This window comes from Capra hircus, chromosome 27 (assembly GCF_001704415.2).
Source record: "Capra hircus breed San Clemente chromosome 27, ASM170441v1, whole genome shotgun sequence".
In the NCBI taxonomy this organism is placed as follows: domain Eukaryota; kingdom Metazoa; phylum Chordata; class Mammalia; order Artiodactyla; family Bovidae; genus Capra; species Capra hircus.
Window position 1 is genome coordinate 21,130,380 of NC_030834.1, and position 71,586 is coordinate 21,201,965.

The window sequence follows — 71,586 nt, forward strand, 5'->3', positions numbered from 1 at the left end:
CTTCTTTTGTGTCTGGCTTCTTTCACTTAGCACTTTGCATAATGTTTCTGAAGTCCATCCATGCTGCCATACCTATCGGTATTTCACTCCTTTTCATTACTGAATAGTATTCCATTGTATGGAAATGTCACCTGTTGTTTATCCATTGACCTGCTAATGGATATTTGGGTTGCTTCCACCTTTTAACTGTTACGAATAATGTTGTATGAATATTGGTGTGCAAGTTGTTGTATGGACATACTTTCATTCCTCTTGGGTAGATATCTGGAAATGGATTAGCTGGGCCTTCTGACAACTTTACAGTTAACGTTTTAAGAAATTGTCTACTGTCTTCCAAAGTGGATGTGCCATGAGGAACTTTTCTTTCGGGTAACTAAACAGATCTTTCCAATGGGTTTGTTTTTATTTTGTGACCCTTCCCAATGTAAAATATTCTGCTACTTTTCAACTCTGACCCCAGCTCAGTCAGAAAGTCAGGCAGTGGGCGGGATGAATTAATTCTTCAAATAGTTCTCATTTTCACATCCTTAACTCACAGCTGAGTTCACATTAAAACTAAACAACCTTTAAAGCTCAGAAGAAGTGCTGTAAAACAGTCTATGAGACCTCTGGCAAGTTATGCTGGTCATTTAGGGCCTCAGGGTCCCACTTGTCAGAGAAGATGAGACCAAGGTGACTTCTAATGTCCGTTAATGGCATCTATGGAGGTATCTGTGGACCCACAACAATCCTTTGTTGGCTTTGAGATACTTAGTTTACACTGTCTGGGTGTGGAGGTGAAGAGTTTCTCAACCATGCATATGCAAACTCAGGGAACTGGGACTTTCCCCTACATGTGGCCCCTAAAATTGGAGAAACAGGGAGCAACAGATGAAAGAATGACCCTTTCTCTTCCTAAAGCGAGCTGAATGAAGCGACATTATGACCTTCTTATTCCAGGGAACTGCCTGGCATAACATGCATGGTGGACATTAATTAACATGCCTCTGAGGTCATATTTCTTTTGAGTTGATTTTTAAAAATCTTAATCATCTGTCTGGAAGTGGTAGCATATATTACTCATTGGAACTTGTTTATCTTAGAAACTGTCTTAATTTCCTAGGGCTGCTCTAATAAAGTACAGTCATTCTTAAGGGGGCTGGTTCCAGGAGTGCCCCACATACTCAGACTCATGGATGTTCAGGTCCCTTATAAAATGACATAGTTCAACGAATACATTTGGCCCTCTGTATCCCTAGGTTTCACATTCTTGGATTTAACCAAACTGCAGATAGAAAGTCCTGGAAACAGAAGGCTGGCTGTACCAAAAACTGAGTAGCTTAAAACAACAGAAATTTATCGTCTCACACTGCTGGAGGCTGTAAGCCCCAAATCAGGCATTGCAGGGAACATGCTCTCTCTGACAGCTCCAGGGAAGGATCTTTCCTCCTATCTTCCAACTCCTGGCATGCACTGGCAATCCTTGGCCTTCCTTGACTAGCAAATGCATCACTTGACTTACACGGCCTTTCTCCCACCGTGTCTTCATACTGTATTCCCTCTGTGAGTCTGTCTTTTGATCCAAAATTGCCCCGTTTTATAAGGACACCAGTCATCTTGGGTGGTGCATCTTCAGTCGTGCAGTCGTGCAGTTGTGTGTCCGACTTTGCAACCCCATGGATTGCAGTTGCACCAGGCTTCCCTGTCCTTCACCATCTCCCAGGGCTTGCTCAAACTCATGTCCATTGAGTGATGCCATCAGGACCCACCCTAATGTCTTCATTTAAATTTGGTCACGTCTGTAAAGATCCTACTTCCAAATAAGGTCACATCTGAAGTACTGGGGGGTAAGAGTTAAACATATCTTTTGGGGGACTGGGCAGTATGGGAACAAGTTCAACTCATAACAGTAACAATTGGGGAAAAAATGAGGTTTACAATAAGGTATCTGTCACTGAATGCACATCTAACTGTAATTATATTATAAAAGGGGGGGAAAGTGTTTTCCTTCTTCAACACCTGACATCTGAGTTCTATAGCTGCTGCTGCTACTGCTAAGTCGCTTCAGTCGTGTCCAACTCTGTGCAACTCCAGAGATGGCAGCCCACCAGGCTCCCCCGTCCCTGGGATTCTCCAGGCAAGAACACTGGAGTGGGTTGCCATTTCGAAACATAACAATCCTGAGCCCTTGACTCTCAGTCCCATGTGGGTTGAGATTCTGACATCTGCAGTCATTTAAACAACTGCCTTCAGTCTGAGGAGGGAGAGGATCTATTCAGTGCTTGGGATAAAATACTGTAAATTATTTAACATGGTTTATCCTGGGTAGTGCTTCCTAGGACTAAAGACAGGGAAGAATGGGATGTTGGGAATGGTTTTTTAAAAAATTGCGACACAAGGATATGATTCCATAATCACAGGATGGGGATTAACCCATCAGATTACTTGAATTTCCACACCTTCGAGAAGGAAGAGAGAATTTCAGGTTGGCAATTGAAAGACCTGATTATCACTCAGGAGGAGAGAGAGAGACAGGTGTGGGGCCGTGTTTCCTTGCCAGAGTGAACTTTAACTGGCTTGCAGAGAGTATCATCTTCTAGCAGAAGGACAGAGAACCCAGAGGGGCTCCTCACAGCAGATTTTCAAAAGACCTTTTTCCCTTCTCTCCTTACACTCACAGTCCCCTCCATGAGGGCTTGGGGACTCCAGCTGCCTCCCAGGCAGACCCAGCACAGCCCATGGCTCTCAGGAATTTCATCCTGTCTCACCAGCCATCACCCTTCTCCCCCTTCTAAATTCGCCTTTTCCCTCCCTGCACCCCGGTCAAGCCTATCTTTCCCACTCCGTCTGTGCTCCCATTTGATTTACATCTTCCATGGGGTCTGCTGTAAACCTCTGCTGTTAGAAGAAAAGTAACGAAGAATTTAAGCTGGTCTCAAATACGCAATGCAATGCCCCACATGCAATACCCCACCATGTGCAATTAGCAGAAACCTGGAATTGTCTTGATAATGCTTCTCCCTTCCCTCTAAGAGACTTCTTTTCACATGGCTCTGGGTTACACACGGTCTGGAAGAGAGTTCCTCTGCTTCATGGCCTCCCCTAGACCACCATGTTTCCAATTTTTCCCCTCTTTGTCTCGTCTTTGCTCCTTCCTCGCCATGTCCCTCCAAGTTCTTTCATTTCTCCTGTGGCTCCAGACACCACTCTACCAGGAGAACCTCATCCAACAGATGGCTATCCCACACTTCAGACTCCAGAGACCACAAATGAAGTCCTTTGACTTCCTTATTTGTACTAATGACACCAACCTTCTACCAGTCTCTTGAGGCAGAAGTTCTGTTGATTTTCTTTGATTTTCCTCCTCTCCCTCAGCCACAGCACTAATCAGGAAGCATCCAGTCCCCGTATCTCCCTCTCGATGTCTTTCCAAACCATCCATGCAACACCCACACTTTCCATTCCTCCTGCCACATTCCTTATCAAGTCCTGACTTCCCACCTGGACCAGGGTTAGACACTCTAAGCCTGTCTCCTTGTCTCCAATTTCTTCTTCCATTTTCTGATCCACTTGAGATACAAGATCCAGATAACGCTAATAAAAAATTAACTTGGAGAGCGTCATTCAGTTGTTCAGAAATGTCAATCTCTCCTGCTGGTTTACTTGAAAAGCGAGTCTTTCCTGTCCAGTGCCCCACGCCATCTCCAGGCTTGTCTCCAATAATTATGTTCCAGTCAGATTGGATAAGAAATCTCTCAAAGTCTTCTGTCTCGCCCACGTCCATTCCTTGGCAGATGCCATTCCCTTGGTCTGGAAAGTCCCCACTGTTCACAAACTGGAATCCTTATCCTGCAAAGCCTCTTCCTCCCTGAAGTCACTTTGTGTTTTTGTCTTTTCTTCCTTTGAATTCTCACCACCCCTAGCTTGTCTTCCTCTCCTAGAGCTTATATTTGCCTCTCTTTCATCTTTCTTTTTTCCCCTATATGCCCTCATCCTGTGCCACATAAGAAGGCACTCAGTAAGTGTTTCTATTATTTGAGGTCACTTCTCCGGTTGGAAAGATGCAGGTTTGGATTACTTTGGTCCAATCTTGACACTAACCCCTCCATTACCCTTGTTAGCATTATTTTCTCTGTATAACTTAATGATGTGCACTTCTTCATCTTACCTTTTCTCCTTTCTAATTTCAAATTACTTCACCTTATCCACACCAAAGCACACCACCTGCCCCAGCCTTTGTCCTAATTTCCCCAAATTTAACTGCTCTTATGCAGACTGGTGCTCCAGGATGAAAGCCCTGAAGGGAATCGCTCTTCTTTGAGGTCTGATGTGTATCAGGGAAGCCAAACCCTGCAGTTAAAAATGTCGTGAAAATGAACTGATAAGTAGCAAGAAGGAAAATGCTGAGTATACACAAATTCCACTGCAGTGCAGAGCGCAGTTTGGAAGTTCAAGCAAGAATTGTTTATTAAAATGCATGAGCTTCCATAGCTTCACCGAGGAGGAGATAACATACTTAACAGTTACTGGTGGAGCACTGCATAAGAGAATGGGTATTTTGTGTGGATCTAAGCAACTCTTGAAGTATTTTTTAAAATTCTTTTCATTAGGCTAGAAGAAGCCAGCTTTAAGGCCATGTCACTGGCATTAAAAGATGTATATTATACGTCAGCAACTACAGCATTTACTTCATGTGAGCACAGCAAGAGGCTTGAAAACACAGTTTCTTTTGCAGAGACTGAATTAATCCTTCAATTGCTGTCCCATGCCACAGAACTGCCTATTCTGCCATACTATATAGCCTTTGCAGTGAAGTGAAAGTCGCTCAGTCATGTCCAGCTCTTTGCAACCCCATGGACTATACAGTCCATGGAATTTTCCAGGTCAGAATTCTGGAGTGGGTAGCCATTGCCTTCTCCAGGAGATCTTCCCAACCCAGGGATTAAACCCAGGTTTCCCACATTGCAGGCGAATTCTTTCCCCATAAGGGAAGCCCAAGAATATGGGAGTGGGTAGCCTATCCCTTCTCCAATGGATCTTCCTGATCTAGGAATTGAACCGGGGTCTCCTGCATTGCAGGCAGATTCTTTACCAACTGAGCTATCAGGGAAGCCTTTACTTCTTATAATTATGTATTTTAACCTGTTAATATACTAGAGACAAATTAAGTAAACAGAAGGAAAAAAGTGGGAACAAGAGGTCCTCCTGTGTGCTCCCTTCTTGGGGTGGATGTCCTCAATGGGGCTTTACAGAGGAAGAATGTAAAACCTTTACAGAAGAAATATCCAACCTGAATCATGGGGACTGGGAACTTCTCAAACACAGGGGTTTTCCCTCTTCCATTTTAATGGAATGGAAGCTTCCCAGATGGCACAGTGGCAAAGAATTCACCTGCCAATGCAGGAGATTCAAGAGACGCGAGTTCGATCGCTGGGTGGGGAAGGTCCCCTGGAGTAGAAAATGGCAACCCGCTCCAGTATTCTTGTCTGGGAAATCCCGTGGACTGAGAAGCCTGGTGGGCTGTAGTCCATGGGGTTCCAGAGTCAGACACGACTGAGCACACCCATGCACACCTTCTAACAGAACTGCAAGCACCTCCTGATGTCATTTTTATATTTCTCCAGCGACTTTGTCTCTACTTGCTTTTCAACACCTTTCCCCTTCTGGTTTCTCTGTAAACAAATGGGACTGACCCTTCAATTTTGCTGGCTGCTGTTGGAGCCTAAACTGAGTTTTCTTTCCATGTTTGTTCAAATGGTTTCCCATCATTTCGAGAAGAAAGAAAAACAGAGCTGGATGACCAGTACTAGGGGAGGGTAGTGTGGCAGAGTGGAACTGCCCATCAGAGGAGCCAGACTGCCTTTGGTTCCAATCCCAGGACCAAGGCCTGTCAGCCCATGGGTCCTGGCAAATCATACGGCCTGTGCACCTTAGTCCTCTCTTTGAAATGAGGATGATGCCCCTCTCATGGGGTTGCTTGGCATAGGGTAGGTATTTGACAAATGTTAGTTCTACTTCACTAAACCTTAACCCCCCAGTTCTATTCATACTCAGCAGAAATTAGTGACATTGGAGCAAAGGAAGTTTTTGTTTATTTACTTTTTAATATCCCTGCTAACATTCTCCATTTCTCACACAGAAGCCAAATCTCAAATACATGTCTTCTGTCCACCCTCACCCCACCTGCCCTGCCATGTCAATGCCACGTCACTAGGTAAGCCCAGGAATCTCAAGGAGAACCAGCCTCCTCATCAGGGATGGGTGGAGGCTCACAAGCGAATCCTGATGGGCTCCCTGGAGGAGGAGGACCTGCTGGAGTTACTGGACTCACTGCCTCTCTGGGGAGGAGGAAGGAGCACCCAGAAAGCCACAGGTGTTCTTCGAGGTCTTTTCTTCCTATTCCAGTCCCCAATTTCTCCCTACCAGGCAGGCACAAGGTGGTGACCTGAATGCCGGTTCCCTGAAGAAACACCCAGGTCAAGGTTCAAGCCTGTTGCAGGCGGCGGGAGGAAGGGAGAGGACTGACTGGGTCATAGGCTGTCATACTCTTTGTTAAACGATTTCTAGCCCTAGGACTATCTAGAACTCATTCTATCCCGGTGAATGAGTCACTAACCGGAAACGGTGTAAACACAGGTGTAATACTGGCCTAAGAAGCCCTGGCTCTCCGAGGTTGGAGGAAGACCAGCTCTTCCTACAACAACCCTTGCCTTCCACTTTCAGAAAACTGAAGTTCAAGGCGTTACGCCAGGTGCCTGAAGCCTCAGTCGAGGGACTGAGGACTCCCAGTCAGGCTGGGTGGTGCGTCAGCCTCCTCCTACCCGCAACAAGTCATTGACAATTTCGGGGCCCACGCCACTTTCGGGACGCGTCTGGGTTCCTGATTTCATCATTCCTCTGCGCACCCCCAGATCTGGGGCTGTACCCTCCACCGCCTCTCCCTCGTCCTCTCGGGGTCTGGCAGAGCAGGCTAGACGAAGGGATGCAGGACACCTACATACCTACGCGCACGTTATGGGAAAGGGAAGGCTGCAGACACCGAAACTCGTCCCTGCAGAGCCCCGTGGGGCCATCCTTGGAAAAGGGTGCAAAGGGGCGCTCACTCCCGGGTCGGACGGCGCCAAGTATCGGGCTGGGGGCGGAGCCTCCGTCAGGAGCCGGAGGGAGGGGCGGGGCGGGGATCGCCAGGAGGCGTCGGGGGTCGGGGAGCGAGCCCGCCGGCTGGGGGCGCGGGGCGGCGGCCCGGACCGCGGAGGTGCGGCGGAGCCCGGCGGGCGGCGCCACCGGAGGCGGGAGGGGGCGGAGCCGCGCTCGCAGCTGCCACCCGGCCGCCGGGCCCGGGCAGAAGACGCCGCCCGCGGCCGGGCACGCACCGCGCGCACACTCTCCAAACAATGCTCCGAGGCGCCCAGCAGGGCGGCTGGCGGCTCGGAGACCCGCGGCGAGGCCGGGGGAGCGCGGCCCCGAGGTGAGCCCGCGGCGCCTTCTCCCAAGTCGGCCTCTTTTTTTGTCTGGCAAACGTGGCCGCAGAGGGGAGCTCCGGGGGAGCGCGGCGGTTGTGGAGCAGGCGACCCCCGTCGGCGTCCCCCGGGGGTGACAGGCGGTCGCTGGAGGAGGGTGGAGCGTTCGGACCGCGTGCGCCCGGGGTTGCGCCCGAGGTGGAAGCGCCGAGCCCGGGCTAGGGGGTGGAGGGGCGGAGGGGAAGGACCGGGGAGCCAGAGGTATGTTTTCGATTCATTCGAGAATCGCGCTCTTTCGGAAGGGGAAACTTTCCTCGAGTTCCGGCAGCGGAACCGACTGCTCTGGTCTAGCTGGTCTTGGGGCAGGAGACCGGAGTGCTTTGGGGATTGCTATTGTGGAGACTGCCGTTCCGCGGCTGCAGGATTGTCACAGGAACAGAGAGGGAGAGACCGCTCGGCGGCTCGGATCGGAACCCCGGGCGTGATGCTTTGGGACGCCAGGTTAGTAGCTGCCTCTTAGGCAGCCCTCAGTTGGATGCCAGCCTGGGGGTCTCCAGGGGGAACTAGACGATACCTTTTTCCTGAGCGGTGGCGGAGCCCTCTGAGAGGCTACCGTGGGCACGTTTTTAACCTTTGCTTGTGTTGCCTCCTCCTCCCCCGCCACAGATACACAAAATAGAATCACTCACACACACACACACACACACACACACAGAAAACAGAATCTCTCCACTTTCCGGTCCTCAGTGAGAACGCGAGGAGGCAGGGCCGGCTGACTGTGTATTTCTCTCAGGTGAAGCTCAGCCAGCGAGCACATGGCTTTGCAGAGCCCACAGCAAAGCCCAAAGGTCTAGGAGGGAGGAGTTTTGCAGGGCATCCAGCCCAGAATCAGGTTGGGAAGGCCCTATTGATCACTGGCCTGAAAAACCCCTTCCCCTTTTGAGCCGGAAATTTTACAGGAAGCACTGGGGGATTCTGCGGTTATTTCGCTATCTTGGGGTCTTGTGGAATGCGGGTATCTTCCTTACTGGTTTAGATTGTAGTGGGTCTAACCCACAAAAACCACATTCCTGCTGCTGAGATTAGACTACATAGCGCTGGAGAAGGGAAAAAGAAAATAAAAAGTTGGGTGAGTAGCATGACTTACCCTCTGTGCCTGTGGGTGGTGGGGGGAGACAGGAGGTAAGGCCGGTTACTTACTCCTTTCTGCCTGGGCAACCCCTGTCAATGGAGTGTTGAAATCCAGACAAATTTCCATAAATATACCTCTTTTGCATTCATTTAATTGTATTTAAATGTATTTAATTGTAAAAAATAGATTTTTTTTTAGATGACTGTTTTCCGGAATTCTCTCACTTCAGGGTAAGGCATGAGCAACTTCCAGTGCAAGTGTGAAGGGCATTTGGAGCCCAGAGGTTTGATTTTGTGGATCTGGTCACCATTGTTTGGATTCTTTTTCCTATGATGTGGGTGTGTATCTGACAGCTTCAGTCTTGCACGTTTTAGCCACGACTGGTGCAGAAGTTTGCAGAGGCAAAGATTTTATCATGACTTGGATCAGAAAGAATGTTAAGATCTTTTTCTAATCTTACACTGCTGCCTCCCACTGAAATGGGGGAATTTGCATAATTCTGAGGGCTGCCTGCCCTTGGAGGTAAGGAATGTGGGCTGGGAAGGTGCCATTCGCAGGCGGTGGAGAGCTGGCACTGCGAGGCAGGCAACGCTCATGCTTGGTGAGCGCCACTTGAGTTTTTCCACTGTCTTTTGACTTAAAATAAATAGATAGTTCCAAGCCCAGAACCTCTCTAGACAGAGAGAATCCTTTCTGGCTTGATGTAGTGATAAATTCTGTTTGCTGTGACTGAGGAACCAGTTTTAACAGGATGTGTAGTGAGTCAGTGATGGTAAGGAGCCCAGGGCTTCATTTCATTCTTTTTCCCTGAAAAACGTTTTCCAGTCTCTGAGCGGTTGGTGTAGTGAAAGTTGTACCCACCATCGGAGAATTTCAGAGCTGAGGATGGGAGCGAGGAGGGTGTTCAGGAACTGGTGAGGGGTTTTGAAGGAAGCTTCCTGAATGTTGGTAATCCAACCAGAAGTCCCAGGGCTGGAGTGAGCCATCTGCTCACAGGAGGGGACCTTTGGCACCAAACAACCATGACACGTTTGGATCGGTTATCTGAGCAGGAAATGATGTGTGGCCACCCCACGTGGCTTTCTTTGCCCCCTCTTTGGATGTCTCACTCCTCAGACAGCTCAGCCCTGTGAGGAGCTGCAGGAAGGAGGTGAGCCCACTCAGACCAGATTCCCAAGCCCTCTCCCTTCATCCTGTCTGGGGTGTGGAAGCCTCTGCCTGCAGTAGAGGGGGCCAGGATTCCCAGGAAAGGACCTCTCCCTGCCTCAGGGCAAGGGTATGGAGCTTTGCCTTACTGAACAACAAAATACCTCCTCTACTTTTTCGTCTTTCCAAAATCCTCCCTGGCGTGGGATTGTGAGAGAAAGAAAAACGCTTGCTTTCATCCTCTGCTTGTTGAAGCTTAGTGACCTCTTCTGGGGAACTTGGCAAGGAACAAACCTGCCACTTGGGTATATTTATAGGAGGAGGAGAACCCAACTTGTAATCATCTTGATGCAGAAGATCCTAACAATGGTCACGAAAGACAGATACTTGTCTTTATTTCAGAGAGTTCATTTAGCTTAAAGATACAGTGGGCTTCCTAGTTAGCTTCAGAGGGAAAAAGAGGCCCAATGTAGCTTCAGCTCTCATTGAATAGGCACCCTGGTGTGCGAGTGTGGGAGACCAGAAAGAGAGCTCTTCCCATAGAGATTCTGGAATGATCTTTGGGGCTCCTGGCTCATTCCACCTGGTTAGTCCTGTTGATGGTAGGGAAAGCAGCAACCTCAGAGCCAGTTCTCACGAGAGGAAAGCAGAAAGCAGACCCTGGGGCCAAACCCTCTCTATTTAATGAGTCTGTTCACTGTAGATTCTTCAGGATGATTTTCTCCTGAACACTGTCCTTCTGAGGAAGTCCTTTCATTTAAGTGAAAAAAGGAGAGCAAAAAGCAGTAAACAGATAATGGCAAGGGACTCAATATAACGTGTGAGGTGATGACATGAGGGGCTGCCAGCAAAGTTGGCTTCTCTCCGAGGAACCCTTGCGCACTCTGCGCCTGCGGACATGCTTCAGTTTATGTTCTTGGGTTTGTTTTCCCATCTGTAAAATGGAGGTGACAACTACCTGGCGGGTCTCATTCAGGTGAACTGGTTAAAGTCTGCAATCCTTCGAGTTTTCCCCCTCAGTGGTGAATTTACTGAGTGAATTCTGTGGTGCAAACTCTCCGCCTTCAGTTTTACTCTCAGAGGAAGTAAACTCTTTCAGCAAGCTGACTGCCTCCCCTCCAGGGTTCTCATTGTCGCTCAGTCGTGTCCTACTCTTTGCGACCCCATGGACCGCACCCCAGGCTTCCCTGTCCATCACCAACTCCCGGAATTTGCTCAGACTCATGTCCATTGAGTCGGTGAGGTGATGCCATCCAACCATCTCATCCTCTGTCGTCCCCTTCTCTTCCTGCCTTCAATCTTTCCCTTCATCAGGGTCTTTTCCAGTGAGTCGGCTCTTTGTATCAGGTAGCCCAAGTATTGGAGCTTCGGCTTCAGCATCAGTCCATCCAATGAATATTCAGGACTGATTTCCTTTAGGATTCCTTAGGGTTCTCATAGGGAAAATCATTGTGAGCAATGACTCTTCTAGTACAGTCTACTGTACAACTACTTCTAGTACAGTCTATCCAGACCTAGACCACAGGGCTACATGACCATGAGTCTCTCTTTCTGTTTCCCCCAGGCCTGAAGCTCTAGGTCTATTGATTTCACTAAGCTCTGGGCTGAATAAGGCATATTAAATAGAGGGGTTGGAGAATTCCCAAGATGCCAGACCTCCCAACCAGGACCCCCTGGGGAACAGCTGAGACCACACCTCTCCACTTTCTCACCCCTTCTGCCTCCACCTCCTCACAAGTATGTGTTGCAGTGTCGATCTCAGAGCCCAGGCTTGCCTCCCCTCTCATATCATTCTCGGTTAAAAATTGTGGCTTATTTTCCAGAAGCCATGACTTCTACCTGCCGTCCTGTTTGGAAGTTCTCATTTCTCTGGGGCCAAGTCCCAGGCTCTAGACCCCACAGCAGCAGGGGATGCACACATCAGTCACACGCTTCTCATCTCCAGCCCTGTGTGATTTCTTCCTGTGAACTGCCCCCAGAACCTCCAGGTGCTCAGGATTTTAGGGGACTGAAGTATCTTTTACACTCTCTACTCATGCATCAGGGGCTTCCCTGGTGGCTTAAGTGGTATAGAATCTTCCTGCAATGTGGGAGACCCAGGTTCAATCCCTGGGTCAGGAAGATCCCCTGGAGAAGAAAATGGCACCCCACTCCAGTATTCTTGTCTAAAGAATCCCATGGACAGAGGAGCCTGGTGAACTACAGTCTTTGGAGTCACAAAAAGTTAGACACAGCTGAGCAACTCATGCACACACACCCACACATGCAACAGAGCTGTGTTTAGATTTTACAGCTTTTTAAGGCCACCCCACTAGAAAGGGATTAAGAGCCTCATGACAAGTGGGTGAGGGCCTTGGAATCAATAGAATAGTCATCTTCACCTCTTTTCTTCTTCCCCTTCTGCTCCATAGTCATATCATCAGACTCTGATTGATCATGCCCCGTCTTCCCCAGGGGCTCAGCAGTTAAAGAATCCACCTGCAATGCAGGAGACCAAAGAGATGGGCATTGGATCCCTGGGTGGAGAAGATCCCCTGAAATAGGAAGTGGCAACCCACCCCAGTAGTCTTGCCTGAAAAATCCCATGGACAGAGGAGCCTTGTGGGCTACAGTTTATGGGGTCGCAAAGAGTCGGACAGGACTGAGCATACACTAAGGGGAGATCTGGCAGGGGAGATCTCTGATCAGGCAAGTGTTCTGCTTTTCCAGGAAGCTGCCCAGTGAGCCCCTTCCACCTTCCCGGAGACCGCACCAGCAAGCCGAGTGCAAGATGAACCAGTACCTCATCTGCTGCTCAAGATGCTTGAGACCATTCCACTGAACCCCGAGAGCCCAAAGATGTCTGCGTGCAGTGACTTTGTGGAGCACATCTGGAAGCCCGGGTCCTGCAAAAACTGCTTCTGCCTGCGCAGTGACCATCAGCTGGTGCCTGGCCGCCCCCAGCCCCGAGCTGGCTGCCTGCCCCCTCCGCCTCGCCTGCACCCCAGGCCGGAGAGCGGCCGCCCGGAAGATGACAGCTTGAGCGGCTCACCCTACTCCAAGCCCACCATCGCCGTGAAGCCCACCATGATGAGCTCTGAGGCTTCTGATGGGTGGACAGAGGCCGGTGTGAGTGCCGACGTCGCACAGGTGAGGCTGACTCAGCCCCATGGTATTTTTACAGGGGCTGCTCCTGTTGTAAGGCCGCTGTGACTGGCGGGCAGCCAGGGTGAGCTGTCCCAGCAGGACTCCTGTGGGTTGGCTTCCCGGGCAGCTTGCCTTAGACTGCTCCTTCCTGACTGCTACCCTCTCTTCTCTCTCTGCCCTCCTTTCTCTCGGTCCCTTCAGGCCAAGAACCATGAATGCAATCCCTCCGAGTTTATTTGGAGATTGTATCAGGACATAGGCACTAAAATGAAGCATTTTTCTAAAAAGTTAAAATATTTTTTTAAGAGATCATCTTAAATATATATAAAACTAGCAAGAACTGCTTAACAAACCCCATGCATCCACCACCCTGCCTCAAGAGCTTGAACAGTCATCAACTCATGATCACTCTCCTTCCATCTTTATCCCTGCCCCTACTCTCCCTTCCCCTCCTTTCCCCTAAAGCAAACCCCAGATATTGCATCATGATTGTACCTCCTTAAAAAATTGTCTTTATACAAAATATCATTATCACACTTAAAAATGTCAGCAGTAGTTCCGTGATATCATCCAGTTCCCAGCCAGTGTTCATATTTCCAATTTGGAAGCTTGGATTTTTCCACCTTTGATCTGGGATTACTAAAGACAATTACAGCCTTAGAGAGTAGACCTTTCTGCTCATCCCCCGCCCAACTCCCCCACCCCCCACCACACCGTTGACCCTAACCAAGGTCTAATTATTTAGAGGGCGCATGAAGGCTGCTGCCTCTAGACGTGTCTTCTAAGAAGCTGCATGTCTAAAACATATTCTTGGGACTTCTTGTAACCTCTTTACCTGTTCTAGTTTTCTTAAACTATCACGGTGAGTAGGTCAGGAAGGCTTTGTGAGCTTATGTGAAATCAAAAGTCAGTTTTAAATCAAGGGAGGCTTGAATGAGGCAAGCCACCTCCTGGGGTTGCTCTCAGCTTCAAGTCGCCTGCAAAGCTGCTGCTCCATTTTCCAGAAGCTGGTTACACTCATTCCCCAGGCCTTTCTTGGCACCTTCAACCTTCACAGATGTAAACCAGGAACTCTTTCTAGTGTGGATCATGTTGGAAAGGAGCCAGAGGCCTGCCCTGCCTTGAGGCTTCTTTGAAAGTGGGGGTAGGGGAGATTTTAGAAGGAAAGGAGGAGGGGACTGTGATTTCAGTGACAGGAATGACTAGCCTACATCACTGTCTCAGGCTCAACTAGTCCAGCCACTTATGCAGGTTTGGGCTGAGGTCACTGCCTGTCACTGGGAGAAGGATTGTGGCTCAGAGTGAGTGATGCAAGGGAACCAGGGCCCAGCTCAGAAGGCACCCCTCACCCTCCTGCCCTCTAACCCCACCCCCCAACCCAAGGTGTTTTTAAAAGGCTTATGACTTTGTTTTCTTATCAAAAGACTAATGAACACTAAGCAAAAATTAAAACTCAAATTCTTATTTTCAAAGCCCATGGGAGAATTCATCTCATCTAGCAGTTTCAAGGGAAAAGGCAAAATGTTCTTCTTTAGCGTTTTTCCCCTCAGCCAAGAGTAACAGACATGGGCGGGAAGCGGCGTGTCTGGGAAGACTGCCGGCTCCAGGGGAGCCCCGCGATGATGAGAAGGCCGTGGGGAGATCAGAGGGTAGGCAGGCAGCCTGGCTCCTTAACTGTGGCTCCGAAGACGGTTTCCAGTGTCATGGCCCTGCCCTCTCACTTTCTCTCTCTTCCTTTTTTCTCTGGCAAGGTCTAATGTAAGTCTTTTAACCTTGGGGCTGTGTAGGTCATCTGGAGACGAGCCCCCGGCAAGCTCCCCGTCCCGAAGCAGGAAGACGCGCCAGTAGTTTATCTGGGCAGCTTCCGAGGCGTCCAGAAGCCTGCCGGGCCCTCGGGTCCCAAAGACAGGGGTCACCCCCGCAACCCCCCTGCCTATGCCATGGTCGGCCTGCACAGCCTAGAGCCCCGGGGGGACCGAAGTGCCGCCTTCCACCCGGTGAGCTTCCCTGATGAGAAGCTTGGACGAGACGATAAACCAGTGATCCCCTACCAAGAGCTAAACTCCCCGCAGGAGAGCTTCCGCCACAAGCTGGCCGCCTTCTCCGGGATGACTTCCGGCTGCCACAAGGGCCTGGGGCCCTACCCGTCTGCTCAGCCCCTGCGGGAGTCCCTGCCCTCGGAGGATGACAGCGATCAAAGGTGCTCGCCCTCGGGGGACAGCGAAGGAGGAGAATACTGCTCCATCCTGGACTGCTGTCCCGGGAGCCCAGGCGCGGAGGACGCCGCCCGGTCCGGCGGTTCCCGACACAGACAGGGCGGTAGGGACTGCTCGGCAGCCTGCTGGGAGCCGCGGGTGTGTGCCAGGCCACCTGAGGAGGAGAAGCGGGCTTTGAGTTTCCCCAGGGACTGCTGCAGCCAGGGCCCGACGGAGAGCACACCCCACTTGGGCCCCAAGAAGCAGTCCCTCGCTTCAGAGGCTGCCAGCTCTTCGGATGGCCTCTCGTGCGGAAGCGCCAACAGCCGCGCCAGCAGCCCCCTGGCCCCTCATCCTGAGAGCGATTACTGCTCCCTCAGGAAGGAGCCTGGGCCGGGAAAGCAGCAGGACTCCGGCTGCCACGGCGTGGCCTCCAGCAGGTGCCCTGGGCAGACTGGGGAGCCCCAGCCCCCAGCCCACTCCAGGGAGGCTGCACAGTCTGAACCCATCTATGCTGAGAGTACCAAGAGGAAGAAGGCCGTTCCAGTGCCTTCCAGGCTGCAGGCCAAGGCAGAACAGGGGGCAGGCACCCCGGGCCAGGCCCAGGTGCGGACGGTTAACACCCGGGCTCAGAAAGCCGCATCTGGCTGCGGCCAGGACAGGGAAGGCCCGGAGGTGGCCCCCAAGATGGCGGCCACCATCACAGTCATGGCGGCCCACCCAGAAGAGGACCACCGGACAATCTACCTGAGCAGCCCTGACTCCTCGGTGGGGGTGCAGTGGCCACGCGGGCCCCCGAGCCAGCAGGCTCCTGAGGCAGGCGGAGAGGAGCCTTCAGCTGGGCAGGGGCTCGGCTCCAGGGAGAGCCGGCACCGCAGTGCCAGCGAGACCACGGCCAAGGGGAGACCTGCCATCCCCCCCAAGATGTCCAGGAGCAGCCCTGGAGGGTCCCCGGTATCCCCCTCCGCCTCCCCGCTGTCTGACCTCAGTGAAGGGAACTCGGGCATCCCTGGGCCCCAGCCTCCATCCAGGGCCCCTGCTGACCCTGCTTCTTCCTGCCGGGCCAACGGCATCCCCGCCAGTGACTCTGCCAGGGGCCCCCCGCCTGCCACCAGCACGTCAGTCTTGGAGCAGAGGCGGCCTCGGCCCCAGGCCGGTGCCTGGAGTCGCCAGTGTCGGATCGAGGAGGAGGATGAGGTGGAACAGGACTTGCTGAGTCAAAGTTGGGGGAGAGAGGTGGAAAATGGCCCCTTGGACCCAGCCAGCTCCTCCGCCTGGCACCGTCTTTGCTCCACAGATGGCTCTGGGCAGAACAGCAAAGCTGGGACTGGGATGAGCAAGTCGGCCTCATTTGCCTTTGAGTTCCCCAAGGACAGAAGCGGGATTGAGGTGTTCTCGCCTCCTCCACCACCTCCAAAGTCACGGTAAGTACGACTGTGTGCTTGCAACTTGGTGTCTGGGTGGACCTGGAGAGGGTGTTCGTCCAGCAAGACGGAGGCATCTTCCAGAAACCAAGGTCTTTGCTGCCTGCAAGACATCAGGCCAAGGTTTGGGGCCTGTAGGCACGTGTGCCTTAGTGTGAATTTCTCCTCGGTGCTCAGCACACAAACCTAGGAGCAGTGCCCTGCTTGGGATTGGCTGTTGGGAAGGCGTCTTTCTGAGAAGCACTGAGAGGCTGTCACTCTTGGCTGGTGCCTACCCTCTTATCATTGGGTGTCCTTGTTTTCTCCATTTCTCTGAAGTGTCTTCAGCAGGCTTCCCCCAACCCAAATCCTTAAGTTCCTGATTTATTTAAACATGCAGACGAAGGCTCCAGGAGGCTATGCTACAGAATCTTGCGAGGCAAAGAGATGGGCAGGCAAAGGAGCAATGCCAGTTTGCTCCATAAATTGTAGCCATGATGGTGATTAGACTTTGGGGGCAAAAGCAGGTTGTAGGAGGCACTGCACATGTTTTAGAACTCTCAGATGTGGGTTTTTAAAGAAAAAAAAACACATATATATAGTTTCACGGTAGCGCGCTGAAACTCAGTTTTCTCACCATTTTCTCCTGCCAGTTTAAAGTTCCTCTCAAAGGTCTGAGAAAAATAAATTCTTTTTTTTTTTTTTTGAAGTATTGAGTTGTGCACGGAATTCAGATTCTGAGGTGGGGAGAGGGAAGGGGAGAATGGCCCTCAATTAGAGCAAAACCGACTCCTCTCAGGGAAAGGAACAGCCTGCTGTTTTTCAAAAGATGACAGCCCTTCCCAACATTTTCTTTAGTCGTGTCATCTCCAGTGGTTCTGTTTCAACTCATGTGCCTCCAGGTTGATGTCAGAAGCAGGGAATTGGCCACAGAGGGAAGCAGCTGTGACACTTGACTTTGAACATCAAGGTGTCTTGGGCAGTGATGCGTCCTAACGTGGGCTTTTTCTGGAACCACTGCTTTGTTCTGGTGTTGAGTTGGCCTCCTGCCATGCGTAGTAGATAGCCATCCTCCAAATCTTTGGAGGAGCACAGACTCTGGGCTACGGTTTTTGCTCACTAACTGAATGGGGGGTTCCTCAGCTCAGAAGAGCTCCCACTTTATATAGCACTTACTATGGACCAGGCATGGAGCTAAGGGACTTAGACATATTAACTCATTTGATGCTCAGAGCAGATCTAGGAAGTAGGAATTACCATCCCCAATTACAGATGAAAAAACAGAGAGCTGAGTAACCTGTGCTAGGGTCACACAGCATATGTGGCAGGCTGCCTCCATTGTATGTGCTTCCAAACACCTTAGACGCATCAGTGTATGGAGGAGTGGGCAGGGCATTCAAATAAAACATGGGCATCATGTCTGTCTGCCTCAGGCCTGGAGGACTTAGTAGGAAGCACGGGCTTTGGAGCCAGAAAACTGAGTTCATGTTGGTTCTGTCTCACCTACATGTTAAGTGATCTCGAGCAAGCCACTCACTGTGACAGAGCAGCTTCAAGTTCCTCTCCAAAATGGGCTAATAATAACAATACATTTGTAACACCCTGTTGTTGAAAGGCTCAAATGGATGAACAGAATCTAATGCAGAGATTAATTCTGTAGGCAAAAGCCACCCCGATCTGTCAACAGTAGCAGAGATACCCACACCTTATAGAAATGGGACTGGCCTGATCCGAGGAACACCACCTGAGCCTTGGGGAAGGAACTAGAACTTTCTTGGTTAAGAATCACAGGGTTTGGAATAACACCAGTCACCATAGCAGTGTGACTCAAGTAGAAGCCTTCGTTAGCATCAAGGGTGAGATCAGAGTTTTGGAGGCCAGGTTATTAAAAAACAAAACCATTGGATTATATACAATTCACACCAGGTGGGAATCTCAGAGGTTCTAGGTGCTAGCTCTTTAAAAAAAAAAGAAAGAAAAGTTTTTATTTTCAGAACTTTGGGGAGAAAAATCTTGGAAATAAAATTAACTAGCTTAAGAGAACACAGAAAAAAAGGAAAGAGCATCTGGTACTATTTAAAATAAATTGAACTAGTATATATATATATAGTCATTTGGGGAAGATTTTTCAAGCATTACCAGCATTATCTTTTGAATCATCACACATCTCCCATGAGGATATAAGAGGGCAGGCCCAGGACCTTAAGTTCAGTTCAGTCACTTAGTTGTGTCTGACTCTTTGCGACCCCATGGACTGCAGCACACCAGGCCTCCCTGTCCATCACCAACTCCCGGAGTTTACTCAAACTCATGCCCATTAAGTGGGTGATGCCATCCAACCATCTCATCCTCTGTCATCCCCTTCTCCTCCTGCCTTCAATCTTTCCCAGCATCAGTGTCTTTTCAAATGAGTCAGCTGTTCGCATCAGGTGGCCAAAAGTATTGGAGTTTCAGCTTCAGCATCAGTCCTTCCAATGAATATTCAGGACTGATTTCCTTTAGAATGGACTGGTTGGATCCTCTTTGCAGTCCAAGGGACTCTCAAGAGTCTTTTCCAACACCACAGTTCAAAAGCATCAATTCTTCAGTGCTCAGCTTTCTGTGTAGTCCAATTCTCACATCCATACCATAAACTGACCATAAACTGACATTTGATTCTGGAACTTGGTACTGTACTTACTGAGGTGGGTGCCGGGAACCCACAGCCTTCAAACCTAGTTGGTCTGGGTGATGGCAAATCAGAGTATTGACCAGAGTATAGCCCATGGTTGATCCAGCACCACTGGTGGCTGTGACAGGCTGATGTCAGTTTTCCAAGATGGGAAAATGTTGGAAGGTCTTTGAGCAACATCCAAGGTTAACTTCATTTCTTCGCATGGGTCATCTGTTCAATGGGTTTTATTTCTATGGCTCAACCTCACCTATGAACAAAGATAACAACTGTCATGATGGGTATGAGGTCCACTCAGGACTCCAGAGAGAGGGGCTGTTCCATGCAGAGTAGTGTTACTTTTTAGTAACAGGCACTTAAGCAGGTAAGTTAGTGCTTTCTCGGGCCACTGTAGAACCAAGAAATCGTATGCTGGCTTTCCTCTGGTCCCATTTTACAAAACGGATTGACTTGGAGCGGGAAAAAATAGATGTGGAGAGTGACCTGGCTTTCCTGTGGTCTTGTTTTGAATGTTTGGCAGTAGCTTTTCTGTTTTCTGAGATACTGTCCTCTGCAAACTCCCATCAGGGTTCCTAAGAAAACTCTTGCTGCAATACCATGTAGGATGAAGATTCTCAATACTCATTTAATGCCTGAAAGCCATGCAGAGGTGTTCAAGTACATGTTCAGCCTTCCTCCCAGGCAGGTGAGGAGATCTGGGTCTCTTACCTGCTGCGGCCAAGGCAGCCTCCTACCTGTGTAAGCTCATACCTGCTCAACCTGACCAATCCCACTGAGTCTCTGGATCACCCCTGCTCCAATATAGGGCAGACTTAGAAGGTAAGGAGCAACCCATACTGCTGGTTAGAAAACAAAAACCCACAGGAAAGAGGTGTGTACGTCTTAGTTTAAATGTCACGTTTGAGACAAGGCAGTTCAATGAGAGCAGCCAGTGTCTGGGGGAGTAATTAAGATGTGAAAAAAATCAAATTTATTTCTGCCTTTTATTTCCTCACAGGTGCAAACCTGGTTTTAAATGACTTATGGCTTTTCAGTGACAAGGTCAGTTAAGGGAAAATCATCTGATCAGTGCCAAACAGGCATTTCACAAAGAAACCCCAAAGTAGGAATTAGGCTGGTAGACCTGAACTCAGAGGTAGAATTAGAAGACAACAGATGAATGAGAAATAAGACAGGTTTATATGGTTTTAGTTTCCAGATGATTTGGCCCCAGATGAGACTAATCAAAAAGAAAGAAACATTTCCCCCAGAAAGTGAGGGATGATTTTGTTTAAAGTTATCACTAATGCTTATAATTTTAACCCAATACTTATACTAAGTTCTCCTCCTTCTCTGCAAGGATTCTGGGGAGCAGAGATTGAGTCTGTCCTAAGCTTTTGTTCATTCTTAATTCTCATCCTTCTCACATGGCTTCTTACAGACAGGTGGTGATGGTGTCAGAGATGGAGGTCTTTTCTGCACGCTAAAGTGGCCACATTACTCCCCAGAGGAACCAAAAGAACTTCATTGTACGATCTCTCAATCACATGCTCTCTTAGCATGACTTTGAGGATTGGAATTGGATGAGTGAGATGGGTCACTGTCTTTAGATCCTATATCCAATCTGATTAAATCTCTAGGGGCTTCCCTGGCTGCTGCTGCTGCTAAGTCGCTTCAGTCGTGTCTGACTCTGTGCGACCCCATAGATGGCAGCCCACCAGGTTCCCCCGTCCCTGGGATTCTCCAGGCAAGAACACTGGAGTGGGTTGCCATTTCCTTTTCCAATGCATGAAAGTGAAAAGTGAAAGTGAAGATGCTCAGTCGTGTCCAACTCTTAGCGACCCCATGGACTGCAGCCTACCAGGCTCCTCCATCCATGGGATTTTCCAGGCAAGAGTACAGTCCAGTGGTTGAGATTTCCCCTTCCAAAGCAGGGGGTGCAGGTTCAATCCCTGGTCAGAGCGCTAAGATCCCATATGCCTTGTGGCCAAAAAGCCAAAACATTAAACAAAAGCAATACTGTAATAAATTCAATAAAGACTTTAAAAATGGGCCACATCAAAAAAACAAAAACAAAAAAACTTTCAAATGCTTTATTCTTGAGGCACCTCTTACTGTAGTGGATTGTGATGGGATGGCAACAATTGACCAGGAAATCCCACAATCTTCATGTATAACATGCTTTTCTTAGTGGCATTTTGAAAATCACAGTTTGTATCAGAAAGCATTATACGCGCTTCAGGAATCTTCTCTGTGTTTACCTTTTTGACAAAACTGAAATAAGTCTGCTGGAGATTGAGTTGGTTTGGTGAAGACTGAATACTGGGCATACTTCAGGGGAGAAACCGCCCCGCCTGCCCCACCACACACACACACACAAAGTTTGGCAAACAAAGCACATATATCAACAATACAGTTTTATATCCTGCTCCGTGCCAGGAAATGTATAGTTGGCGTCTTCCCATGAGTTTGTGGATAGAATCTGATGGGACATCTAGTGATGCTGAAGCAGGGAGAGCTAACATTGATTCCTATCTTATTCTGTAATAATCACTAAGTGGAACAGTAGCATATGTAAAATATTTACAGCATTCTCTCCATTTTTGAGAAGGCATCCATGGTGAAGGCTTAGGGATTAGAGATTCTTTAATTCATCAGATATCTACTAATTGCCTACTTTCTGTGCAAGGTGCTAAAAAAAGCCAGTTACTGGAGTTCCACCCCTTAACACCCCTGAGGGTTGACTTGGTAGGAATTGAATTAGCAGATGTGCAAAAGGACCGCCCAGAGTGCACTCCTGCTTTGATTGCTTTGGTTGAGACTGGTTATCACAGCATCTGGATTCTCACTGAATTTCTTGTTCTGCCCAGTAAAGCCAAGATAAGCTCAGCTTGGTGTCCAGGAGTAGTGAAATAACAATCCTTCCTTTAAGGTCTTTTGACCTAATACAAATCACACTTAGTACAGGCATGTAGATAGCCATCTATTTTTTTAAAAAAAAGGTGTTCCTTGAAGGTAAAAGACATTCTTAGCCATCATTTCAGAATATCCTGTTTAATGCCTGGCATATGTAGATGCTCAAGAAACTTTTATTCAGTTGACAGTAGTAGGCAGAGGCCATACCCTATTTATTTCATTTTGACCAGAAGCACCTAACTGTATGTTTTACACATGAAAAAATACTGAGAAAGGAGCAAAGAGCATCATTAAATACTTATATCAAAGTGTCTTTCTGATACCCAAGTTTCAGATTGCCCCATGCTCTGTTCTTGCCTCTCTTTTGGCAGTTAACACAGCATTTTGAATTAAACTCCATTCATAAGTCATATCTTTCTAAGAGCTTGTAAACTCTTGAGAGTACAGGAAACATTTTATATACTTTCGTCGACTTTTCCATAGGATGCCTTAAGACAGTAGGTATTCAATGAAAGATTATTGAATTAGAGGGGAATAAAGGCCAGAAGGAACTACAAATCTTGATCTTATTTTTCACTGGACACCCCATTATAATTCTGTGGCTTGAGTTAAAGAAACTGAAGTTAATAATTATTAATGCTATTAATGCTTCAAGGTGGGCAAACACTGTGAGAGCACAATGCACCCTTTCATGGATTAATTACTCTCCAACGATTGTACATTTGCTTTTTTTTTTTTTTAAGCTGAGCAGGTGTTTGGAGCCCAGCCCTCTCTCGCCACAAGAATGTTCTTTTCAGGCAGTAATCACCTAAGGACTTTTTTCCCCACCCATAAATTGCAAGGAATTCTAGGGTGTGGTTTCATTTTTCTGAGAATAGATTTTCCATGCTTTCTGAAGTGGGTTGGGAGATACAGGCATGGGCCACATGATCAAGCCCCCTCTGCCATCACATGATCAAAAGCACTTTGTTCCTAGAATAGCCAGCCTACCTTTGAGGTGTGGAACTCACCAATTGCTGAGACATTTTCTCTATTTGTAGTGCAGGCAATTTGCTGTTTGATTATCATTGATGTGCTCACAAGAAGACTTGCATTTCCCTTTACCAGGGTAGATAGACCAACTTTAAAGAATCATTAGCAACCATTTCTCAACTAATAATTTTCCCTTTAAGAGCAGCGTCTTCAGCCTCTGTGCTACAATCACTTGTTTCTTTCAACTGGCTTTTGGGCAGATCCCTAAAAATGTGGGCATTAACAGTGTTTGTTCTTTCCCCATACAACTCTGTAAAATCCTCCACTTCCATCAGCTTTTGTCTGGTACTCTGGACATTTATTCTCTGTACTTTTCTAACAGGAAGACTTATGTAAACAAGTGTCCTTCACTGGGGGAAAAGGGGAACTTCCAGATTAAAGACTGCTTTAAAAAAAAAAAAAACTCTTCCCTTCTTACTCAGATGTTTTACTCTCCAGTTAATTTTAGTATCTTTCTCTACCAGATGATCCCCGTGACTTCCTCGCAGTTTGGTTTTAGCCATTTCATGCCCATTTATACATGTGCTATAAACAATTTAAAACTTGTCTTTTAGGCAAATGATTGGCAGTGTTTCCGCTGTATGTCCCTTCACAATGTCTCCTGATTCCCGGAGCTCCATAGACAGTCAAAATGAATGAAAATTCAGATACCCTGGATAAAGACAAGAATAGTTGAGATAAACTGACACATTAAGTAGTAATAAGACTTTGAAGATTATGAAGAAAGGGAAGAAGAATCTTTGGAATTTTAAAATCAGTCATGGTGGGGAGGTCACTTAAAATAATCCTTATGAATGTGTGATCAAAGGGAGGGTTTTGTGACTGCATGTTCTTACAACACCAGGGCAATTAGGTTGCATCCTCCACATCAGCTACAGTCAGTTGAAGTAGCATTCTGGAGTTTCACATGGAAAACTGTGACAGCTTGCCATACTCCCATCAATACTGTCTGCAGGTTGTGGGAGAGGGGAGCAGTGTACAGCCACAGGTGCCAGCTGTTTGCCTGTCCAGCTTAAGAATCCAAAATTTACCATCAGTAATTGCAAAATCATTGGGGATCAATAACTGTTTACTATCAGATGGTAAAGAATCTGCCTATAATATAGGAGACCCAGGTTTGATACCTGGGTTGGGAAGATCCCCTGGAGAAGGAAATGGCAACCCACTCTAATATTCTTGCCTAGGAAATCCCATGGACAGAGGGGCCTGGCAGGCTACAATCCATGGGGTCACAAAGAGTCGGACATGACTGAGCAACTTAACACTTCACTGTACTAATTTGAAAGTTCCACACCTGGGAGAGGATCTGTGGTGTGTCTAGCCCATGTAGCCCTAAGCGAAGTGTTTGCAGAAGAGGGTCTTCTGATTACAACCTCCATTTTGTGCCAAAATGTTTTGTTTCCTCTTAATGAGTGATTATGAATATTATCTGACTTTTAATGAGTGACTATGAATATTTTGTGAATTATAATGAGTGATTATGAATATTCCATGAATTTTTGAAAGTTTGTATTTTAGTAAACAACAGTTACCATTAAATCTAGTATCCAATATATAACGTATTATTTCTCTTTAAAGACCTTAAATTTATGTTTTCATTCCTTAAATCATGTTAAACAAGGAATGTTAGCCTCACCCTCTTTAACTTTTAGCACTGACTTTCTGTGCCCCAGGTGGTTGCGGTAAGGGAGTCGAGGCAGGAGGTATATGTCAGAATCTTTTGGAGGAGTAGTTTGAAATTGTAAATATTTAATATATATATAAATTAATATTAAATATTATGATATAAATTTTTATTTTAGAAATTGAAAACTATTGTTTTCATAATTACTTACATATAATTTTTCCAAGTCTTTTTGACTGGTGGTAAGTGAGGTCATCTTTTTTTATGAAAATATTCAACATGAGGAGAAAGTAGAAGAAAACCCAGACAGGAATATTTGCTGATCTATTATATTTACTTGGTGACTTTCCTTTAGATCTTTCAAAATACCTCCTTGATATTTGTGTCTTCTCCAGAGCTTGACGCAGGGAATTGTCTGCACAGTAAATAGTAAATCCTAAATCCAGCCCCTCAATCCTTTTCCTTTGCCTCCTTCAGTGTTGATCTGCCCTTCCTCCTGCTTGTGAAAGTCATTTAATCACTAACTGTTGAGGTCTAGGTGTAAAGGAAGCTAAAATGAATTACCCAGGAAAATAAAATATAAGAATACACTGGGCCCTTTCCATTCCTGAGTGATGCCTTCGAGTAAAATAGAATGAGGATCAGTACAATATTGTTTATAGTAGCTGGGAGTTGGAGCAAACCCAGGCTTACTTGAGAGAGGTGAAGATAGTGGCTAAGAATACCAAATAATGGGATGAAAGTTTGGAATAGCTGCTTTGGAGAATGGGAGGTCCCATGTAAGGATGGCCCAGGAGCCACAAGAGCTAGCTGTCAGGAAGTTTGAGTTCATTGTGGTACCAGTCGGCATGGTTGTGTGCTTTCCTAGAGAAGCACTAGTGCAGAAGTCAGATGGGAGATGTTTGTTTCATCTTTGGGTCTCTTTAAAATATGAAAGTGATATCTCTAGCCTATCTATTAAAAAATATCTAGGTATCTTCTATCCAGGTAGCAAGATACTGGATTTGCTAGAGGCTGCTGAAGTCTTTTGTCTGTCTATCCCCATCTATCCATCCATCCATCCTCCCATCTTTCTGTATAACTAGTACTTTCTTTGTACATGGTGCTGTTTTTAGCACTTATTAAATATTAAGTCATCAACTCCTCCTAACCACCACCTACCCCCCCCAACCCCGCTAATGAGGTAAGTAGTAGTATTATCTCCGTTTTGTGCATGGGATGCCCCCGGGCCCATGCTCTTAAGAGTGAAACTCATCTGGGAAGCTTTTCAAATGTTTTCGTTGCTATTGTTCCCAAAGGCTCCAGAGGTTTCTTCCACACTATGCTGACCTGTGGGCGGGGCAGCTGGTGGGAGGGCCCCATCTGTGGATTGTAGTTCAGTCTTTACTTTCCATTGGTCATTCATTGCCCTTTCACCTCTTCCCATCTGCCCCTGTGTGAACAGATGATCAAGCTCTTGAACATGTAGCGTTTCTTCTTTAACAGGCCAGGAGTTGGAGACTCACTGTTCTTAGGTGATGAGATTGGAGATGCAAGTGTAGTGGACCAGGTTTTGGGGTCCAACCGCCAAGTTCTTCTGCACCCTCTTACCTGCTTTCCATAGCTGGTCTCCTGTCCTCAGCCTGGGCTTAAACCTTCCCACACTAGGGAGTTGCTGCCTTCCTCTCTCCTGCACCAGAAATTCTTTGGGAAAGGACATAGCCATGCAGACTAGGGGCCACAAATAAAAGACTTTGATTTTCTGAGACAGGAAAGGTCATCTTTTAAAGCCATTTGTATCTCTCAGTGCCAAAGTATATCTGTGTATAGTTAGGACAAATGGCTGCAAATTTCCATTTGACCGATCGAAGTGTTTTTATCTGTTTTTACACCAGCTAACTAGTAGCCTAAAGATGTGTATGTAGGTGCCCGTTTGCGGGCATGCATGCGCACACTGCTGTCTTTAAAAATAAGCATGGCTTTATTCCTGTTTTTAAATGGTTTCCACTGAATGCAAAGTGCTTTCGTTTTGGGGTTAAACCAAAGGCCTTTTTCAACTTGAGGTGCCCCAGCAGTCACCAGTGCATTAACTGCAAATGCAAATTAAAAAGCCTGCACTGTGGGGACCGTAAAGGTCATCTGACCCAAAATGAAACTGATTTCCTATCTTTATATGTACTGATAAGTCAGCGGGGAAGCCTGTCGCCAGAGCAGACTGGGTCCATTAGTTCCTTCATTTGGCACTTAGACACTTTGCAGAATAACTCCCATAGCATCTTCATCAAACAGCACTAAGGATAAAAACAATAAAAACCTTTCCAGCTTAGCGATCTTACTTTCTCATCCCATCTCTTGAAAAAAAAATATTTTTTAAATTATAAGATTGTTAGATTGTATAAATTCAGGATATTTGGGAACTGTGGTAGTTTGTAGATATGAAAAAGCCTCAGCTGTTGAGTCCAGCTTTCTGGAGGGCTGTTGTTTACTCAGTGTTCCTGCCTTTTGCAAGTTTTGCTGGGCAAGTGTAGCCGGGCAAGTGTGATTCTTTTCTCAAAGGAAACATTTATCCTCCTAGATGCCTCCCAGTTATTGAAACAGAGGCAGATAAACTTAATCAAGAAGTATTTAATAATGACTCTGTGTTCCAGCATGTCCTGACTAGGACACAGCTCTTCAAAACAGTTTATAATTGTGGTGGTAACAAGCCTGTTTCACATGAAACAGAATCATCTAACCAGGATTATAACCAAATGCTCAGTGATGTGAATCAGACTCAGTTTGGTATGAGTTCCAGAGGGCATAGACCAGTCAGAGAAGACTGAGATGGCTTGGGAAGGGTTTGTAGGTAAGTGATGTTGCTGCTGCTAGGTCTTGGGTATGGAAAAGGTTTGGAGGGGAGAGAGAATGTTTCCCTCTCTGCCAAAATGGGGCAGGGACAGGAATGCAGGGTGCTTTGGGGACAATGAGAGACTCGCCCCACCGGAGCAGAGTATATATGAGCAGAAGTAGTGGATATTGATTAACCAAAATGGTGATAATTTTTTTTCCAAACAGAATGCTAGGCATGTGTTCTAATGTATACACGGTGCAGGGGTGGGGTGAGGGGGATATTTGAAATCAAAGACAATCTGGAGGTGTGTTTCTGTTACCGTGCGAGACCAAAGCTGATTCGGTATAGCGGCAGAGGTCAAGAACTTGCACGAGCTTGTGTAGGGTTCTTGAAGGTTGACCATCATTATGCGAGAAGGATTTTGGAGAGATTTTGAGTCAGAATGACTAAGGCTGCAGATGTTTTCTGACAACCGTGGCTCAAGCCCTCTGCATACTTTTTTAGAGGAGATTGATCAATATTTATCTACCAGGTTGTTGAAGCAAGGATAGTATCACCTCTCCTCGCTGTTGCACCCACAAATCCTGACACAGTGCCTGGCACAGAGCAGGCAGTCAGTATTTATTTACTGGAAAATATGAGAATGGTATTCAAAAAGGACAGGGTTGGGGAATGCACTGCTGGTCATACAGGCATAAGATAAATAAAAACGGGGTGCTTGTATTCACCAAGCTAACCCAGTGTTTCAGCTCCAGTCATTGAATGATTTTGACTTTAGGATCTGGCCGAATAGTAGAGAATGAAATAGGGTGAAATTGAGTGTATTTGAGAGGGTATTTGAATGGCTTCTGATGATGCAGCCCAACAGGACAATTGGAGATCGAAAGCCGCAGGTCGCAGAGGCAGAGCCGTCCCTGTTTTCCTGTGCTTTCGCAGGAAGTGCATTTTATAGAAAAGTCAGAGAGGAACTGAGGGGAAACGGAGAGCTCTGAGCTGGTGAATTCACAGCAGGCTGACAGGGCACACTCGGCCGCCTTTGAAGCTGGCCCTTCATCCTCAGGGCTGCTCCGCAGGACCCCGCCAGCACCGGCCCAGCCCAGCCCTGGGCTCTGGGAGGCCATGCGGGTGATCACAGCACCGAGGGCTGGAGTCTGGGATGGTAAGAGGCTCTCATTCTTTGATTAAGGCATGACTTGATTTAGTTGCATCTAAGCCAGTTTGTTTTCCCTTCTTGGTAACTTAAGTTATTGAGTTTTCAAACATGTTTGTGCTTTCTGAGCTACCTGAAAGGGCTTCCCCAAAACATTAGACATAGCAGTGAACTTGATTCATCCGAAGACTGGGTGGTATAACTATGTATAGGGGTCTGGAGAACTAGTGTCAGACTGCACGCTGGTGCTGTGCGACTTTCCTTACCTTCCGCCCCAGAGGCAAAAATTCTCAACCAGATAGATGTGAACTAGCCCAGACTCAGAGCTGTGAGAATGAACGTTTGCTTCGGTCACACTTTCAGTTGTGCTGCGTATGAGGATTCTAGCCGCCGTGTCTGAGAGACAGTCTCTGCCCCCACTGGGGTCTGGTATCTGTTCAGAATATTGGGCATTCTGAAAACTCGGGGGTATTTTTAGACTTAGTATTTTTTTTTTTCCTATGAATGAGGAAGTCTGGCAGATGGCTCTTCCGGCTGGATTATTATTATTTTTTCGCAGCTTTCTACCAGTACGGTAGGGAGAAAACTCTGGCAAGGCTTCTTTCTCTAAGGACAATGAGGGGAAAAGCCATTCTGCAAACACTGAGCAGCAGCTGCAGGGCTCAGATCTCTAAGGACACTGTGCCACTGGCTGCGTATCTCACACTGCTCTCCTGTGACTGTGTCTAATCTCAGGGGGAGGTAGGGAAGGAAGTCTGAGCAAGAACAAGTCATTTTTCACAGTGCAGAGCAACGACATCTGTGCAGGCAGTGCTCTCACTGCGGCTGATAAGAGTGTTAGTCGCCACCCAGAGAGGAAGGACTAGAGCATGTGGCTTTGGCCTCATGAAGCCACTTCCTTAAATCACGTGACATCAGAGTTCATCGCGTAGATGGTTTGCACCAGTTTTTTGAAAGGCAAGTCAAACTATCATTAATGAAGGAAAAGAGCCTTTAAAAGAGAAAAAGTATAGTATGGCTGTGTATTGCTGAGTGCCTTTGGATTCTCATCCGGCCTTGCATCTGATGAAACAATCTACTAGGGCCCAGAAAAGTTACCTTTGGAATCTTAAGCCTTTTGCAAGGATTCTTGAGAAATCTATTGCACACACAGACTGGAGACACAAAAAATGATGTGATTGTCTGTCCCCGCTTTGATGGCCAGCTTCCCCCTTTGCATTTTCAAGTCTGGTGTGGTTGTGTTTCTTCGATAATTGAAGTGGCCATTCTCTAAGACAACAGATCATACAGGTTTCCAAGGTGGATGATATGAAATATTTTTTAAAAGGTTACCCCTTTCCTCCTTATTTACATCTAAGCATCCCAGCTACCTATGGGGTTTTAGTTACTGGTTGGGAATCTGGACTTCTTGAGGGTTTTTTGGTAGAGAAACAGTAGTAAAATCCCCAGAAGCCTTGAAAATTCCACTTGTGGCTTGGCTACTAAGATTTACCAAAGTCTACATTTGGAGGCTTCCCACTTCCCTAAACACACACACACACACACACACACACACACACACACACACACAGAATTTATCCTGCAGCCACTAGAATAGTCTGGTTTTGTCTGCGTTCACTTGGTGGGGCTTTAAAACTGTGACTTCTCATATTGAGTAGATGTAGAAAAATTAACCCTCACAGTCTCAGATGAGTTGTTAGGACTGAAAAATAACTTCCATCCATGAGGCTTTTCTGTGGTGAAATCAACCCTCATAGAGCCTGTCTATCCCATGAGGACTGATTGAAATCTCACTGGGTCATCTCTGTGTTCCTTGCCCTTCAGAGGCTCAGCAGCAGGTCAATAGAAGTGGCCATCCTTGGGCTTAGTCAGACCCTAGTGATTTCTTTCTAAGAATGTTCATTTCCAAGTTTTTCAAGCATGCAGTGAAGTTCAAAGAATGATTAAACTCACTTTCATGTGTCCAAGGGCTTCCCTTGTAGCTCAGCTGGTAAAGAATCCACCTCCAATGAGGGAGACCTGAGTTCAATCCCTGGCTTGGGAAGATCCCCTGGAGAAGGGAAAGGCTTCCCACTCCAGTATTTTGGCCTGGAGAATTCCATGGACTGTATAGTCCATGGGGTTGCAGAGTCGGACACAACTGAGTAACTTTCACACATGCACGTGTCCAAGGTTTTTCAAATGATTACCATTTTGTTCTCTGTTTGGTTTTTTTAAAAGGAAATATTACAGATACAGTGGACTATCCCTCCCTATACAATTTCCATTTCAATTTCCCCTTGCTACCCAGAGTCATCACTGTCTTGGAGTGTCATTTCCATTTTACCAGTTATATGTGGCAACATGTGTAAAAATTACATAGAATCATAATGTGTTTTAAAATTGTATATAAATGGTGTCACACTTGAGCCTTTTGCAAGCTACTTTTAATAGTCAGCGTTTTAAGAATCATTTTCATCCTAGTACCTTAAAATCAAGTGTATTTATTTTTGTTTGCAAGATGGTACTCTGATACAAGACTATACCACAGTGTACCCATTCCTTTACTGGTGGCCATTGGACTGCCTATGATTTTGTTTCTGCTGTTAGTAACACTGTGAACAGTCTTCCCCATGTATGAGTTTTTCTAAATCTGCCCTACACAGTGCAGTAGCCACTAGCTAAAATGTGGGAGCCTAAATTGCAATGTGCTATAAATATAAAATACAAACCAGATTTTGAAGACTTAGAATAAAAAAAACTATAAAATATCTCATTAATTTTATATTTGTTATGTAGTGAAATGACAATATTTTATGTATTTTGTGAAGTAAAATACATTGTTAAAATTAATTTTACCTTTAATTTAGCTACTAATCTTTTTTAAATTTTATATGTATGTAATAACTTGTGTTATATTTCTATTGATCAAGACTGTTCTAGATCGGGAGTCATCATCTACCACCCACAGGTCAGCCATCTATCTGTGTTGTAAAAAATTTTACTAGAAAACATGCCCATTTGTTTACGTATTGTCAATGACTCCTTCCCTGCTACAAAAGCAGAGCTGATACTTGCAAGAGAGACTGTATGAGCCTAAAATATTTACCATCTGGCCTTTAAGGAAAGGTTTGTCCATCCCTATTCTAGAGCGATGACCTTTTTAAAACTAAGTTTCTAAAATATATTTTAAGAATTATATTTAATACTGTGATCCAATACACACACACAGACACACACACACACACACCTGAAACAAAAGTTTCACAAATACTTACTCTTTTCATTTTCCTCCTTTTTTTTTTTTTCCTGGTCTGTTCCGTTAAACTGCCTTGACTCACAAAATTGAGCTGGCCATTCATTCACTACCAGTCATTTAATATCTTTGTTCCCTTTGCATCTGGCAACTGAACATTTTTCTTTCTTTTAATGCTTCACTTTATACTAAATAATCATGTGTATGTTCTCACACATACCACATTTACTTTTTGTTTTGTTTTCTCTATTTATATACATTTCTTCTGGTGTTTTTCTGCACCAGCTCAGCAGCTGTGGTGCTGGAATTTCTCCCATGGCAATTTTCTGAGCCTGTAGACCAAGAGACTGTAGGGCCACTCTGAAGTGGTTGAATTGCCAGAGAGACCTAGCTTTTCTTTTCCCTAGACTGAGGACTTGTCATTATTCACAACTTCATATCTTGGCCTCATCTGCAAAACCACTGTTGTTGGATCTGATGAGGATGGATAAAAATATTTTATGAAAACTTCTGATGATATTTTGCCAGAGGGTAAAATAAAGATAATCTACTACCATAGCACTTTCTAAGATTTGATATCCCCAAGGCCCCTAGGGAGAAGGCACTGGCAACCCGCTGCTATACTGTTGCCTGGAGAATCCCATGGGTGGAGGAGCCTGGTAGGCTGCAGTCCATGGGGTCGCTAAAAGTCGGACACGACTGAGCAGCTTCACTTTCACTTTTCACTTTCACGCATTGGGGAAGGAAATGGCAACCCACTCCAGTATTCTTGCCTGGAGAATCCCAGGGACGGTGGAGCCTGGTGGGCTGCTGTCTATGGGGTCGCACAGAGTCAGACACGACTGAAGCGACTTAGCAGCAGCAAGGCCCCTAGAGCGACTTTGGAATGTAAAGAATATTATTACTTGTAACATTGCCATCACTGTCATATTTAGTTTTAATAGATTTAAAACTTTTAAAAATGCAGTCCTAGGAGTAGGAGGTGGGGAGAGAAGCATATTTTTGGAGAACATGTTTCATGGAAGCAAACTTTCTCTAAACTTTTCTGTTAATGAACAAGAGATTCCACTGCCTGTGAGGACCATACAGGGCTGGGCAACGCTGAACACAAAGAACAGTCAATACATTCTTGGCTGTAAGGTCATATGCATTAAGTAAGGCAGTTCTGATACCAAATCAATACTGTTTTGTGTATTTTCTACAGCAGATATTGAGATATAGATCCACCGTGGTGGGAGAGAGTGTCATCAGGAGATATCAGTCCAGACAAATCTAGGTTACCACCAACAGGGAAAGGGCTGGATTGATTGTGGTCTGTCCCACTGTGTGGGGAAATGTCAGGTCAGAGTGAATATTCATGTGGTCCTCGGAAAGAGGGAAATCAATCAGCTAAACCTTCTACTTAATAAGGGAACCATTTTCTCCAAGGTGAGGTTCTTTTCTTGAACTTGATATTCCTGTCCCCAATGCGACAGTCATTCTATCTTAGAGACACAATCAAAGATTTCATAGAAAGCCTAAGGGCAGATTCATTCCATAGTTTTGGTATAAGGTTTAATATGGTTCTATCTAAGCATTGCACTACAAATCTAGTTAAAATTGAAATAATGTTTCCTTTAACTCCATGGAACAAGCTAGATCCTTTGAAGCTATATCAAGAGAGTACCAGGCACAGGAGAAATCTTTTGTTTTTGGTCCACAGTTCATTTGTCCTGTGATCTTGCAAAACCTCCCCAATCTCTGTATATCTCTGTACGTTGGCTTGTATGATAATGTTCAATTTTTCTTTGTAGAGATGACACGTGGTATAATAGCTGACATACATGTTTTGGCAGAGAGGGCCAGAGTATGAAGGCAGTTCCTCCCAAATCATGGTTTGGGGGCTTTTCCAAATTTAGTAGACTCACTTATCTTTAATCACACTCAAGAAATCACCTGCCATTCATGTGTATAAGGTTTCAAAAGAGCCCCTGTTCTGTCTTCCCCCAAATTATTTTTTCAGAACTTGCCAGCACTGGTCAGGCTTCAAGAGCATAGTAGGTTCATACTCCATTGGCTGTTTTTTTTTTTTAACAGAAACCAAATTAATTACTTTTATCGTTTGTTTCTACATTTTCCAGGCACCTTTTAAAAATGAATAAGAGCAGCTCTGATTTAGAGAAAGTGAGCCAGGGCTCCGCCGAGAGCCTGAGGGGCGTCCACGTCAGCTTCACCACGGGCTCCACGGACAGCCTGGCCTCCGACTCCAGGACCTGCAGCGACGGAGGTAACACGCTTGACCTTGATGGAGAGGCTTGGGTTCTCCTGAGCCTGGAGGGCCAGGCCTGGGTTAATTGCCAAGATTCGGAAGCATTGAGCTGGACCTACTGTCTCGGTCCCACTTTCCCCACAAAATAGACTCTACCGAGGAGGGTTTTTTTTATTTTTGGTATGAGTTCTCTTTATTTTTATTTATTTATTTGTTTGGCTGCACTGCACAGCATATGCTATGCTGTGCTTAGTCACTCAGTCATGTCCAACTCTTTGCAACCCCATGAACTATAGCCCACCAGGCTCCTCTATCCGTGGGGATTCTCCAGGCAAGAATACTAGAGTGGGTTGCCGTGCCCTCCTCCAGGGGATTTTCCCAACCCAGGGATCAAACCTATGTCTCCCACATTGCAGGTGGATTCTTTACTGTCTGAACCACCAGAGAAGCCCATGAATACTGGAGTGGGTAGCCTATCCCTTCTCCATGGGGTCTTCCTGATCCAGGAATTGAACTGGGGTCTCCTGCATTGCAGGTGGATTCTTTACCAGCTGAGCTACCAGGGAAGCCCACTGCATGGCATGTGGGCTCTTAATTCCTCAACCAGAAATGGAACCCACACCCCCACACTGGAAGGTGGCATCTTAACCGCTGGACCACCAGAGAAATTCTTACTCCCTGTTGAATTTATGGCAAGGTGCTTCACCCCATAGCTCCCTCTCCAATCACGCATAGTACATCCACATGGCAATACGGTGGGAGGTCGGAAGCATATCGAAAGACTCCTGACTCCTGGGCAATGAGTCATTATATGTATAGGTCTGCACTTGATTTCTATCCTCAGGATTGGTTCACAGTGGCAATCCCAAGTTCCCTGTCCCTCCACCCTCTGTCTCTCCTTTTCTTTCACAGGCATGCACACACATATGCACACACTTACTTGGATGCACAGCAGGTGTTTGTATCAGTGTTTGTTGAATTAAACCATGGAGGCTTCATTAGACCACCACTAATCCCAGAGCTTCTGCATAAAGCTCTAAGGCTTCATATGTGGGTATGTCCTGATTGGGCTTCCCAGGTGGCACTAGTGGTAAAGAACCCACCTGCCAATGCAAGGGAAGCAAGAGGTATGGGTTCGATCCCTAGGTTGGGAAGATCCCTTGGAGGAGGACACAGCAACCCACTCCGGTGTTCTTGCCTGGAGAATCTCATGGACAGAGGAGGCTGGTGGGCTGCAGTCCATAGGGTCGCAAAGAGTCGGAAACAATTTATCACACATGTACACATGTCCTGATTGGGTATACAGTTGCCCCCCACACACCCCCCCCCCCCCATATCTGCAGGCTCTGAATTCACAGATTCGAACAGGTTCCCAAGGTTAAATCTTTGGTTAAATCGATGGATGCAGAACCTGCAGATACAGCAGGCTGACAGTACTCTGATGCTGTTTTGTATAAGACACTTGAACATCTATGGATTTTTGGTATCCCAGGGGATTCCTGGAAACAATTCCCCCAGGGAAAATGAGGGATAACTGTATTCCAAAAAAAAGAACTCTCGCTTCCCGGTAGTTTTGATGGGTAGTATTAGAACCTTCAGCCTTTAACATTTGTGTGAGTGTGTGTGTTTGTGTGTGTTGACTCCTGTATTTCTCATTGACTTGCCCTAGCACAATAGATTTGAACATGTGCTATCATGGCCCTCTCAGTCCTAAGGAAATATTTATTCTCCGTAGGTATTTTTAGAGTAGAAAGTTCCAGTGTGAATTTATTGTCACCAACATTTTTCTATCTAAAAGATTAGTGCCACTCAGACAGAAGCATAGAAGTCAGTCTGTGGTGTGTTCTGATGGGAAACTTCCGATAGCTCTGACTTAAAAACAGGAAATATCTTAGCCTTGATTTGGGTGGGATGTGGCAAAAGAACATTTTCTTTCTCTACAGGTTGTCCTGGGCATCTATCTTTTTCCTTTCCCCCTTTGATTGTGCAGAAATTTCTACAAAGCACATTATTCTGTGGAGGGCTGGGCTGGGCATGTGAACCATTAGACCCTGTGCTGGTCTGCAGGGACCTGCTCTTTTGGGATTTTGAGCAATTTTGTGGGAGGGTCTTCCATCTGCCACCCACCAGCTCATGTTGGTGAGAACTGGACTAAATTGCTCCAGCACTTTTCTTCTCAGAACCAGCAAATCATGACGTTTGCTCTTGGGCTCTTACCGTCTAGCCAGGAAGGTAAGATTAAAATTCCTGACCCGTGGGTGGATGGAGTAAGCAAGCAAATTGGGCTGCTCAGAACAAGAGTGTTTATGAAAGCGTCCGGAGAGAGAATAATCAGTGAGGGCTGGTGGAGGGTTCAGAGAAGGCTTCCTGAGGAGATGAGACTTCAGCTCTTGTGTCAAGAGTGGTTAAACTTGAGGAGGTAGTGGGAGGAAGGGGGGATTTTGTAGGTTAAGGAATCAATTCAGGAGGAAAAAAGGCACAAGGTTAGCGATGCACAGGGCAAACGGGTGAGACCAGCCTGACACACTTCAGTGGAAGCGAATGAGGGGCACTAGTCTACGAGGTGGTGGGAGGCCGGGGGCAGGCTGGTGCAAAGCTCTCCAAACCAGTCTGTGGAATTTGGAAGTAGGGAGCCACTTGGGGGTTTATGAGTATGTTGGTGACACCTAACTCTGACTTTTAGAATTAAAATGAACACTTGTCCGTCTGACACTGAGGTGACACTGTAAAACCAGCTATGCTTCGATTTTTTAAAAAGGATGCATTTTCATGGTTATCCTTTTACTGTGAGCTAGTCAGTGGAAATGCCCCTCAAAATCTAGATTCCTGGAATAACAAAAAGGTATATATTGCATTGGCCAAAAAGTTTGTTCAAGTTTTTCTGTAACACATTATGGAAAACCCAAACGAACTTTTTGGCCAACCCAATACCTTCTCAACCAGACTCTGGCTCGTCAGAGCAAACCAGTTTCTATCTGCTGCTCCTACGTATGGCTCTGTACCCAGAACCCTGCTTTGAAACTGGCAAGAGACCACAGGAATTCTCTCTCTCTTTTCTCCTTTTTAATGTCTCTTAAACATTAATCTGGAGACTATCCAGAACCGCCAGTCATGAAATGTAAGAAACCCTTCATTTAGCCACTCATCATTAGCCAAGGCAGCTGGCTTCAATCTGTTGTTGAACAGTGAGCTTTTCGTCCCATGGATCCTTACTCACTTTTACCTTGGAGCAGAAATACTTACCCATCCTGCCTTTTGTTACTATTTGACATCCAGTGCTGAAGCTGAGACAGGGAACCAAGACAGGAGAGGTAGAATTAATTCAAGAATGTAGCATCAACCTCTTTAATATTATATTCCAAATCAAAAGAGACCATTCGATTATTGATTTTGTCAGTAAGAATTCAACTCATGAAAATGACGCATTTTGTGGACTCTGAGTCTGTGGTATGAGCAAGCCCGAGTGAGTTGAGGACAAAGTCATTCCAGGGCATGTACATAGTAGTAGTTTTTAGAAACTTCTTGGAAACTCATCTGGGTTCATGGTGAAAGTTAGTTTTCTTCTATCCAGGTTTTGTGCCCCACCCCCTGCGAAAGTTTTTAATTTTATAAGAAAAATAAACATAATTGCAAGCTGTAATTTTGTTGCATTTTTTAAAAAACGAGTTTGTCTAAACTTGACAAAATATTTTTATATCAATGTTAATTCAGCTCTTTGTGCTTGTGTTGCATTTCTTACTCCTCTGAGCACATCTGTTATCCCATTTGTCCATGTGGGCAGTTCCATTGAATAGTGGGTCAACTCGGTGAAAGGAAAAATCCATCTAAGCAGTTGTCAGGTTTATGCTTGGGTAGGGAGGGACAAACTGCATGTGTAAGGGCAGATCTATGAACGCTGCCAAGGGGAAGGTCATGTGGAGTGAATGGATGGATGGGGTTGGGAGCAATGGTCATCAGGAGACTCATGTGCTTTTAAATGGTTGCTTTTAAATATTGCAAACCTCATAATTGCATTAAGATTATTTTCCCTTTTGATGTAGGATAACATTTCAATTAAGAGTTCCACAGTTAAACAAACATCATGGATGCCAGGCTCCCATCTCCGATTGAACTGAAAATGTGGTCACAAGGGATAGATGAGGGGTCTAAATAACCAGATAGTAGTGACTATAAACTCCCATGAAGAAATATACCCAGGCAGTGTTTCTGTTCTGATTTTTGTCACTGGCAAACCAGAGGCACAGAAAGTTCATTAACTATCTTGACAGTAGTGAGCTTGCATTTCTCAATAATAATGCCAAGAGGATTTTTAAAATATAGACATTAACGCAGTCTATATATGCTTAGTTGCTCAGTTGTTTCGAACTCTGTGGCCCAATGGACTGTAGCCTGCCCAGCTCCTCTGTCCATGGGATTTCCCAGGCAAGAATACTGGAGGGGGTTGCTATTTCCTTCCCCAGGGGATCTTCCTGACCCAGGGATCTAACCTGGGTCTCCTGCGTCTCATGCATTGGCAGGCAGATTCTAAAGAATCAGTTAAAACTGAGCCACCCGGGAAGTCCCACGCAAACTATGGATTGAGTACAATTTTAGATGTTGAAGACACAGCAGGGAGAGAAGGTGCCGCATCCCTTCTTCCATAGAGCTCACAGTCTAGTGTGGAGACATGGATAGCGAGGAAGATAAAGAACTCAAGTGGCCAGTGTGTCAGACGGCAATAAGTGCTACAGGGAAAAGTCAGGCAACAAGGGGGTGGGACGCACCTGTCAAGGGGAGACAGTAAGTCCGCAAAGAGCATACATCAGCCTCACCCTCACTGAGCCCTTGCTCACCCACTCAGGCTATTACCCAAGCCTCTGTAAGAAGAAACAGTATTTTCAAAAAGGTGGTCCTGGGAGTTCCCTGGCAGTGTAGTAGTTAGCATTCTGGGCTTTGCCGTGGCCTGGGTTTAATCCCTGTTTCAGGGAACTGAGATCCTACAAGCTACATGAAGCAACCAAAAAAAAAAAAAAAAAATGGTGGTCCTGAAAAAGACATGTAAAACTTCTAAACCAAAAATAGTGTGTTTTCTATTAAGCAGGCTTGTTAGAACACTTGATCCTAACTGGATGGGTTCAGTCTAATATATTCCATCCGTGTTTTGCTCTAACACTTTCTCTCTCCTCCCAGCCCTCCATGGAGATAGACTGAGTAATGGGTTCTATTCTGAAAGATCTATTACTAAAGGTTGGAGAAATTATCCTAAAGAAAAGATAACTCATTTTTAAGTGTGGCCTGAATCCTCACAATATCACCACACGTAAAGCTTCATCTTAGATTGAGCTATTCCCTTTAAACTAAATTTAAAAACGTATGTTATTTCAGTAAAGTCCATACATGTCTATGATACAAATCTAAACAGTGGAGAAAGATATAAAATGAAAAGCCAGTCTTCAGACACTCCCACCCCAGCTCCCACCTCCACTTGGAACATTTTTTCTATATCATCCCACAAATTTGTATCCATATTCCAAATATCATAAGCTTCAGTTCTACACACTTTTGTACTTACAGTATCTTGAAGTCCTTCAAATCAGAACCTCTAGGTCAACGTCATTTTCTTTACATGGTGTGTATTTTTTCACTGTCTGAATGAGTTAAACCCTCCTCTTGTCAATGCATATGTAGGTTCCTTTCATTAGAAGTCTACAGTAGCATCCTGGGACACACACTGAGATAATTTGCTGAGCATATCTGTAAGATAACTTCTTAGAGGTGGAATTGATATATTAAAACATATATGCATTTTAAAATAGATGTTACCAAATTAACCTCTAAAAATGTCAATTTATGCTTCCATTAGCAGCATGCAAAAGTGCCTTGAACATTGAATTTTACTGTTAATTTGGAAGCAAACCCTTAGTGATTGTGTTATAATGGGAAAAATCATGATTCTGGAAACACACACGGGCTGTAGACATGAAATATTTTCCATGAGCCTGTTTTGCAAACAGACAGTGCTTCCCCATTTTGCGTGTCAATGGCCTACCCATCTTGATCACTGTTTCTTGGGATGCTTAAGCAGTCCAGAGAAACATCTCACAAATGCTGCATTTTCCATATAACCGTAAAATGCTAATAATGTGTTTCCATTTTCAGACCACTTTTGCCTTCTTGAAAAAGTAAGCATTCCTCTTGAAGGAATGCCATATGCCTTCCTTTAACAAAACAACAACAACAAAATAGAGCTTAGTCTATTTTGATTGTGGAACCAAACAAGAGCTTGTATAGTTCTCCTTTGGAGGAAAAAATTACTCTCTGTGAGTCTAAAACATACCCTCCACCCCGACCCTTAACATCTTCTGGAGGGGTGGGGAGGGGTTTTGGCCAAAATCTGCAAGACTACCACTTCCTGTGTGATGCTGGCCTCCACCGATGGCTTCAGTTTCTCACCTTGAACATGTAGGGATTGAAGCAGGCCATGGTGCGGACGAGGTTTCTCCATCTACTTTGTTCCCTCTGCCTTGCCTGTAGTAGGTGCTCAGGAAATATGAGTGAATGAATGGATTAATCTATACAGTCATTTCCAGCCAGCCAGTCATTTCCTCTTACCCTCATTTTAAAAAAAGATCCAAAAAACACTGAAGTGTTTCGAACAAAAGAAAATTCCATTTACTTTCCTTTACAAGGTGGAGAACAGTCAGATGCCGAAGCTAAAGTTTGGAGCTGGGCGGGGGGGCTCTTAGCTGGGACCCTGCCCTTTGTCCCCACATTTGCTCTGGCCTCCCTGCTGTCAAGGTCTGTGTCATTCAGTCCTTTACATCCGCCGTCAGAAGGCAGAGCCGGGCGCCAAGGGAGCCGCACGGGCTCATTTATACGTTTCAAAACTGGACTGACCACTTCCTCCTGCAGCCCAGCTCTCATTTTGGCTGTAGAGAACAATGAAAGTACCTATTAAAACCCAGCCAGAAGAGAGGACTCTATAATAAGAAAACCTCACAGTGCTGGGGTTGAACTTTTGGCCTGCGTTTCTGCATAGGAGTTAAGCTCTTTTTCCAGACCGTTGAAATCCTGGTTCCTCTTCTCTGCTTTCTAAATAGGATGGCACCAAATGAGTTCACCTTCCCGTCGGTTGTTCTGAGATCCCACCCCGTGCACCACATGATAGTTTTGTCCGAGGAAACATTTTTCTCTGAAGCACAGGCACTAAAGAGATGCGGAGCTGTTCTGCTGTATAGCTAGCTACCAGCTTGATATGCAGAACTGAAAACTGGAAGGAAAACTTAGGAAATGGGGTTTGTAGCTCTCTGGCCCTATTAGTACCCAAAGTCATTTTTAAAAAACTACCAATGATGTAACTGTGATGTAGGCAGACGTCGCAGGAAAGTATTTTCCATTCTTACCCTTTTTATACCCTTAATTGTAAGCCAGAATGTGGAAACAGAGTGACCTAACACTGGCCTAAAACCCCAGGATATATTTGACTCTGTCTCGTGCGCCCTTGGATCCAAGTCCTGAGAATATGGGCTGTTGGCCAAAGTGTTTCATGATTTTTTTAGGCACATTTTTCTAAACCAGTGGCTTGCCTGGGAGTTTTGAGACTATTTTAGGTGTCAAGGCATGTTTGTTCCCTCTTCTTTCTGGCTCTTCTACATGCAGAGAGTGGCAGCTGCCACACACAGTAAGAGTCTAGCCTCTGCAAGGTCACAGCCATGTTTCTGAGGAGGTGCCCCAAGGAAGAGTCAAGAGCATGACAGATCCAGAGTGGGCTTTCGGGGTCTCCCGGTGATTCCATAGAAGACGGCTGCTGCCTGTCTTGCGGTGGAGAAATCACACTTTCATTGAGAAGGGTCACACATGGACATCTCTTTCTGAGAAGCCCTAAGAATATTAATAGCTGAGATGTTATTTATTCAGTCCCGTGGTGCCTGGGAGCCATCAGAGAGAATTACGGTCTTCTCATCAGTCATGGATCCAAGTCTGAAGCGTGGATTAAGAATGCCTCAGGACAGAAGGTGGGGTGCCTGTTACCAAACTAGGTGATCACAATGTGTGTATGTAAAGGGCTTCCCAGGTGGAGGTGGTGATAAAGAACCCGCCTGCCAATGCAGGAGATGTAAGAGACACAGGTTTAATCCCTGGGTCAGGAAGATCCCCAGGAGGAGGGCATGGCAACCCACTCCAGTATTCTTTCCTGGAGAATCCCATGGATGGAGGAGCCTGGCAGGCTACAGGCCATAGGGTCGCAAAGAGTCAGACACGACTGAAGAGAGTTGGCATGCACGCACACACACACACACACACACACACACACGTATGTAATGCCCAGTTATACAGGGAAAGGGCACGTTTCCGGTGAACCTCACTTCACTGGATGAGGTCTGTGTCGTGTAGTCCTGTGCCTCCGCTGGGCAAGCGCCTGGCTGGGAGCCTTCCTGCGCAGTGCCATCGTCTGACCGCTCGGCGCTTTAGGTGGTGCTTGCTGGGTGACAAACACCTAACATCTAAGAAATACAGAAAAAGGAGCCAGCCTACACACTAATCCTTGAAGCCACGCCTCCTTCTAATATCCAGTACTCCTGGCCCGACTTAGTTCAGAGGTTGCAGGATATAGATCTCATCAAAGCCACTGATTCACAGTTCCCACAAGAAAGCAAGGGAACACCTACAGGGCAAAGGAGAAAAAAATCACTTCCTTCCAACTGCCTGAACACACACGTTATTTTTTGTGCTAAAGCACAACCTCTTGGTTTTCTTTGGTAATCCAGGGTAAGAAGTGTCGCTGATTTTATATATATATATATATATATATATATATATATATATATATATTTTTTTTTTTTTTTAAGATTCCTGCTATTCTTAAAGACTGGAAAGTTTTCCAGCCACAGCATAGGAGAGCTAGAACTAGAGGGACAGAGGAAGCCAGATAACCATCAGTATAGAGGTATTTTCTTTTGGGGGCAGCTTTGAGACAGAATACACATGAGGAGCTGTTGAAAATGGAAACAGTGGCTGAAATTGTAGCCTATTAGTTTTGGAAGGGGCCTTCGTGGGGATGCAGTCTGGTCAGCTTTAAATGAGGAAGCTCAGCTGAGTAAGATTGACAGCTGACATCTCTCTGTGCACCCTCAGATCAGGGTAGAGGCAGAAAGGGATGTGGTGAGAGCCGTACAAAGAAGGCAAGACAAGCACACCAGATAAGGGGGTGGGTATAAGCATGAGGCTAAAAGAGGGGACTAGTCCACAAACTGACTTGTCACAGACCTCCCCGGCCAGTTGAACTGGGGACTAGGAGTCATAGGCAGGGTGTCCCTGTTGCTGGTTGTTGTTGTTCAGTTGCTCAGTCGTGTCCAACTCTTTGTGACCCCATGGGCTGACTGCAGCACGCCAGGCTCCCCTGTCCTTCACCATGTCCCAGAGTTTGCTCAAACTCATGTCCACTGAGTCGGTGATGCCATCCAACCATCTCATCCTCTGTCATCCCCTTCTCCTCCTGCCCGCAATCTTTCCCAGCATTGGGGTCTTTTCTAATGAGTTGGCTCTTCGCATCAGGTGGCCAAAGTATTAGAGTTTCAGCCTCAGCATCCGTCCTTCCAGTGAACATCAGGGCTGACTGACCGGAATTCTGATCACACTCCACTCCTCTCCCACCCTTATCTTCTGAGTGTTGATAATACATCTCTTTGCCTGAACCTGGTTCCCAGCTCCTGGGTTCAGTGAGCTGCGTGTACTAACTCTGTCCTTCTGGGGGCTTCGCACTGGGCTTGCTCTGCTGTCGCTCACGGATGCTGGTCAGAGAGGCTGGGGCACGGATATCAATGCCTGAGGACGTGGTCATCCACCTTGCTCTCTCTTGCCTATGGAGAAGCATCTTAAGTAAGGAAACCACCCCCGACCCCGCACCCTGCCCCATGTGGATATGAGAGGCTTGGTGCCGGCCACTTCTGTCCCACTTTGGCTGGAGAAAGCAGAGAGAGACTCAGGCATGAACAGCTATTGCATATGCACAAGCAGCCCTACAAAGGCCTTGAGTGAAGTGACACAAAACTAACAGTGGCCTTCCTGTGGGGGCTCTGTCCACGTGTCTCAGGCCTCTGTGTTTGTTGTGCGTCTTTCATTCTAGTCGTCCTGCTGAGAGGAGAGGAGTTCAGAGAGGTACGGCATGCCCGGCCCTTAGGAGGGGACATGCACAGTCACAGTGGTCCCCAACTTTTTTGGCACCAGGGACTGATTTCCTGCAGGACAGTTTTCCCACAGACTGTGGGTGGTGGGGCGTGAGATGGTTTGGGGATGATTCAAGCAAATTACATTTATTGTGCACTTTATTATTATTACATCAGCTTCACCTCAGGTCATCAGCCATTAGATCCTGGAGGTTGGGGCCCCCTGAAAATGATGGGTGCACATCATAAGTGTCCATTTCCTTAAATCTGAGAATCCTGTTTCTTTCACATTTTAACCTTCAGGATAATAGCATGCATTTTACCACATATGGATATAGTTAATGGGTTTCTTTTAATCCCCCTAAAAGCTTTTATTAAAATAATGGCTACATCTTTGAATCAGTTCTTAGAATGAAATAAATGAATATTATTTCAGTTGATACTTCCTTGTCTCCAGTGTCAGTACCTTTTCTTAAACGTTTTTTTACCTGAACTCTTATTTCATTGTGAACTCTCCATTTCATGCAGTGACACGAAGACTAAGTCCAGTCTTCGCTCTGCCTAGACTGGCCATCCATCTCACCTTCTGTGATGTTTCTGGATGTACCTGTGTGCTGTGGAGATCTGGGGCAGTGACGGAACTTTCCCAGAATCATATCAGTATCCATATGCACCACTCTGGGAACTCAGGGGCCTAGGAACCACTCGCTTTTCTGCTTCTTCTTCTATAAAATCACCTTCCTTTGCCCTCTGGGCTTCCCTGGTGACTCAGTGGTTAAAATTTAAAAAAAATCTGCCCACAATGGAGGAGACTCGTGTTCAATCCCTGGGTTGGGAAGATCCCCAGAGAAGAAAATGGCAACCCACTCCAGCATTCTTGCATGGAAAATACCATGGACAGGGGAGCCTGGCGGGCTACAGTCCATGGGGTCGTAAGAGATGCACAGAGCTTAATGACTAAACCACCACCACCATTGTCTGCTTTCTAAAATGTCTGTGGGTCTGCCCTGTCCCCCAGGCTATCAGGGAGTTTGTCAAAACTCATAGAATTACACATTAAAAGGAGGCATTTTACTGCAGCTAAACACTACCCTCTATAAACTGACTTTTTGAAAAAATCCAGCCAAGCCACACATGTTCAAGTTTGTTGTTGCTGTTGAACATTGTTTGCCACATATAGGAAGCAACCTAAGTAGTCATCCAGCAAATTATGATACTTGCATAAAATGATATAATATGGGGCACCTGTTAAAAGGAATGAAATACACCTGGACATCATCCGATGTGGACTATCTCCAATCCATAGTGGCAAATGAAGAAAAGGAATATTGGGATCAGTGGGCACTGTTTGCTCTCCTCTGTGTAAACGTGTGTATGTTGCGTGTGTGTTTGTTTTGGTTGTTTGGCGGATCTCCAGAAGGATGCGTGAGAAATTGCCAGCAGTGGTTTCCTTTAGATTAGAGGGACTGGATGCTGAGGGACCAGATAGGAAGAAGACTCATTGGCATTGTATACCTTTTTTTGCACTTTTAATTTGTTCATATGCATATGTTGTCTTTTTAAGAAATAGGTAAAAACAATATAAATTACTTTGATGGGAAAAAAAAAAAAGCCCACAGGATCCTGGAACTGAGCAGCATGGATTTCTAGCCTGAGAATTTCTGTTTCTCTCTCTCAGGCCCATCATCTGAGCCAGCTCACTCGCCCACCAACAGCAGGAAGAAGCTCTTTGCCCCCGTCCCCTTCCCTTCGGGCTCCACCGAGGATGTGTCCCCCGGCGATCCCCTGCAGCCCCCGCCTCTTCCCCAGAAGAAGCTCGTGAGTCGGGCGGCCTCTTCCCCCGATGGCTTCTTCTGGCCCCAGGGCTCCCCCAAGCCCAGAACAGCAAGTCCCAAGCTGAACCTCAGCCACTCAGAGACTAACGTCTGTGCCCATGAGGACTCCCACTTCAGCTACGCCTCAGGCCCCGGCGGCCGCCACCAGCACGTCTTCTCTGCTTCCGAGCCGCTGGAGAAAACTTCCAAAGGCAGTGGCCACCGGGGCCCCACGCCAGGGCTAGGGGGCAGCAAAGGCCTGCAGGGCAAAGGGGTCTCCTCCACCTCGTCCTCCCAGCTGAGCGTATCCAGCCAGGCCTCGGCGGGCAGCACCCAGCTGCAGCTCCACAGCCTCCTGAACAGCATCAGCAGCAAGGAGGGCACCTACGCCAAGCTGGGGGGCCTCTATGCGCAGTCCCTGGTCCGCCTCGTGGCCAGGTGCGAGGACCTCTTCATGGGCGGCCAGAAGAAGGAGCTGCACTTCAGCGAGAATAACTGGTCCCTGTTCAAGCTGACCTGTAACAAGCCCTGCTGTGACTCGGGGGATGCCATTTACTATTGCGCCACCTGCTCCGAGGACCCCGGCAGCACCTACGCCGTGAAGGTAGGTCTCACCCCCACCTCCCGCTCCCCCGCCATGTGGCTGGTGATCCTGACTGGCAGCCTTGTGGCTTGAAAATTCCTGTCCCCTCGGCCACCTCCCAGAGGAGGGTCGTTTCCTGGAAATGCTCGGTGAGTTCACTTTGCCTGGCGCAGGACATGGTGCAGTGTGATTTGTATGCACGTGTGCAGTGGAGGAAAGAGCGAGCTGAATGTGGTCAGCCTGGTCATCACTGGCAGCCCAGAGCCCGGGATCTGTACCTATCCAATGAAGGGATGTAAATTTGAGCTCCTTGAAAGTCAAGGGGGTAGAGGTGCCTTTAGGAAGTTCTTTGCTTCTGCTGACCCAGTGGACCTGAGAAAATGATCTTTGAATCATCTCTGCTTCCACCCTGAACATTTTCTTGTGTTCAGGTGCATCAGTTACTGTCCCCTGCCTCCTGGGGCTGGACCTGGGGGCTCCTTCACTGTCAAGAGACAGCTGACCTCTCTATTTTGAGGAGGAACAAGCCTGGTGGGACAGGCTTTTAATCCTTCTTGCCCATGGGGCAGAAAGTGATGTGGACCAAGGGGCCACTTAGCACAAGGTCTAGTTCAAGTTCAAACCCCTTGAACTTCTGGATCAAGGGGTTTGGTTTTTTAGATTCATGATTGTGATATGCAGCTTGGATTCTAAGACCTCCTGTAATAATGTAGAGTTAGCCAATTCTGAAGAACAGTACAGAAAATTCGCATTCCCAGAGAAGATTAGAAGGCAGTGTTGTTCATTTCATCTGAAATCTAAACCATAAGGAGGGACTTCCCTGACAGTCCAGTGGTTAAGGCGTCACCTTCCAATGCTGGGGGTGCTGGTTTGATCCCTGGTCAGGAAGCTGAGGTCCCACGTGCCTCCCAACCGAAAAACCCAAAACAGAAGCAATATTGAAACCAAGTCAGTAAAAACTTTAAAAATGGTCCATATCAAAAAATAATAATAATAAGGAAACCAGCAGATAGACCTTGGGCCTGTTAAGAAAGAGAGTCCCAGTGTTCTCTGTGATTCTGCTGGAGCCTTGGTAGATCAGGGTATATCTCTGTAGCATGTGAAAAGAAAATTTCTTTTTAAAATTTTAACTTTTTTTTTAATATTGGAGCTCAATATTTTATGAAAAGGAAATTTGAAAAAGAATTTCAAGTATTCAGAGTCTAGGGAACAGCAGCATCGATTTGGAGATGTGCCTGGCCTGGTGATGGGGTGGAGGCGGGGTGCAGAGCATACTCCTGCACGCGCCGCCGTTCCACTTCATTAGTGCTGGTTCTGGATGAAATAGTCATCTGAATCCTCTGGGTCCCCAGGAGGGGAGCAGGCTCCTTCCCGAGCCGCCCGTCTGCGGCCGAGCTCATCCATATCTGGGATGCAGGAGCTTTGATTGCAGGCTCGCACCTGCATCAGGCTCGTGTTGGTTCCTCTGTTTGCGGGCTTTGCCTCCTGTGGCAGTGAGAGAGTGAAGCCAGCTTGTGTAGCCCTGCTCCACGAATACAGGGTAGGAGAAAAAGCCTTTGTTACGTGTGCTGTTGAAGCTGTTTCATGGCCTCAGTCAGCCAGAACTCCAGTAATTAGGGACCTGGGTTAAGTTGGCTGGGCCTTTTTTATTTCGCAGACATGACTTAGCCCAGATTTTCAACCACGAAGCAGGCCAAGGCACCAAAGTTTAAAGCGAGACTTGGCTCAATGAAACCTTTGAAATTGGAGCTGAACCAGTCTGTGTGAAGGTCTTGAGCCAAAATCTGAGCACAGACCCCTGAAAATGATCTTGTGGGATGGTGAGGGGAGGTGGGGGTGGAAGAGAAGCCTTTCACCCACCTCCTCTACCTTCACTCCTAATTTGACTCTGTAGAATGATCTTGAGGGGCCCTGCCCAGGGCTGCCCCACTGGTTAACATGTACCCCGTCTTTTGTTCGAGGCAGTGAGGTCTTGCCAGAAGACCAGCTCACGGATTTTGAATCCCATCCAGGCCAGTTGTCATTGACTCTGCTCCTTCATTTACATCTCTGTGCAAACTGCCTGGACTCCCAAGGAGAGTTTTTGCTGGGCTCAAGCCTTTGATACCCTGGAGAAAAGGATCCTTGGAAACGCATCCCAGGCCCGGCAGCTGGGTTTGTACAATTACCTACCAGCCACCTCTGGATTGCCTGGCTCCACCACCAGGTTACCATCAGACCCACAAGAGCAGTTACCATAGCAACCTTTCCCAGTGAATGCTCACCTGGGCTAGGCTTTGTGTTGAAAGCTGCGTCTGTGTTGTGTCTTTTAATGCTCCCAGTGGCCCTGTGAGGAGGGACACTGCCCTTGAGATACAGAGAAGAAACAGACTTTGAGATAAATACAGTCAATTCTCAATATTTGGGGATTTCATATTTGTGAATTTGGTGCTGAAATTTTTTTGTAACCAGGGGTGCTTTAGTGGTCATTCCTGGCCATGTGCAGAGTTGGGGAGATCTGAGTTATTCAACACAGAAATCCCTAGCTGAGGTGCTACACAGGGACTCTCCACCTTCTTTCTCAGCTCTCATACTATAAACAAGTGCCTCATATTCACTCTTTTTTTTTTTTAAGGGTGATTTCACCCTTTAAAATGGCCATGCCAAGCAATGAAGTCCTGTCTCATGATCCTAAGGTCAGGAAGACTGTGATGCAGTTTTGAGAGGGTGTTAGATCAGCTTCTTTTCAGGCATGAGCTACACTGCTGTCAGCCATGAGTCACTGTTAGCACAGTTGAAATACTCAACAGTATCTATGAATAAGGAGTCTTTAAACAGAAACACACATACAGCAGGGTTATACATTGGCCAGTTGATGAACCTCTTGTGACCAGAGATTTGTAAGAACTTCACGTTGCATCTCCCTAGGAGCAGTGGCTCAGCATTCATGCGTTCAGTGTTTGTGACTACTTAATAGAACATAACGACCAACCGAAAAGAATAAGAATCAAGGGTAACTTGCCAATGTTTGCAGAGTTCATATTTAAACTAAGGTCCTTTTCACCCTAAAGCTCATACTCTTCACCTCCAGAACACTTCTCAGCTGTACAATCTTGGGCAAAATACCTTAACTTTTTAAAGTTTCAGCTTTCTGCTCTGTAGTAACATCTATCTCATTGAGTTGTTCAATGAGATTTAAAGAGACACTACAGGAAATATGCTTTATAGACACCATGTAAAAGTTTTCTGGGTATGTTGTAGTTGAGAAGCTCTCACTTGTATCCATGGATGGATGGCCCTGCAAACAGGTCCATACACAGTGGTTGTTGGTATTTATACACTAGACTGTTTTTTGAGGACCACCCAAGCCGACGATGTTCCAGAAAACTGCCATTTAAAAATGGAATATAGCTGGCTGGGCTCAGATAAGAAAGAACCTACAGCAGTGCCTTTTCGACATGTATCCTGAAATCACTTTTGTTAATGGAAGAGGAAACACTGTCTGGGATAAAATGAGCTTACCTTTTATTTCTATTCTACTTTTCTAATACGAAAGATCACTAAATTAATGTGTTCCCTCCCCCTGACCCCCCAACCCTCCGATTATCTTTTAAAAAGTTTTCTTAGTAGCTGAGCTCCTTTATGCCAGGTTTCATGCTGAGGTTTGTAGAGCTGCAATATAAATAAATCTCTTTGAAAAGGCGCTTGCAACAGAACTTCTAAAAACGTCACCTCTAAGCATTGTGGCACTCCATAAACACTGCCGTGACCATTCAGGTGTAGCCATGCAGCAGCCGAAGGGTTGTTTTGAGATTGTTTGCTGGGTGATATTTTGTAGATGGGGCAGATGCCTTTCTTCTCAGGATTACATACTGATCCTTACCCTTCTACAAAGCACGGCTGGGGCTGCACCATCTCCTTTGCAGAGGAGTGCCCACAGACCATGTGCAGTCTCTTTCAGTATAATTAATTAGAGGGGATCAGGCCTGATGGGAGGCCATTGTGTGTGACTCAAGACTCTCAGTTGTGCGGCCACCAGATGAAGATTCCTGTTGCTCAGGATCCTTAGGTGGCTGACGCTGTCATTAGTACAAAAAGATGTAGAAGAAGAGGGAAAGACACAGCGTAGGAACTCCCCAGAGAACCTGAGATCCTCCACTTGTTTATTTCCATCTTCAGTTCAGAGGGTGCCTTTGGGCCCTTGGGCGTCCCTATTCCCTAGAGAGCTTTCTGTTTTCTTTCAGCTGCTATGACTCACCCTTGGAGGAGTGGCTTGCACTTAGCAGCTCCACTAAAATCAGCCCCATGGATTGTGCCAATTGGTAGGCATGGCATATTAACCTGGATCTAGAAACCAGGGCAGCCTAAGAGAATTTGACCAAGTCCTAGAGGTGTAGGGCCTGCATCTCTGCCCCTGAGATTCCCCAAAAAGGGAACATCCCAGCGATCAAACATATCTGCTGTCAGATAGCTGCTAAGTCAGGTGCAGGGGCTGGGGAGTGAGGCTGGTTGCCTGAGGAAGCTCTTTTCTGGCTTCCTGAGAATTTGTCCAGTCCACGTTGTGGGCAGAGAGATGTCTTCCTATGAAGGGAATTCATTCTGGCTGGATTGTATGATCATTTTAGGTTTAACTTTTTAAGAAATTGACCATCTGTATTCCAAAGGGGTGGTACCATTTTACATCCTACTAGCTGTATCTGTGGAGAAGGAAATGGCAACCCACTCCAGTGTTCTTGCCTGGGGAATCCCAGGGATGGCAGAGCCTCGTGGGCTGCCATCTATGGAGTCGCACAGAGTTGGACACGACTGAAGCGACTTAGCAGCAGCTGTATCTGAGACTTCCCATTTCTGTACATCCTCATAGACGCTTGGTATTACCATTTTATTACAGCCATTCTGGTGGGCATCACCTGGGCTCTCATTGTGTTTTTGACTTGCCTTTCCCTTATGACTCATGATGTTGAATATCTTTTCATGTGCTTATGGCCATTTACACAGTTCTTGGGTGAAATGCTTGTGAATATCTTTTGCTGATTTTTGATTGGATAATTTATCGTACAACAGCTTTGCAAGAATTCTGGGTACATTCTGGATGGATAGGTGTTTTGCAAATATTTCCTCCCACTCTAATACTTGTCTTCCCAATTTTCTTAATACTTTTTGAACTACACAACTTTTAAGATTTGATAAGGTCAAGTTTGTCCACCTTTTTCTCTTTTGGACCATGGTTCTGGTGTGGTTGCTGAGAAATCTTGGCTTAGCTTAAAGCCTCAAAGATTTTGCCCTGTGTATTCTTCAAAAGTGTGTATGTTTTGGCTCTCGCACCTAAGCCTCCCCATTGTGACCTAGGTCTCTGTGACCCATTTTGAGTTAAATGGTATGTGCGCAGTGGGCAGTGGGGGGTGTAAGTTCACCATTTGCGTGTGGATGTCTAAATGTCCCAGCACTATTTACTGAACAGAATGAAGGCTCTGGCTTTTGACCTCACTTCCGCTTTCCCCCACAGATCTGCAAGACCCCCGAGCCCAAAGCAGCCTCCTACTGCAGCCCTTCAGTGCCCGTGCACTTCAATATCCAGCAGGACTGTGGCCACTTTGTGGCCTCCGTGCCCTCCAGCATGCTCACCTCTCCCGACGCACACAAGGACCCTCTGTCTGCCCTGCCCTCACATCCCCCTGCCCAGGAGCAGGACTGTGTGGTGGTCATCACTCGGGAGGTGCCCCACCAAACCGCCTCGGACTTTGTGCGGGACTTGGCCACCAGCCACCAGTCTGAGCCCGAGGTCTACGAGCGGCGGGTGTGCTTCCTGCTCCTGCAGCTCTGCAACGGGCTGGAGCACCTGAAGGAGCACGGGATCATCCACCGAGACCTGTGCCTGGAGAACCTGCTCCTGGTGCACTGCGCCCCCCAGGCCTCCCCGGAGCCCTCCCCCGCCGCCTCCGTTCCTCCCACCACCACATCCCCCGCCCCCGCGGCCACCCCGTCCTCTGGCCCCTCAGCCACTGTCCCTACCAGCGTCACCCCCACCCCTCCAGCCGCCCCCGCCTTTCAAGGAGGGTCCAGTGAGAAACACTTGCCCCGGCTTATCATCAGCAATTTCTTAAAGGCCAAGCAGAAGCCGGGTGGCACCGCCAACCTGCAGCAGAAGAAGAGCCAGGCACGCCTGGCTCCCGAGATCGTGTCTGCCTCTCAGTACCGGAAGTTCGATGAATTCCAAACGGGCATCCTCATCTATGAGCTGCTCCACCAGCCCAACCCGTTCGAGGTGCGGGCACAGCTCCGGGAGCAGGACTACCGGCAGGAGGACTTGCCCCCGCTGCCCGCACTGTCCCTCTACTCGCCGGGCCTGCAGCGGCTCGCCCACCTGCTGCTGGAGGCCGACCCCATCAAGCGCATCCGCATCGGCGAGGCCAAGCGCGTGCTGCAGTGCCTGCTGTGGGGGCCCCGGCGCGAGCTGGTGGAGCCGCCGGGCACCTCGGAGGAGGCGCTGTGCGCCACGCTCCATAACTGGATCGACATGAAGCGAGCCCTGATGATGATGAAGTTCGCCGAGAAGGCGGTGGACCGCCGGCGCGGGGTGGAGCTGGAGGACTGGCTCTGCTGCCAGTATCTGGCGTCGGCCGAGCCTGCAGCCCTCTTACAATCGCTGAAGCTCCTACAGCTTCTGTGAGGCAGCTCCCGGGCCCCTCCTCTGGGCTGGACCCCCATCCTACCCCTTTCCCCGTGCCCTGCCTTGCCTTGGAAACATCCATGTCTCTTGGGAAATGGTACAAATGACTGTCATACTTGGATGTAATATATATATATATATATAAGATATAAATATGAAAGACTGTGGATGTCATTCCCCACCGTGGTCTAGCCTCCTTTTCTCCTGTAGTCTTGCAGTTTCCTCTGCAATTATGTACATTTCTAGCTTCTTGCAAGGTCGTGAGGACAGTGCCGCCCACAGAATGAAGCCTGGACTCTGGTCTCACTACCCCATTAAGGGGTCTCTTTACCTTCTTGTCAAGTGGCTATTTAAAACCAAAAAGAACCCTCCATTTTAAATTAAAATTGCTGGTTGAGTCGTGAGCAAAGCTCTTTTATCCCCAAGTGCGTTAATACCTTTGGTGGGTAAAATCATTTTAAGCCCTTGAAACAGTGGCTTCAAGACCACTTGAACTGTCCCTGTTCTTCCACTTCTCATCAGAAGGAACATCAGGCCACAAGACCCCAGGCATGTGGGGACCAGTTCATCTTCCCTGCTTCTCTCTCCAACTAACAGCCTCTTAGGAAGAAGCCAGACACAGCTGGTGTGACCCAGAGTTTCAGAATTTAATCCCACTGCTTGAAATCCATTTCCAGTTTGCTAAAGCTGGTTATCATTTGCATCAGAAGCCTGGCTGAAAGCGGAAGCCACCCCAGATGGTTCAAATGACAAGAACTTAGCAGGGGACCACTTAGAGAGTTTTGGGCAGGATTAAGAGAAAAACAACGGATGGTGAGACAAAAAGCAAGGGCTGGAATGGGGAGGGTTCACTCAATCTGTTCCCCACCTGTCATCCCCAGGCCAAGACCAGTGAGACGCCAGAGAGCAAGGGGGCCTGGGTGATACAGCCGGCAAGACTGACTTCCCTGGCAGGGTTGGGAAGAAAGAGTGGAGTGCCGGGTGTGAAACAGCCCGCTGTTAATGCTGTCCTAGATAACGGCAGTGCAAGAACTCAGTGTTTCCACTTTCAGACCACTCAACCACCTGCTGTTCAAAGCTCCTTTGGGTTTCCATTTTTTAAAACTCATTCAGTTGACACGTTTATTGGCACCTACTAGAGTCAGCATTTGTTACCATGCCTTTAAAAAGTGCTTCAAAGAAAATTCAGAAGCACCAGATCTTTCTTCCTCAAAACTAGACACAGAAAAAAATCAATAAACACCCATTTGAAGGGAAATAGCCCAAGAGCCTTGTATTGCTACCTAAAGGGTTATCTTTGAAGTTGTGAACGAATTTCTCAAACCTTGTTAATAACAATGGACAAGTTTAAAATAAATTCGAAGATCTTAATGGATGTCCTAGGAATCTAGGAAAGTGGCCAGCAACCAGGATGGCAAAATCTCCCAGGTCCCCTTCTGCATATTTAAAAATAATTTTATTGATTTATTATTGTCTGTGCTGGGTCTTCATTGCCACGAGGGCATTTCTCTAGTTGTGATGAGTAGGGGCTACACTCAAGTTGCAGTGTGTGGGCGTTTCATTGCGGTGACTTGTCTTGTTGCAGAGCTTGGGCTCTAGGGCGCACGGGCTCAGTAGTGGCGGCTTCCAGGCTCTAGGGCACGGGCTCAGTAGTGGCGGCTTCCGGGCTCTGGGGCGCACGGGCTCAGTAGTGGCGGCTTCCGGGCTCTGGGGCGCACGGGCTCAGGAGTGGTGGCTTCCGGGCTCTGGGGCACACGGGCTCAATTGCTCCATGGCATGTGGGACCATCCCAGACCAGGGATCAAACCCCTGCCTCTTACATTGGCTGGAGGAGTCTTCACCATTGAGCCACTGGCAAGTGCTCCTTCTGCGTATTAATTTCACTCTTTTTGCAGCCATTCCAGCCTGGGACTCCAGGTAAACACACCCACACTTCCAGGCATCTAAAGTGAACCCTGGAGCTTCAAGGCACCTGTGTCATTTCAGTGGTTGCTTGAGCATTGAGGGAAAAACCAGCTAAAACCAGCTTCTAGCTACGTTTGTACAAAGAGTTTTGAACATGGAAATCATAATTCTCCGTAGGACCCATCTGTTTCAGAGGGTATTATTTTGTCAGTTGTTTCTTCCTGGGAATTTTCCAGGCAAACCCTCCACCCTCAGTTTGCTGTCTTTGCTTTCTTGTTCTTTCTCACATCAAATAAATAAACAATGGAGAGGGAGGAAGCAAATATTCTGCCAGGGGGAATGCTGAGCTATTTGGAAATAACTGTCACAAGAGGCACATTTTAAACCTCTGAATTAATTGCACCTTTTTTATATGCCACCCACTTCAGGGGAGAAAAAAACAACACCGACAACGCTGAGATGGTAGAAAAGATTTTCAGAACTAAAATGAACCCCAAAGTAAAGGTGGAAAGAGAAGGAACTATAGCAATAAATTCTAATAAAGAAGAATGGTAGTGATCAAACATAAGACTGACTTCTGAGCTTAGGTCCACCAACCTAAGAGAAGTGGAGAACAGCCGGGAGTTCTCTACTTTTGGGTAATTCTTTGGGTAATTTCAGGAGACAGTTCATCAGCAGGAACAAACCTTTTCCTGATGCTTGATTTTGAAGGGATTTTGTCAAGGATTTCCTTGTTCAAAGGCATTAAATAATGTTCCCAACAGCACACACACACAAATTAAAAAGACATATTTTTTCAGATAGGACAATTCCTTATATCCACCATTGGTGAAATCCACAGATGAACATTCAGGCCTAGTTTCATTGAGATGATTCTGCAGGGCCCTTGCCACTCACTCAACTCCACGAATCAGCCTTTTCCATGAACGACAAATCATATGGCTACAAATATTAGGTTTGGCAACAGCTTCAGGCACACAGAATTCCAAATATAGCTTTTTCCTGTTACCCCAACATATACCTGGGATGCATTTACACAGAAATGTCAAGCACCAAATAAATTTAAATCCAGAAACAAAGAGTTTCTTCCACAGGGGACCGAGGTTCAGAAAGAGGCAGCAACCTTTGTATAATGACAGTCTTGGAACATCTGGCTATCTAATAGTCCTGTTATCTGTGAGTTCATCTCCTCTCCTTTCTTCTCAGCTTTAGACCCAACTACTAGTATTTAGACCTCTAGGTTCTTTTCCCTCCAACTCTGAATCAAGTCGCCCACATAGCCTTTCCACCTTATACGTTGGGTTGTTAATGGGCCTTTCCCTTTCCCATGCCCAGATGTAGAATCGTTTTCTTCTCCTAAATTATTTTCAGCAGGTGTTACAAGGCAGGTGTCTAAATTATTGTATCCTTGCCGGAAGCAAGAAAAGTACTTCAGGGAGGATTTGTTTATGGTAGCACATGGCTCAGCTCTAAAAAGATGGGGCTCTGGGGAGCTGTCGTTACCACTCTGTGTGAGGCATCCTGGTTTCCAAAGGCTTGGGGCTGGAGAAAGCCCTCTTGTGAGGCATACGTGTACACAGAACAATGACGAAGATTTTGAAGAAGGAAGACACACATTCCTTTAATGACTTCTCTGAAATGTATTCTTTTAATATACCGCCAGTCAAGGCAGCAACCCTTTCCCACTCTGATGAGTGTCTATAAGTCTTTGAAGATCGAAGAGTAAGCTTATTAAGTCCCATTAAAGTAATAGATTTATAATGTAAAATCTGCTTGGCATGTTTAATAGAGGGTGAGGTACATGGAATTGATTTATTAGAAACCAAAATTTAAACCAATTGCTGTCATTGCTAAAAATAAAAGGCAAGAACAAAACATCTGGGGCAAGTTCTATGGGATGAAAGTCTTGACAAATTACTCTTTCTTCCTTTTTTCCAATGCTAATTAACACAGTTAACAAAACTCCAGGAGACCTACTCCAGGTCAGAGATGCCTTTGGAGGACCTATGCCCTGGAAAGAAGGTCATCTTCAGGTAAAGCATCCAGATTAACCCAAACACAGTATCACTGACTGAGGAGGATCTGGGGTCATGGTCAGTTTGGAAACTTGCTCTATCTTGGGTACTCAGTCTTCTTTTCTGGAGTCAGGGAAGCAAAGTCAAGTTTACTTGGGATTTGAACATGTACACTTTTCACATATCCTGAAGGCGGGATTCAAATCTTTCCAGACCCTTTACCAGAAATGATTACAGCTATTTCCTACAAAAATGCTGTCCTGAACGCCGGATGTGATTAGATGACCAAAATGTTTATGTACAGTATTAGAACCTAAAGGTCATCCTTCAGGCTCCCGCCTTAGAACCTTATCAGAGATAATCAGGCATGGAGACAGGTTAAGGGAGCTGGGCATGGGAACTGAACTCTTCTAAGGGTGGAAGAGAAGGCAGGAAATGAGAAGGCAAGATTCAGAGACAAACCATCTGTTTTCCCACTTGCCTGGATCCAGCCCCGAGGACTTCCCACAACCCTCCAAAAGATATTCTTGTGTCATAGTCCAATAGGGCTGCTAACAAAATACCATAAACTGAGTGGGTTATGACAACAGAAATTTGTTTCTCACAGTTACAGAAGCTGGTGAGTCCAAGATCGTGGTGCTGGCAGATTCATTTCTGATGAGAGCACACTCCCTCCCTAGTTCACAGATGGCCGTATTTTCACTGTATCCTCACATGGCAAAAAGGGCAAGGGAGCTCTCTGGGGTCTCTTTTAAAAAGAGCAGACCACTAGTCCCGTTCATGAGGGCCCCAACCTCATGAATTTAGCATCTCCCAAACACCCCACCACCTAATATTGCCATCACATTGGGGATCGAGTTTCAGTTTTGGATTTAGGGGAGGGGGCAGTGGGAGGTACACAAACATTCAGTCTATGGCATCACTTGTCAGACCTTTACTGGAGTCACACAGTCACTACTGTGTTCTCAAAGAGCTCCAGCCATGCAGAAGCTGTAGAACTTCAGGTTGTGTAGATTTCAACTTCCGAGTTTATAGCAAATTCCTTTAAAAAAAATCTGAAAGACTAAGAATTGTGCCCTTTATGTATGACCTTTCTTTATTGACTATTCCCGTCACTAGTATGATTTTTTCAGCTTTCCTAGGGGGCTTCCCTGGTGGCTTAGACGGTGAAGAATCCACCTGCAAAGCAGGAGACCTGGGTTCAATCCCTGGGTCGGGAAGAGCCTCTGGAGGAGGACATGGCAACCCACTCCAGCATTCTTGCCTGGAGAATCCCCATGGACAGAGGAGCTTGGTGGGCTACAAGTCCATGGGGTCGCAAAGAATCCGACACAACTGGACGACTAAGCACAAAGGAGTAGCTGAGCTTGCCTTCTCCTCTACCCCTCAGTCTTACTGGTTTTATTTATTTGGGGAATGTAAAACATAACATGGCACTAAAAGCCCAAACTATTCAAAAAGAGATACTCAGAGAAGTGTCACCACCGCCCCCTCAGCCCCTGTCACCATCCCTCCATCCTTTCTAACCTGCTCCCACCCGTCTGTTGCAGTCCCCAAACTCGATGATTTCTTCTTTATCCTTCCTGTGTGCCACGAACACGGATGCACAGAGGCAAATATATTTCTTTTGTCTCATTTATAAGTTAGTAGACTGGCGATATAAGAGTACTTCACTCTTCTCTCTTAGCAGTGTGTTTACAGAAGCTTTCTTTGTTTTATGAAAAATGTTTGAAGTTTTACTAATCATGATATTTACAGACACATATTCAGCAGATGTTTATATCTTCACAGTGTAGGTAATACTTGTGTTCCCAGACTGATAGAAACTTCTTAGGGTCTTTCAAGGATTCCCAGTTCTCGGCCTCATTGTTGTTGTTGTTTAGTTGCTAAGTCCTGTCTGACTCTCTTGTAACCTTATGGATGGTAGCTCACCAGGCTCCTCTGTCCATGGGATTTCCCAGGCAAGAATACTAGACTGGTTTGCTATTTCCTTCTCCAGGGGATCTTCCACCTCAGGGACTGAACTCACATCTCCTGCTTGGCAAGCAGATTCTTTACCCTTGAGCCACCAGGAAGCCCCCCAGAAGCTTTCTTAAAGCGGGGAGGCAACTTGATCTCTCACTTGATTATTCAGAGAATTGACAGGGTTTCATCACCTTCTACCCCGGTATTTAAAAGCATCATTTGCACAGCTAGAAGGGTGTTCATCCCCCAAGGTTTTAATGATCTCTTAGGACTATAGCTCCTCAGTTCAACCGATTTCATTTCCATGGCGAGATATGAACTGTTTTTAGTCCCAGATAGAAATCCTGAGGTTTGCCCCAAACCACCGGCAGTCAGCAGACCCCTAAGTTTAATGATGAATTTTTTTATTCTTCACCCTCACTCCTCTGTGGAGTGGTACTGCTGGTTCTTGCACTTAGAACCCAACACTTCTTTGATAAGCTCTGCCTTGAGCCCTTACCTGACTATAGCCAGGTCTCAGAGGAGAACACTCCAGGGATAATCTTCCAGAAAGAGTGTTCAAGGAGGGAAAAGATGGTGCTGCTCTGTGGCTTGGCCTTTCCGTGGCTTTTCCCTGACAGTAGACAGTGCCATGTAAGCAACAAGAACTCCACTCGTGGAAATTGTTAGTAGAACTTAGAGTTAACACTTCAACAAAAGGAGCCTGATACTATTGGTCTTGACTGAGTTCAGCATGAGTCGTTTCAAGTACCTGATTGAATATGGACAGAATGAAGGGGTTTGCTGGCTGTTCCGTCCAGTCGAACAGCTCCACGTGGAGACAAGAAATGGGAGAGAGAAGCTGGGGGTGGAGAGCTGTGTTTCCAGTGCACAAGACACACAAGGGCACAGAGCAGAGAGCACCTTCTCAACCAGTGCCAATCATACCCTGGCAACTGGAGCTGGCAGCCTCCCCTCAGCTATGAATCACGTGTTTGTTTGCAGCCCTCATCCTGCAGAAGGCCCTGAGCCAGCTGTGGGCCCTGCCTAATCCCTAATCGCTGGGCAGCGCCCCCTCTTTTCAACTCTGAAAAGGCAACAGACCATCAGAGAAAGCATTGGAATGAAGAAAACCAAGGGCATTGTGACATGGAGGTTGCTGCCCCTTGGGTAGGATAAGCATTGCTAAGCAAATCCAGCTCACACGTGCTCCCAGGAAAGGGGCTTTCTCTAGGAGTTCCTCTCTGGGAGCAGTTTACTGGAGAGGAGATTATCACCTTCTAGGGGACAAACCCTGGAAGGTCTGGAATTTCTCTTCTGTAGTACCTCCAACAGTACCATGAAGGGAAAGAAAGGCTGAAGAAAAGCGACGCTTAATATCCCTGGAGTGATGCTGTGAAGAGCAGACCACAAGCCCTGGGAATGCTACTGCTGGGCTCTGTTTGGTATCAGTGTGTCTGTAAGTGGACACCATGAGGCTTAGTGAACAGAAACCGGGCAAGAAATCCAGGTTCTTCGTCCAGCTTTCACTCACACACCTCTGTGGTCTGAACACTGAGAAAGGAATGCCTTCATCCAGGCAACCTTTCACTTGTGGACTCCTTGGGTTGTATAAACAGAAGTCTAGTTTGCTGTCTAATGAAAATATTGGAAAAGTATGAGTGACATAATAATAGTCTCTTTGTTTACCTGATTTCACTCTTCCAAACGGCTTCAAGTCCTGGTGCTGGAAATATCATTTTGCTTTGGTACAACACTCATCTGATATATGTAGGAATCAAGACAGGAAATCTACATATTAAGAGGGAATCAAGATCTGCAAGAGATCTCTAGTCTTTCCCATTCTATTGTTTTCCTCTATTTCTTTGCATTGATCACTGAGGAAGGCTTTTTCTTAATCTCTCCTTGCCATTCTTTGTAATTCTGCATTCCATCTGGTCCCATCACTTCATGACAAATAGATGGGGAAACAATGGAAACAGTGAGAGACTTTATTTTGGGGGGATTCAAAATCACTGCAGGTGGTGACTGCAGCCATGAAATTAAAAGATGCTTGCTCCTTGGAAGAAAAGCTATGATCAACCTAGACAGCATATTAAAAAGCAGAGACATTACTTTGCCAACAAAGGTCTGTCTAGTCAAAGCTTTGGTTTTCCCAGTAGTCACGTATGGATGTGAGAGTTGGACTATAAAGAAAGCTGAGCACTGAAGAACGGATGTTTTTGAACTGTAGTGTTGGAGAAGACTCTTGAGAGTCTCTTGGACTGCAAGGAGATCCAACCAGTCCATCATAAAAGAAATCAGTCCTGAATATTCATTGGAAGGACTGATGCCAAAGCTGAAACTTCATACTTTGGCCACCTAATGTAAAGAACTGACTCATTTGAAAAGACCCTGATGCTGGGAATGACTCAAGGTGCGGGGAGAAAGGGACGACAGAGGATGAAATGGTTGGATGGCATCACCGACTCAATGGACATGAGTGTGAGTCAGCTCTGGGAGTTGGTGATGGACAGGGAAGCCTGGTGTACTGGAGTCTGTGGGGTCGCAAAGAGTTGGACATGACTGAGCAACTGAACTGAACTGAATTGAAGGTCTGGAAAGGTGAACTGATAGGTGAAATGGAAAGCAGGACTGGGATCTAGGCTGCATAACTTCCATCTCCACCAACCATCATTGTGTGGTCACAAATTTCCTGGGGACCCATCAGCACCCTGGCTGTCCTTCGACGTTCAGATCAAGCCTTATCCCACCCATGAAAGCTAGCTTCCATCTCACCTCTGCCCTCACTCCATCTGGAGGTCACCCTTGCCCAGTATTCTTGACTCATTCCTGGCTCCCTCTTGGACAGAAGGGTCCTATTTTTCTCTCAGTATAATAAGGATGATGGAGTGTATTCATTGTCACTAAGTAGACCCTGAGCCCCCTGAGGACATCAACCAATTCTCAAACGACCCCAGTCCCTTATATTGTACATAGTCAGTGCTTAACCAGTGTGTTGATGGTATTGAGGCCGATGCATGGTTCACAGTGGATGATTGGGACCGCTACTTATGAAAAACAATGCCCCATTCATCATCCAAGGCCGTACAGTTGCCAAAGCACCTTCACAAGCCTCATTGCATGCCAGCGCTCACCGGTGGTTCAGGATCTCCAAGGTCAGAGCTTAGGGAGACTAAGTGACCTGCTGGAGAGTCCTTATGGCTGGTGAGTGACAGCACCCAGGCTGGAGCCACGTCTTCTGTGGCCAAACCCAGCGTTCTCTCACCCTTGTTCCTGAAAAATAGCACACCCCAATTCACACAGGGACCCCTAAAGCCTCTGTCTTTTACACCTAAGGGTCTTTCTGTTTTTCCACTTCAACAGTGCCTATAGTGAGCTTCACAACTAATATCCAAAGTTGAATTCAAAGGAACATTTTACAGTTTCTCAGGCATGTCATGCCAACACTATCTATCCCTCTAAAATGTGTAGGAATGCGGTGGGCTGTAACAGATGCACACGAGTTTTGTGAGCACTATTTTCCACTGAATTACCTTAGATGCACTCCCAGAATGACAGCACCCCCAGAGGAAGAGCATTCTGTCTCCTCGACCCTCTGCTCAGCCCTGACTGGTTGCCACACTCTAACCCCTCCCCTGCACTGAGGCCAGGGCAGGGAGGGGGAGAGGGGGTCACGTGGGGAATGTCCCAGGCAGATACTCACATTGAAATGACTGTGACTCCACAGTCCCTCTCCTGAGGTGTCTTCTTCCCTAGGGCTTGTCAGCCTGGCACCCAGCCCCAGGCAGGACAACTGGTCAGAGAGAGCAGTGTGGTTTCTCAGCGAGACGGCTCCAAACACCAAGTGCTATCTCGTGCCCCGAACCAAGGCTCCATGGGCAGAAACGAAGCAGGAGTTTCACACTGCTCAAGCTGCTTATTGTTCACCCTGCATTGGGAGAGTTTAAGGCTGAGTCTGAATGTCACTGAGATGCCAGCTCGATGGCATGGAAGGTGTCTAACATGGCTGTCCCAATATGCCCAGCACTGGACCTCTGAAATGGGACTCAGCCCAGCTGAGTCAGGGCTGCAAGGCTGGACACATGGCATCTTAGCAGGACTCCAGGCAGTGCATCCACCAGAGCTCCTTGCAATAAAGAATTTCATGGGACTTGGGTGTGGGGTGCATTGTTCTTCAATGCTTAGGGAAAATGTAGGATGAAATTTAATGGGAACCACCTGAATTCATAAATGTACAGAAGTTTACAAATCATTTGTTTGTGGTAGTTCTATTTTTAGTTCTTAAAGGAACTTCCAAACTGTTTTCCAGAGTGGTTGAACCAATTTATGGATGCCAAGAGGGGAAAGAGGTAGGATGGACTGGGAGATTGGGTTGGCATATATACACTACTGTGTATAAAACAAATAGCTAATGAGAAGAACCTACTGTATAGCCCAGGGCTAACTAATGAGAACCTACTGTATTGCACAGGGAACTCTGCTCAATGCTCTGTGGCGACCTAAATGGTAGGGGAGAGCAAGGACGAGGGGATGCATGGAGACATACAGCTGATTCGCTTTGCTGTACAGCAGGAACACAATACTGTAAGTCAATTGTGTATGCATACATGTGTGCTAAGCCACTTCAGCTGTGTTCGACTCTTTGCGACGGTAGGGACTGTGGCCCGCCAGGCTCTTCTGTCTGTGGGATTCTCCAGGCAAGAATACTGGAGTGGGTTACCATTTCCTTCTCCAGGGGATCTTCCTGATCCAGGGATCAAACCAACATCTCCTTTGCATCTCTCCACTGCAGAGAGGTTCTTTGCCACTTGGGGATCCCCATAGAACAACTATACTCCAGTTTAAAAAAAGAAGTTTATCAGTGATTTTTTTTTTTTTTAAGGAATACTCTTGAGCAAAAATTTCCATAATGTAGTGTTCTGTTCAGGTTTCCCCAAAGTTGGACCAGCTTTAAGATACACTCTATTTCTTGGCAATGGCCCAAGGGTGCCTTCCTTTCGAGTTGCTTCTCATTGAGTTGTGATGTTCTTAGAACAGGAATTCAGTTTTCCAAAACAATTTCTCAGTCTTTCTGGGAAAAAGACTCCATAAACCTCATGAACCTAGCCCACTCACAAACCTCACCTGGCATCCCTGACAGCTAAGCTCAGTGGAGTTCAGATCTCTACCTGGGTTTCTGTTCATTTCTGGTCAGAAAGGTCTGTGAGTCCAATTCTCAGCAGATTATTTCATCGGACTTAATAAGAGCATGTCAGGGCTCTGGCAGGAAGAATCTGGTTTCAGAAGCAACTTTCCTTTGAAAGTGCCAGGGTAATCGCTTCTACCCAAACCCATGAGGATCGCATTGCAGGAAGTGAAAATGTGATAGCATGACATCTTGGCAGACAGGCTTCTTTCCTCCCCCCCCAAAGCCTCCAGGCAAATAGCTCTCAGGGAGGGGGTATGGGGGAGTGATGTCTACATCAGACGCTGTTTGTCACTCGGTGGGTCTCCCAGATGGGGAAGTGTTTGCTTTGGCTGAGAATGACTATCTTCTCTGCATCCGGAGTCAGGGGCTGACTGCAAGACACTCTTTCTGGCTGTAGCTGGGCGGATTGTGAGTGCCATGCTTTTCCCCAGCTCCTCTCATCCAGAAAGGTCAGAGAAAGTTAAGACAATACAAAGGACCTAACAAGAACTGAAGATCTCCAAAGTGGGCAGAGGCTCCCTGACGTGCCATTTTAAAGATCATAAAACCTCTGAGTTGATAATATCCAGCTCTTGGCAAAATCTAGGATCTTGCAGGACGCTAAAATTAGATTTTTTTTTCTTTTGTCAAAGAACACATAGGGGCTTCCCTGGTGGCTCAGTGGTAAAGAATCCACCTGCCAACGCAGGAGACCTGGGTTTGAGCCCTGATCTGGGAAGATCCCAGATGCCACAGAGCAACTGAGCCCATGTGCCGCAACTGTTGAGCCCATGCTCCGGAGGCGGGGAGCCACAACCACTGAGTCCACAAGCTGCAGCCACCAAAGTCTGCATGTCCCAGGGCCTGTGCTCTGCAATAAGAGCAGCCACCGCAATGAGAAGGCCACATCCGGCAACAAAGAGTAGCCCCCGCTTGTGGCAACTAGAGAAAAGCCCATGAAGCAAAGGAGACCCAGCACAGCCAAAAAGAAATCAATAAAATTACATAGATATATATAAGAATGCACAAGAGATAGAAACACATCCATCTCCTATTTAACTCACTCTTGCATCCATAGATCTCCTCAGGAAACTTGTCTGCATTAAAAAAAAGTCAGTGAGGAACTTCCCTGGCGGTTCAGTGGTTAGGACTCTTTGCTTCCACTGCAGGTGACACGGCTCTGATCCCGGCTGGGGACCTAAGATCCGGCATGCTGTGCAAAGTGACCCCCTCAAAAGTCAATGAAGCACGAGACCCACCTGCCACAATCCTGGGTGGGAAGTCACTTTTTCTCTGTGTCAATCACTGACCTCTAATGTGATCCCCGTTGGATGCCCTGAGCCTAAGTAATGTCCTCAAGTCATTGCTTTTTTGATTGATAAAAATGTATGGCATTATTCAGCTACTAAAATCTATGATAATCTCAGAAAGTTCCCCAAAGTCACTTTTAAATCCAGATGAGATGCCCACTCACCTATCCAGCGTTCTTATAAGGAACAGGGTAGCCATTTGGGGTGGGGGGAGGGGGCAGTGGGAAACAGAGTTCAAAGACGTGACCATGTCCTGACTTTTATCCCTGAGACTGATAGAAGCCAAGAAAGGATTATGGGCTTAGGACAGGGATAATCAGGCAATGATGGCAAAATAAGTTAGTACTGAGTCAGGGCTTGAAAAAAGTTATGGTCATTTTCTTAGAGCATTCAAAGGGCTGGAACTTGGATAACTGTGTATATAAAAAATTGTATAGCACTTAAAGTTTGCATACCTCTTTCAAACACATCTTTTTAAAATCAGTAGTTTTCTAGGCACCTTGTCTTGCCGCTTCTTGTTCAGATTCGTCAAGGAGAATGACTTTGTCCTCTACATCTTTTGTGCATGTGTATATGCTCAGTCATGTCCCACTCTTTTCGACCCCATGGACTGTAGCCACCAGGCTTCTCTGTCCATGGGATTCCCTAGGCAAGAGTACTGGAGTAGGTGGCCATTCCCTCCTCCAGAGAATCTTCCTGATTCAGGGATGGAGCCCGAGTCTCCTACATCACTACATTTCTTATATCCTTCAAAAGGTGACTCACAAGGCAGTAGCATCTGCATTCCTGAGAATTTGCTACAAATGCAGAATCTCACACTCCACCCAGAACCTACTGAGTCGGATACTGCATTTTAGCAAGATTCCCACATCATCTGCACGTTAAAGTTTGGGAGGCACTGCTGCACTCCTTTTAGCCCTTTAGATCCCCAGTCTTGAAGCAAAATAATTATCATACAAATGTTTTATCTTTAAAAAACTTTATTAAAATATAATTCACATACCATGCTATTCACCCATGTATAGTGTACAGTTCAATGTGCGTGCGTGTTGCTTCAGTCATGTCAGACTCTTTGCGACCCCCATGGACTATAGCCTGCGAGGCTCCTTGTCCATGGGATTTCCCAGGCAATAATACTGGAGTGGGTTGCCATTCCCTCCTCCAGGGGATCTTCCTGACCCAGGCATCGAACCCTTGTCTCATGTCTGCTGCATTGGCAGGTGGGTTCTTTACCACTAGTGCCACCTGGGTAACTTTTAGTAAATTCATAATTTTGTAGCCATCACCACAATCAATTTTACAACATTTTTATTATTCTATAAAGATACTCCTATAGGGCTTCCCTGTTAGATCAGCTGGTAAAGAATCTGCCTGCAATGTGGGAGACCTGGGATCTGTCCCTGGGTTGGAAAGATCCCCTGGAGAAGGGAAAGGCTACCCACTCCAGGGTTCTGGCCTGGAGAATTCCATGGAGTGTGTAGTCCATGAGGTTGCAACGAGTCAGACATGACTGAGCCACTTTCACTTTCAAAGATAGTCCCATGTTAGCCATCACTTCTGAAGCCCCTGTTCCACCCAGGGCTGGGTAACTCCAAATCTACTTTCTCTCTTTATAGTTGCAGTTTCTTAAAGCCTGGTTAAAACTGCAGCTTTTGGGGGACTTCCTTGGTGGTCCAGTTTTGAAGATTTCACCTTCCAATGCAGAGGGTACAGGTTGGATCCCTGGCAGAGAAACTAAGATCCCCCAAAACATAGAACAGAAAAAAAAAAAAAAATACTGTGACAAATTCAATAAAGACTAAAAATGGCCCATACCCAAAAAAATTATTTTAAACTACAATTTTTCTTTCTCTGTTTCTCAAGCCCCACCTCACTATTAGTAATCACTTACAAATATATGTATTTTTAATAATCAATCCATTTAAAATCTTTTGGGGAAAAATTTAGCCCACAGGTTACCTTAGAAGATAATCTGTGATGTCTTTTCCAGTTTTCTGGTTCTCTGGAGGCTATTTCCCCTTAAATAAACAAATGATGACCTCGTCTGTTTGGTAAGTAGTCAAGGTTTCCGTCCTTTCACAGATGTTAGGAACTTTATTATTAGTGCAGGCCCAGCACGGTACCTGGACATTTAGCCTGGGAATTCACCAATTTATTTTTCCTGTCACATTTTAACCATGATTCTTCCTTTAGACAGTCCAGTAGTATGTTGGGGTTTGTCTCCTTGGAAAACTGGCTCATTCAACCAGAAAAGGGCCTGGGCATGACCACTGTCTTTAAATACCAGCCAAACTCAGTGGAGGACTATGCAAAGGACAAGCCTTCCTGGCTTCTTGAACCACTCTCATCAGAGGGACACAGATGAGAAATCAGAATCTGGCTGTTTTGGGCTGGAGCCCTCCCTGCAGTTCATGGTCCTGGGGTAACATTTGAGTCGGCTTTATCTGTGCCTTGTAGGTGCTCTGAGGGCCTTGTCTTGGGAGCTATGAGATGATACATGATAAGCCGTTAATGACCAGATACAACCATTCTTTTAACCTATGATTAAAGTTATTAACATGTATGAATGAGTAAGATCCTCTACAGCCACTACTGGCAGTTATTGTCACTAAATCGGAGCCTCTATCCTGTTCTCTTTCTCACCGTCATTCCTTGGAGTATTTACCTACAGTCTTTGTGTTTAGCTGAGGTATTTCTCCAAGCGTTTAAGGCTTTCTCAAGATGGCTGAAGGGAGAGACTCATTGGACCCTTGACATTCATTTTCTCCTCACAGTGAGTGTCTCTGCACTCGACATCAGGTCTTTCTTAGTTCCTCGCCTCACATTACCTTTCTCTCTTAGCCTCTTTGGCTTTCTCTTGATTTTCACCTTCCATGAGTGGGGAGACATTGCCACTTGTTAAAATACTGCCCTGAGAGGTCCCCCATGCGAAAGAATCTCCCAGCTGACCCAAGCCTACTGTTGAGGTGGTCAGCCCGCAGGGGACACCATTTAATTCCTTTCTGAGTCTGTCTACCTTCTCAAGCAGAGCTCAGACCTGAAACCGTAACCCAGTAGTTAAAACCCAGATAGGAATTTCTCCACTTGGGTCCCACGGCTGGTCTTTCCCAGGTACGCCATGCCCTACTTTGGGATAACTGAGCTCTAGTGATTTTTTTTATAATTATTATTATTATAATGCCACCGTCATCTAAATGCTTATGTTCCTTTATGGTCTTATGAGTGATGGCAGGGGATACCATTAACTCCATTTTAAAAAAGGGGGGACCTCCCTGGCAGTCCAGTGGTTAAGACTCCAAACTTCCAACACAGAGGGTGTAGGTTCAACCCCTGGTAGGGAAACTAAGATCCCACAGGTGCACAACAAAGCCAAGAGTTAAAAAAAATTATTAAAAAAATTTTTTTAAAAAGAGGAAAGCTGAAGGGCCTCAAAGTCACCACATCACCTGGTTACAATGGACTCAGCTGAGGCCTAAATCTTTGGCTTTCTTTGAAAGTTTCATCTGAATCAGGAGCTCTCATTATGTCTTTGGGGCCAATCTACTCTTTTCTGTGCACCGCCCCCCCCCCCCGCCCCCGCCAAGCTGAGGGCTCTTTTTTTCTTTTTTTCACGCCTGAACTGGAATTTCCACAAGGACCCCTGAAGATGGAGAAGAAACTTTCACAGCACCCACACCACTCTGCCCCACCTGCACCCTCCTCACCACGGTGCCCTTGGCTTTCCGGTATCTTTCCCAGCTTGGCCGAAGAGGAGGGTCCCGCGGCAGCCTCCCTGCACCAGCGGCTGCCCTGGGACCCCGAAGGAGTCCTCTTGCTCCACAAATGATTGCCCCATGCCTCTGCACAAAGTCTCGCCTCCTCCCCTCCTCCATGTGGACGGGCCGAGGCCTCAGGGAAGGCGCGACCGGCCAGTTCCCAGGAAAGGTGCCTACTCAGAGCAAGGGCGGGCGGGCGGGGAGGCAGGTGAGAGGCTCGGGAAGCCGCGCCCGGTGCCCGGGCAGCGGGCGGGTCCCGGGTAGCCGCTGAGGTCAGGCTGGTGGAATGCTCTGGTAACACCCTCCCAGGCAGAGCAGGAGATGAGTCAGAGAGATCCTGACCCTGAGAATGAAGACATGAGCCAATCTGCTGCCCAGGGCCAAGGGAAGGAGGAGATGGAGCAGCCCTCCAGCCTCACCCGGTGCCCGGGGGGCCGGGGCGGGGGCGCGGCCCTGAGCGCAGGTTTCATCCGCTGAGTCCCACGCATTCTCTTCTGGAACAAATGGAACATTGGCTTGCTCCTTGGATGCGTTTGGCCTTCTGGGGCCCTTGGGAATGAGTGGAAGAAAGCCACTCGCCTCCTCCAGCCACCTCCGTGAGGAAGGAAGAGACCTTTCTGTTGAAGACAGGGCGGGGCCGTGCCTTGTCCCAGCACATAGTAGGCCATCACCCACGTTTCCTCCCTGGGCTGAAAAGGGGGAGGTCTGCCCTTGCACCATTTTCTAGAAGTCTCCCCACCTTAGGCAGTTACAGGGTCCCTTTTTCTCAACAGAGTGAATGTGGAACTCAGGGCAAGTAATTCACTGACTTGGAAACGGTACCCAAGGGCTCAGCGCTTCCAAAGACGGGATCTGACAGCTGGGAGAGGGCTGCAGAGGAAGTCTAACTGTGGCGCACCGTCTGTGATTGTAAATCAAGTAGCTTCCACAGGCCCTACTGAGACTGGTGGACCGCATGGACTTGAGGCCTGGAGCTGGGGCAGGTAGGAGCACTCCACAGGTAGGAGCACTGAGCTTTGGTAGGAGCACTCCACAGGTAGGAGCAGTGAGCTTTGGTAGGAGCACTCCACAGGTAGGAGCAGTGAGCTTTGGTAGGAGCACTCCACAGGTAGGAGCACTGAGCTTCGCTAGGAGCACTCCACAGGTAGGAGCACTGAGCTTCGCTAGGAGCACTCCACAGGCAGGAGCATTGAGCTTTGGGCTCCTGGGTCTGAAGGCTCTGAAGCCACTGCTGAGAGCAGGCAGCATGTGAAGGACAGAGTCCAGACACAGAGAAAGAAGCCCTCAGAATGAAGCGAGGTCAACTGGCTCTTCCTGCCCACAGCACTTGATACGCATGCAGCCTGCCCCATTCTCAGCACCCCTTGCCCTCCTGGGAATGGCCAGTTGCATAGTCAGGAAGGGTGAATGGGGAGCCGTGAACCAGATCTCAGGCCTATCCAGTTATGAGGGTGAGGTGTAGCAGCCCTAGCTGAACCAGCTAGATAGACGGGGGTTCAGGGTGCAGCCCCATCAAGTGGCTCATTCACAGGAGGTGGACGTTGAATCCTTCCTAACAATTTCTTGTTCCCGCTGTTCTCCCTTACTTCTTACAACGTGGCAGCATTTTACTGTCCTAGGCTTACAAGGAGCTTTACTTCCGACAGCCCCTCACTCTTTACACGTGGACAATCTCACCTCTTACCAACTTTTCTCTCCTCTGTCCGCTGTCATTCAGTCTGTCATGGAATCACCATTGGTTTGGTTTGGTTACCAGATGCCAGGCCCTTGAGCAGGCCTGTGGATACAAAGTCCCAGGGCTTCCAAGGGCTCATATTTGAATTGGAGAAATAAGCCCAGTTTATCAAGAAGACCCTAGTAAGTTCTGTGCTGGTGGCGACAGGAAGGAAGAGTGGGGATAGACAGACAGGGCCCCGGTGAGGGAGATGAGGGGGAGGGGAGGCTTCTCAGAGGCTAGTTAGGACCACACTGAGCTGTGTTTGGGAGCCAGAGGATGGTTTTTCCAGAGAGGGATGTGGTCCTCATATGGGGAAGAAGGAAGGGATACACAAAGGCCTGGATTTGAGAAGCATGTCACGTTTGGAGAGTGATAGCAGCTGAGGGTGCTCTGAGCTGGCTGAAATGACGGGGGACCCGGTGAGTAGCAATAGGGCTGGGACTTCACTTCCTGACTCTCCATCAAGTCATGAAA

General features: G+C 46.8%; 1 protein-coding gene across 2 annotated transcripts; it reads left to right on the forward strand.

The window, feature by feature from the left end:
- Nucleotides 7,295-53,475, forward strand: LOC102172788 (tyrosine-protein kinase SgK223). Of its 2 annotated transcripts, none has more exons than XM_018042006.1 (6): nucleotides 7,295-7,447; nucleotides 12,427-12,846; nucleotides 14,631-16,462; nucleotides 33,978-34,123; nucleotides 45,929-46,668; nucleotides 52,133-53,475. In XM_018042006.1, the coding sequence occupies exons 2-6, from the start codon at nucleotides 12,517-12,519 to the stop codon at nucleotides 53,294-53,296; spliced, it is 4,212 nt and encodes a 1,403-aa protein (XP_017897495.1). In that variant the 5' UTR covers nucleotides 7,295-7,447; nucleotides 12,427-12,516; the 3' UTR covers nucleotides 53,297-53,475. The 2 variants fall into 2 exon arrangements, with proteins under 2 accessions (XP_017897495.1, XP_017897496.1); XM_018042007.1 differs by lacking the exon at nucleotides 7,295-7,447 and adding an exon at nucleotides 7,656-7,940.

Excerpts from the sequence above, each read along its gene's own strand:
- LOC102172788 (XM_018042006.1), top strand. The coding sequence starts at position 12,517 with ATGCTTGAGACCATTCCACTGAACCCCGAGAGCCCAAAGATGTCTGCG. Across the intron at positions 34,124-45,928 it reads CAGGACCTGCAGCGACGGAG|GCCCATCATCTGAGCCAGCT; the intron begins GTAACACGCTTG and ends TCTCTCTCTCAG. Across the intron at positions 46,669-52,132 it reads GCAGCACCTACGCCGTGAAG|ATCTGCAAGACCCCCGAGCC; the intron begins GTAGGTCTCACC and ends TTTCCCCCACAG.